General features: G+C 42.8%; 3 protein-coding genes across 4 annotated transcripts in view; 2 read left to right on the top strand and 1 right to left on the bottom strand.

The window, feature by feature from the left end:
* Window positions 1-11,493, top strand: part of PLA2G2F (phospholipase A2 group IIF) — a 12,772-nt gene extending 1,279 nt beyond the window's left edge. The window contains exons 3-5 of the mRNA XM_051990834.1: window positions 7,079-7,223; window positions 10,108-10,220; window positions 11,282-11,493. Of these exons, the coding sequence (XP_051846794.1) occupies window positions 7,079-7,223; window positions 10,108-10,220; window positions 11,282-11,493 (470 nt within the window). The remainder of the gene's footprint in view (window positions 1-7,078; window positions 7,224-10,107; window positions 10,221-11,281) is intronic.
* Window positions 11,494-30,683: 19,190 nt separating this feature from the next.
* Window positions 30,684-41,325, bottom strand: PLA2G2C (phospholipase A2 group IIC). The gene is made up of 4 exons (XM_051990833.1): window positions 41,208-41,325; window positions 36,328-36,472; window positions 34,502-34,611; window positions 30,684-31,337 (listed from the first exon to the last, which is right to left on the bottom strand). The coding sequence occupies exons 1-4, from the start codon at window positions 41,323-41,325 to the stop codon at window positions 31,192-31,194; spliced, it is 519 nt and encodes a 172-aa protein (XP_051846793.1). The 3' UTR covers window positions 30,684-31,191.
* Window positions 41,326-44,590: 3,265 nt separating this feature from the next.
* UBXN10 (UBX domain protein 10) lies at window positions 44,591-58,133 on the top strand. 2 transcript variants are annotated; one of them, XM_051988376.1, is made up of 2 exons: window positions 44,591-45,036; window positions 51,288-58,133. In XM_051988376.1, the coding sequence occupies exons 1-2, from the start codon at window positions 44,785-44,787 to the stop codon at window positions 52,152-52,154; spliced, it is 1,119 nt and encodes a 372-aa protein (XP_051844336.1). In that variant the 5' UTR covers window positions 44,591-44,784; the 3' UTR covers window positions 52,155-58,133. The 2 variants fall into 2 exon arrangements, with proteins under 2 accessions (XP_051844336.1, XP_051844337.1); XM_051988377.1 differs by having other exon boundaries at window positions 44,965-47,780.
* Window positions 58,134-71,133: the final 13,000 nt, after the last annotated feature.

The raw sequence follows: 71,133 nt of genomic DNA, 5'->3' as shown, positions 1-71,133 counted from the left end.
GAAAGGGGGAAAGGGAGCTTAAGTGATATGCTTGTCAGCATAGCAGTACTCTGTGTCCTGAAGGCGCAGGTGTCTGTGTGAGGAAGACGTGCCCAAACTGGAGGAGTTGGCTGGAGGCCTTGGGACTGGGTGGGGAAGAGGAGAATAGCACACTGGCAAAGAGTCCTGATTTCAGAGTCAGAGGATGCACTTTCAAATCCTGTCTCTGCTATTTATAACTTAATCTCTGTGAGTCTCAGTTTCCTCATTTGTAAAATGAACTGGGTCTTTGCTGAGAAAAACCCAAGTGGGCTTACAAAAAGTCAGACATGACTGAACAGTACTAACTACATAGGTAGTAAGTAAGTAATGGAGACTGGATTTGAATCCAGACTTTGCCTACAGAGTAAATGCTTTCCACCAATACCATGCTGAGATGTGGTGAATATGTGTTTGTGCAGATGCTTACACGTGTGTGTGTGTGTGTGTGTGTGTGTGTGTATGTAAATTGTCTTCTACCCACAAACATGATTAAGTGTTTAATCTCTTGGAAATGTTAAACCTGAGGTGCACTATGTTAAATTTAGCAGAAAGGGAATTGACAACACCAGGAGATTGAAAGTTATATAAGACCCTGGAAGGCATATTAATTTTTATGAATTATGATGTTAGAGGATGATAACAAAGGAAACCTCCATCCCTTCCATTGAGGGTGGGGATCTGCTTGACAGAACAGTTGTATACATCACCAGAGGCAGCCATTGCATTAATTGTTTTTCCTTAATTGTTTTTCTTTGTAATTCCTGGGAGAAAGGTGGATTGGGAATGGGGCATATTAGATTATTTTTTAAAGGAAAAAAAGGTAGGCTCTTTTCAATAATGAGGTGATTCAAGGCCATTTCAATAGACTTTTGATGGCAAGTCCCATCCACATCCAGAGAGAGAACTATGGAAACTGAAGGTGGATCAAAGCATATTTTCCCAGTTTTTTGCTGTTGCTCTTATGTTTGCTTGTTGTTTTTTTTTTTCTCTTATGTTTTTCCCCCTTTTGATCTGATTTTTCTTGTGCAACCTGACAAATATGGAAATATGTTCAGAAGAATTGTATTTGTTTAACCTACATTGGATTGCTTGCTGTCTTGGGAGAAAGAGAGGGAGAAAAATTTAAAGCACAAGGTTTTGCAAAGGTGAATGTTGAAAACTATCTTTGCATGAATTTGGAAAACTAAAATGCTCTTAAGAATTTTAGAAAGAGCCACTCCAAACAAACAAACAAATAAATAAAAGGCCTGAATTCCTTGCCCGACCCTCAGCCCCTCCAAAAAAAGAAAGACAGAGTATTGGTACTGGTTGAGAAAATCTGAGTTTGAACCTGATTCTATTTTTTTTAAATACTTAATTTCTTAGGGACTCAGTTTCCTCATATCTGTCACTGAAGAGGGGAGGTACAAACTCTAAATATCATAGACCCTGAAGTTTGATTCCTGATCCTTTTGTTTACATCTCAATGTTTCAGTACCTTTCTTTATAAAGTGAGGGGTGGACAACATGATAGTTCTGAGTTTTCTTTGAGCTCCGGGAGTCAGTGATCTGATTTAGTTTGTTATTGGGGTTGTTTAGATATTTTTCAGTCATGTCTGACTCTCCATCACTCCATTTATGCTTTTCTTGGCAGAGATACTGAAGTAGTTCACCATTTCTTTCTGCAGCTCATTTTACAGATTAGGAAACTGAGGCAAACAGAGTTAAATGAAGGCTGGATTTGAACTCAGTAAGATGAATCTTCCTGACTTCAGGCCCAGCACTCTATCCACTATGGCGCCCCTAACTTCCCCCTCTTTCCTGCTTAGTTCTTCCTGACTTCAGGCCCAGCACTTTATCCACTATGGCGCCCCCTAGCTTCCCCCTCTTTCCTGCTTAGTTCTTCCTGACTTCAGGCCCAGCACTCTATCCACTATGGTGCCCCCTAGCTTCCCCCTCTTTCCTGCTTAGTTCTTCCTGACTTCAGGCCCAGCACTTTATCCACTATGGCGCCCCCTAGCTTCCCCCTCTTTCCTGCTTAGAGCTTCCTGACTTCAGGCCCAGCACTTTATCCACTATGGCGCCCCTAACTTCCCCCTCTTTCCTGCCTAGATCTTTCTGACTTCAGGCCCAGCACTTTATCCACTATGGCGCCCCCTAGCTTCCCCCTCTTTCCTGCTTAGTTCTTCCTGACTTCAGGCCCAGCACTTTATCCACTATGGCGCCCCCTAGCTTCCCCCTCTTTCCTGCCTAGATCTTTCTGACTTCAGGCCCAGCACTTTGTCCACTATGGCGACCCCTAGTTTCTCCCTCTTTCCTGATTAGATTTTCCTGACTTTGTTATGCACTATGGCGCCCCCTAGCTTCCCCCTCCTTCCTGCTTAGTTCTTCCTGACTTCAGGCCCAGCACTCTATCCACTATGGCGACCCCTAGCTTCTCCCTTTTTCCTGATTAGATTTTCCTGACCTTGTTATGCACTATGGTGCCCCCTTGATGCCCTCAATTTAGTTGAACAAATATTTATTAAATGCCTACTAATTAAATGTGCAATGTGTGCAAAGAACCAAACGAAGTAAGCCCTAACCTCAAGAAACTTCCATTTATTGGCTGAGGGACACAAGCCAGTCAGTATGATCAAAGGAAGATTGTATTAGTGCTTACTCCCTCCTCCTTAAATGAAAACATGTTTTCTTATCTGTGTTACGTGTTATTTCATCCAGTAGCATGGAAGCTAGTTGAGGGCAGGGCTTGTTTTTAGTATGTTTATAAGTATAAAACTAGAGGGACTCACGGCCACATCTGAGATGGGGCTGGTACGGAGGTAGGGAGGTGGCTTTGTGGATACCTGGGCCCGGAATCAGGAAGTTGTTGTTGTCACTCAGTCATTTCCATTCTGTCTGACTCTTTGTGATCCCATCTGGTGTTCAGGAAAACTTGAAGTCAAATCCACCTCAGTACTTACCAGCTGCATGACCCTGAGTAAGTCATTGAACGTGTTTGCCTTAATCTGCTGGAGAAGGAGATGGCAAACGACTCCAGTAGCTTGGCCAAGAAAAGTCTGGACAGTATTGGAGTGTTATGGTTCCATGGAGTCACAAAGAGTCAGACGTGACTAAATAACAATAACATACGTTGGTTGGACTGGTTCAGATTTCAGAGACAGATAAAGCAAAATGTAAAGAGGGAAAGAGAACTCTGATGAGGTGGGCGTGATCAAGGAAGGCTCCAAGGAGAAGGTGGCAATTGAGCTGGGCCTTGAGGGAAGAGAAGTTGGAAGGCAGAGAAGATGGAGCATCTCCCAATCAAGGGAAGGGCCTAAGTGACTTCAGAGAGCTTCATTAGGCAATATGTCAATTTAGCAAGAATTTGTTAAGCACTGAATATGTGCCAAGCATGGCATTAAGTACTTGGACGTGGAAATAGAAACAAAATAATTCCTGCCCTCAAGGAGCTTACATTTTAGTGGCATTTTAAAGCTGGATTTTAGAATATAGGAAAAGGAATAATGTGAAATAGACCTAGAAACATAGCTTGCAACATATTGGGGAGGTATTTAAATGTGAGGCGAAGGAGTTTGTACTTTTTCCTTGATAGAAAGCCAGTTAAGCTTTCTGAATGAGGGAATTACTTGGCCAAAAATGTCTTATGAAGCTTAGTTTAGCATCTCTGAAAAGAATGGATCAGAAAGGGGAGTCTGGGAGACAGGAGATCAGTTGGGCGGCTTCTATGGAAGGCTGGGTGAGTGTCAAAATTACTCCTGTGATTGTTTTTGCATAATTAAGGAGTGTCAGTCTGGGTTCCAACAGTGCAGAGAGTCAAAAGTATAGGAAGAATGGCAAAATAGTTTAGTGGATAGACCTCTCAGACACTTACTAGCCCTGTGACTCTGGATAAGTAATTTGCCTCAGTGTCCTCCACTGTAAAATGGGAACATTAATAGCACCTAGCTCCTAGGGTTGCTTTGAAGATTAAATGAGATAATATTTGTAAAGCACTTAACAAATCCTAAAGCATGACAAGTTAAATATTACTATTTAATTGTTTTAAACTCATAGATTTTCTTGGTAAAGATATTGGAGTGGTTTATCATTTCCTTCTCGAGATTATTTTATGGATGAGGAAACTGAAGTAAAAAGGATAAAGGGACTTGCCTAAGATCACATAGCTAGTAAGTATCTGAGGATGGATTTGAATTCAGGGCTTCCTGACTCCAGGTTCAGAACCCTATCTACTGTGCCACTTAGCTTCCCCAGTTAGTGCCGGTTATTCAAATGAAAATGAAAGGCATGCTCCATAGGATCACAGATTGAGAGGTAGAAGAGACCTTAGACGTCATTAAATCCAATGCCCTTGGAAACTGAGGCCCAGAAAAGTGAATTGCATAGACTCACAGAGGTAGTAAGTAGCCAAACTGGGATTTAAAGCCAGCTTTGAATAAAAATCCTTTGCTTTCTCAATGGCATCACCAGCTTCCCCAAGGGATTGTTGAGATGAACCTTTGGCCTTTGAGGTTCTTTTCCACACTGAGAATTTATGATTCTATGAATGAAGTCAAGGAGTAAGAGATTCCCAGAAATAAATATTTAAGGAAATAAAAGGCTAAGAACTCATAAGTCCAGAAGCAAAAAGACTTTATTATCTGAGGCAAAACTTTGTCCTAGCCAGCTTTGCTTCCTTTTAGGGAAGGAGACAATCTCTGGGCCTGGGGGGCAGAATCCATAGTGAAGAAAAGGTACATGGGTATAGCTTGCTGGATAGTTCCCTTCCAATGCAAGTCCAAGACAGCATTTTATGAGACCCTTCCCCACAGCCTTTAGTGCTGAACCTTGCACGGAACAAGCAGGTACTTAATAAAATTTTGTTAAGTTTGACTTTAGAAAGGAGAGGGAATGCAGAGAAAGCCAGCTATCCCTCCCCCTGTCTTTTCCAAGAGTAATAAAGTAGTTTTGAACTTAGAAAATAATATCATCATCGAGAACCTAGGAGCCGGGCTTCAAGGAGAATGGAGAGAAGAGAGAGAAAGGGGAAAGATTTCCATTCAGAAGAAAATTGGAACTGGTTAGACTAGAAGCTTTCAAGGTAGCTAGAGAGGGAAGCTCAGTCCTAAAAGAGAGAGAATACAGACTTCTCAGGAAACAGTCAATCAATTAACAAGCATTGACTTGGGCTGCTCAATGGAGGCATGTTAACAATGGGATTTCCCAATAATTTCTAGGTCAGATCAAGGTCATTCTGCTTCTGGGCTGGAGAATGTGGTCTAGAGAAGGGAAGCTCTGAATTTTTGGTTGCTAATGCCCAATAGTAAAATATATTGTGAACATATACCTCTATTATGACATATTTCCTTATTTGTTAATTATATACTCATATAATTGTGTTTTTAATTATATAATAATTAATATAACATTATATTATAAATTTTATGTTATATTATAGAAATTTCAAAAAGTGATAACTAATAATAATGATAACTAACACTTATATAGCATGAGGTACCAGGGACTTTACAATTATTATCTCATTAGATCCTTATAACAACCTTTGGAAAAAGATATCTGCTATTATTATTTCCATTTTACAGATGAGGAATTTGAGGTTGTTTCGGGTCAAGTGTGTGAGGTCAAATTTGAACTCAGGTCCTTGTCACTTGCAGGCCCAATATTCTGTTCATTGTATTGATATTTGATACTTTGGTCAAACAGGATCTATTAGCGTCAAAACAGATCAACAAGCATTTATTAACCATTGATTATGTGCCAGGCACTGTGCTGATCACTGGGGATACAAATAGAAGCAAAAAGAGAGACCAGTCCTAGCTTCAAGGAGCTCACATTTTAATGGGGAGGAGTATACAAAACAAGAAACTGAAAGGAGGGGAGGAGAGAATTACTAATAGATAGTGGAGAAAGAAGCTCAGAGGGTCAGGAGTGGGACCCAGAGAGGAATGAAAGGGTGGACAGTGGACCCTTCCTTGAAATGGAAGTTTCTCAGGACCAATAAGGGGAAGGGACTGAAGGGTTGCAGGGATGTCCTAGGTGAGAAGGCTGCTGGAACATGATGGAGAAAGAAGTCCAGAGAGTTATGTGTGGCCGGGAGAGGAAGGAAGGAGATTATTGAATAGGAGAATATGGAGGCGGCATTAGACAAAAGAAAGACCTATTAGCTGGCTATTGTAATAGTCCAGGTCAGAGGTTATGTCCTCTTGGTCTTTCTGAGAGAGTTGAAAGGAGACAGATTTGCGAAATGAGGCGTCAGATCCAACAAGATTTGGTAGTTGATTGCATGTGTTGTGAGATGGATTCTACATCTATGATTGGATTATCTAGAGTTGGAAAGGACTGGAGAGGCCATCTGGGCCAATCCCCACATTTTGTAGAGGCAGAGATGAAAGCTTAGAAGGTAACACAGCTCGTAAGTGTCGAAGGTGGGATTTGAACTCAGGACCTCTCACTTCAGAGTCTGTGCTCTTTCCACTGTCTGGTTTCTTTTCTGCCTTCAGACCCCTTACAAAATCATTGCTGCTGTCCTTAGGAAGGTTGGCCTATGTGGGTGGCTGTGCAGGTGACCTACCGGGTGGAAAAGAGCAGACCATCAGATAATTTGGCTCATGAACCCAGAAGAGAGCTCAAAGTTCTAGTAATTGCCACCAATGAGGGAGGTGGGGAGTTCAACCAGATCACTGGCTGCCATATTGCTGTACCCCAGTGATGCTGCTAGATGATACCTAAGTACCTTAGTTGTTTGTCTCTCTCTCTCTTTTCCTTCCCCCTTTCTGTCTCTCTCTGTCTCTTTCTTTCTGTCTCTCTCCCTCTAGCTCTCTTTTTTCCTTTCTTCCTTTACTCTTTCCCTCCTACTCTTTCTCTCTATCTCTGTCTCTCACACACACATTCTCTCAGCTTTGTAAATAAATGTTTTCTCTCTCTTTTACAAAACACTTTGATTCTCTTTTCTTATTTTTATAATCTGTCATTTTCCAGTGGCTCCTCTCCAGCCCCATGTCATAGTCAATTTCTCCCTTATAATAAAGAACACTTAAGCAACATAAATCAATACCATACCCCTTGACCTTTTTTTCAGTCTTGCCTATGGTCCATGGAGGTCTACTGAACTTGAAGTCAATGGTAGAAATCATCACAGGGAAAAATGCCATCCTCTCCTTTGTGGGCTATGGCTGCTACTGTGGACTAGGTGGCCGGGGTCTACCCATGGATGAAGTAGACTGGTAAGTTCCCCCTGTTCCCCCAGGTTCAAGATCCATTCTCTTGGTACACACTGAAAATAGAGCCAGGTTTCTGATTTTCCATGGGTGCCTTATCCTCATGGCTGTGTTGGCCACCAGGCTCCACATACTGGCATAGATGGGTTATCTTCCCTATCAGATAGGATGCTCCATGACAGCCTTCCAGATTCCTGTAAAGAGCCATCATAACCTCCCTGAGCCTTCTCTTCTCAGGATAAATGTACCTCGTTTCTTTAGTTAATTTTCACATCTGCCTCATCATCATCTCAATTTCCTTTCTCTGAATGTGTAATTTTTTTCAGTTCCTGAATTGAAATTGTTATTTCTAAAACATGTTGTCCACAACAGGACCCAGAAATTCACAAGATATATGATTAAGACGAAGAGCATCATGGGTACTGCCAGAGGTTGAGAACTGACTGTGCTTTTCCTCTCAGACCGGGACCTTCCTGAGTATAGGGGCTGTGTTTCTATATATCCCATACCTATAGTAGGATCTCCCCAAGAGTAAAGACCAAGTGCCCTCCTTCTATATTCTCCCTAGCTCTTGCTTAAGTGTAAGTGATAAAAAAACAGACTACTCTGCTCACCAGGACTGGGGGACATCCTTCTTGCATGTCTGCATCCTTATGCCATAGACCTTCATCTGGCTCCCAGAGACCATTGAGCTCTCTTAGGCTTTCTTTCTCCTTGCCCTCCCCCCATCCCATCCGCTCAAAAATGGTTCTTTTATTCATCATACTTAAGATCTCTTCCAGGGTTCTGACAGAGCACATGGCACTGTCTTGGGATCTGAATGCAATCCAGGTTCCTTGATCGTGTTGATATTATAAAAGGGCCTTGCCCCAACCCTGACCTCCCTCCCTCCTGGTTTTACATCAGGATGTAAATCACATATTAAGGGAGAGGGAAAGGGATTAAGAATGGGAAAAGGTAGAGAAAGAATGAAGAAGCTGAGGGATTTTGAGACAAGGTGGCTTGAGGAAAAATCCATTGTACTAGGAGGGTAGAAAGTATGCATTCGGGACTCAGTTCTGAGATTGATCAATTAATTCCAGCATTTATTAAAGTCCTATTCTGTGTAGATTGCAGGGAGATCATGGAGTGGATAGAGAGTAAGAGAGATTCATTTTCTTGAGTTCAATTCTGGTCTTAAATACTTATTAGTTGTGTGATACAAATCATGTAACTATTTTTGCCTCAGTTTCCTCATCCATAAAATGAGCTGGAGAAGAAAAGGACAAACAATTTATTATCTCAGAGAACCCCAAAAGGGCTCACGAAGAGCCAGATATTATTGAAAAATGACTAAATAAAATCCTGCATAGAGTTGGATCTTCCTCACTCCATATCCAAGTACTATCAAGAGGGAGCCAGAGTGCAGCAATAGATTTAACTCTGTCACTTATTTACATAACCAGTGACAAAGTTTCTATAGACCTCAGATTGTTCTGTGAAATGGACAGAATAATTCCTAGAGCATCAACTTCACAGATTCTCAGATGGAGAGCCAGAACGGGCCTCAGAGACCACTGAGGTTAACACTTCCATTTCCCTCTAATTCATAAGTGACAAAAATCACAGAACACAAAAATGCATATTTCCATAGGCATAAAGAACAGGAGAGGAAGATGAGACAGAAAGTCTGTTACATCTGGCAACATTTTAAAAGAATACAATAAATTATCCTTCTGTTTTCCTCTGGGCATTTTAAAAAAGTGCTACAGTAACTCTTGGCTTTTTTTTCTTTTCTTTTCTTTTTTTTTTACATCCCCATTTCCACTCTTTTCCTCCTAAATCCCCCCCCCAATTAAAATAGAACAAAAACTTTTCCCTTATAACAAAAAAGTCTTGCCTAACCAAATAAATTCCCACACTGCCCAATCTGAACATGCACCTTGCATTCAGCATCTGGAGGCTCTCACCTTTCCTTTCTGTCAGATAATACTAAACATCATCCACCATTGGTCTTCTCCAACTTTCATTCTTTTCGTTCAGAAAACCCAGGCTAAATGACTTGCCTGAAGTCTCACAGATAATATCAGAGATAGGATTTGAATTCAGGGTTTCAGGCTAAAGAGCCCCTGCTCCTTCCACTGTCCTTGTGTTGCCTCTTGTCGATGCTTAATTACTGAAGTGTCTTTGAATGTCACAGCCCTTTTTTGACCCCCAGTTTTCTCATCTGTGAAATGGGGGACTTTGAACTAGATGATGAAGCCTCTTCCAGCTCTATGATTTCATCAAGGCAATTTTTAACTTAGGTGACTGAGCGGTGTCAGAGTTCAGAGAGCACAGGGCCTGAACTGAATTCCAATCTGATTTCAGACACTTATTAGCTATGTGACCCTGAGCAAGTTACTTCACCCTGTTTACCTCAGTTTTCTCAATTATAAAATAAATTACAGAAGGAAATGGGGAAAGAAATCCTAATGGGATAACAAGAGTCAGTTGGGACTGAAAAAAGAAAAGAATCAATAATAACTTTCTTGATGTAGCTAGGGGAGGAGGGGAATTCATGGAGGGCTCTATGAATGAGGGTGACCTTACAGGTGCTCTGAAAAAAAGAATAATTCCATCTATGTTCTCATTCTAGTGATTTATACTCAAGAACCCACGTGGGGCCGTGGGCGAGCACTGATTCCATAAACAGAGGACCTGAATCTGTTGTTTGTTATCTTGGTCAAGTCACATAACCTTGTGCCTCAGTTTCTGTAAAATGGGGGAACTAGAGTTGATGGTCTCTAATGCTGCTAAAGTTTCTTCCAGCTCTAAATCTATAAATTTAGGAGTCTATAAAAGGAAGGCAAGAGCTGAGGCAATCTCTTGCTGCAGTCCCTTTTTCCTTTGTCTTCTCCTTGTCCCCCAGGTGCTGCCATGCCCATGACTGCTGCTACCAGAGGTTGTTTGAACAGGGGTGCCACCCCTTTCTTGACCGTTATGAATTCTCCATTGATAACAGGACCCAGACCATCACCTGCAGTGAGTATGATTCCCTCCCAAGGGTGGGCTTGGGGCAGCCATCTCCCGCTGGCCGGAGCGTTCAGGCTGGGAGCTGGTGTCTGAGCTTTCCCAGCTTGGACAAGGCAGGATAATAATAATAACAACAAGGACAATGTTGATACCAGTGCCAGTGATGGTGGTCGATTTTCACAAGACCCTTCAAAGTCTGTCAGGTGCTTACAAACATCATTTCATTTGTTCCTCGAACAACCTGGAGAAGCAGGTATGATGATTATTCTCATTGTACAAGTGAGGAAGCAGAAATAGACTAAGGTTAAGAGACTCATTGACGATCATACAAATCTGAGGTAGGACTTGAACTCAGGTCTACCTGATTCCAACTCTAGCACGTTACCTACTCCATTCACCTATCCCTCCCCTGTCCTGCCTCCATCCCTCAACCCCCTGGGGTCTACAACAAGACAAAGAGTTATAGGGGGCATATCACAGTGGTTGGTGGGGAGAGGCTAGCCCAGGAATCAGCTTCTCATGGCTTCCTCACTCTGGGCAAGTCCACTTAACCTTTCAATGGCCCAACTAACTCCAGAGACTATAAATTACAGAGAGTCACTGATGGGTATTGATGGAGAGGTTCTTTACACAATTACCTTTCAAGTGCCTTACTTCTTAAGACACCAGAGATACAGGGACAATAAGAGGGCAGTTACTGCCTTCAAAGAGGGGGTGGGAGTAGGAGGAAATACAAATAAGTCCTAGGTTCCAGCACCTGTTCAGCCACTTCCTGGCTCAGGGCACTCTTTCCCTGGCTCTCTGTTTCCTTTCATGTATGATAAAGGATCTGTTTAGATTACCTTTACATTACTTCCAGTCTCTGATATGCTCTGTTTTAAGCTCCCTCCCCAGCTCTGACATCCCATGTTCTAAGGGCCCGCCCAGTTCCAACATCCTGTGTTCTAAGGGCCCTTCCAGCTCTGACATCCTGTGTTCTAAGGTCCTCCTGGCTTGGACCATATATGATTCTCAGATTCCCTCTGCACCCCCAGGTACCAGCCCCAAGTCCATTGCCTTTGCCTCTGCAGGTGAGAAGAACAAGACAGAGTGTGACAAGCAGACCTGTGAATGTGACAAGAAAGTTGTCTTGTGCCTCAACAACCAAACATACCATGAGGAGTACCGCAACTACCTCAACATCTACTGCAAAGGAAATACTCCGTCCTGCAGCATCTATGACCCTCTACCTGTGGAGATTGAGTGTAGACACATCCCTAAGACGCCTCCTCCACCTCCCTAAGCTGTGCTCCCTCCCTTGAGCCTTAGGGAGAAAGCTAGGCTGGGGGAGGGCCCTGATTCTCAGTTTTGGTGCCTTCCTGGCATAACACTCTTGGGGTGGGAGGAGAGACACAGCACAGCAGGCTATAGTGGGTCCCCAAAAGATATCTGAGAAGAAATGTAGGTATGGGGCTGTCCTGGGGTGTCTTTGTGCCAGTTCTCTGTGAGGGCTCTCCATAACACAGATCTTTGGGATTCAAAGGCCACAGGAGAAGTTCAAAGACAAATGGAACAGGTTTGACTCTTTCCTGGGCCTGTAAATATTATACAGGTTTACTTATTGGCCAGGACCTTGGCTGCTATTTTCCTGGCCACCCCTTGGCTCATGATCTCTTGACATCCTCTATCTTTGAGGCCTTGAATGCTTCTGGGAGCCCTTAAGGACACAACCTACTGGAGCTGATCTTCCCTAACTGCTCTGGATACTAGTCACCATCCCACTGGCCTCTGGCCCTAGCTCACCCAGTCTAGGCACATGTACCATTCAGCTTCTTCTTATCACCTCTGTTTTCTTATGGTCTTGTCCAGATAGCCCTTCAGTCATTCTCCTTTCCTCTGAACCCTTGCTCTCAGCACCCTTAACCCAGTCCACATATCACTCATACACTAGTTTACCCATCAGTCTACACAAGGATACCAGTGACATTCTCACCCAAATATTGATCCCCCCTCTTCCTGCTTTCTCCCACTGATACAATGACCCATTGGAGAGAGCAATGGGTTGGTTTAAATCTGCTGCTTTGTAATCTTAGCAAGCTCAGTGAACTTCTTTCAGTTTTCTTATCTGTAAAAGGAAGAGACTGGAAAAGATGGGACCTAAGGTCTCTTCTAGTGAGAGGTCTGTGTTTCCTAGATATGTCCAATATAAGCTTATCACGGCACCTGCTTGGTGACACTCATCGACCTGTACATGTCTGCCCCATATACAGTGCCTCACACATACACTGACACTTCTTATCAATCAATATTTTAATCAACAAACAGTAATTAGTGTCTCCTCCATGCCTGGTCCTGCAGCAGGCACTCACCCTCACCGACGCACTCACCTAATAATACATTTGTTCTTTTAATCAATGAATACAAAGAAGTGGCTATTCCATGCCTGTCCTTCAGTAGGCACTCATCCTCACTGACGCGCTCACCTGAGTATACATTGGTTTCTGTTCACACACTATGCTGGCCCTAACCCACTGTAGGCACAGACACTCACTTAGACATATAGTCATACAGACTCTCTCATTTACACTCAGATTTCTGCTTCCCTTAATACCAGGCAGATTCATTGGAACTCATTTAGTGTTTTGAAACTGCAGACACGTATCCCGACTCTCTCATATCGACATTTCTCCTGTCCCTTGCTCCCTTGGTCCCAAGCTCAAACAATGACCGCATGTGCATCTGTACTCCTTAGGGACATATATGGTCCACCAAAAACACTTGGAGTCTACTCCTGACCCTATTGGTATAGCCAGATACTGCCCCTTATCTTAATATAAGGCAGAGAACTTTAGACTACTGGGGTTAGAATGGATAGCAGTCCAGGAAATGGGCAAGAGAAATTGGCAGGTAACTCTGAGGTCTGTTCCTCTTCATCAGGTCCTTCTTGGACCTCTTCTGTCTCCCACAAAGCAACCTGGGAGAAGCCATGGAAACCGAGACATCTTCAATATGGCACTAAGTGATCCTTGTGGGGATCACAAAGGTTTCATGTGGAAAGGAGGAGAGAGGAAGAGGGAGGAAAGAGGGGTAGTGGGGAAATGAGGGACATAGAGGGACAGAAAAAAGGGAAGGTGCATTGGGGAGGGATTTGGGCAGAAACAAGGGGAGGGATAATGAGAAATGGAGAACAGGGGGTCAGGGAGAATGGGAAAGGGACAGTGGGGAGGGAAGTATACAATAAAAAATGGATTAATGGGAGAGGGGAAGGAAAGAAAAAAGGGAGGAGGCAATGGAGAGAAGATATAAAGGAGAGAAGGAAACAGTGGGAAGGGGATAGGCCATGACAGAGGGGAGAGCAGGTCTCCTAGCGTTTTGAGTTGAGGTGAGTCAAGTATATGCAAGACCAGGGAGATAAGAAGAGAGCTTGGGGTTCAAACCAAATCTCTGATTTTTTTTCTTGATCCTCATACCAGCACACCATCTCTTCATATGACAGCCCTCATCTTCCATCCATGTGAAGCCTGGCTCTTCAGCCCCTTCTTTCTTAATCTTATAAAGCCAGGATTGCCACCTCTATTGTGTGTCCAGTATAAGGCCTTAAGAAGAAGCTGAAGAGGTCAACAGGCTCGGCCTCCTGCCTTCAGCCAGATTAAATTGGGAACCCTCCAAGACAGGTGGGGTCAGGGCTTCCTGAGCAGGAACAATGGTCCTTGGAGAAAGACCAGTATCTACTCTCTCATCTTCCCTTTGGAGAAGGTTAAACCTAGAAATGGAATCAGCCAGGACAATTTCTCAATGGTAGAAGCCTCTAAGAAGAAAGTCACATAACCTGGAGGACTGAGCTGGATTCTGCATAGAGAGAATCATCTTTAGCTCTTTGGGAGAATGTAAATACTTTCGCTAAAACTACAACACATGGATCAGTAATGTGGAACCAGAATGGGAGGAGACAGCAAGGAATTCTGGTTAAGATGGTGAAGGACACTTTGGCAGCAGTATTTATTTCATCCAAACTCCACAGTTGGTCAGCTAGCCAAGAGGTTTCTAAGCTCCCTTTCTTGAATGAAAGAGGGACTGGATGGGGAGATTGGAAAGAGGGTCTGGGGAGTGTCATTTTTAGGAGGAACCTCATTGACTTCCTGATGTCATCCTAAGAACTGCACCCCCTCCAAAGTGAAGAATTCCTGTCATTTGCCAGACATCTTGAAGATAAGGAGTCCTTCAAACAGTGCGTGTTGGTGAGGAGACAGACTCAGGAACCAACAGTGCCAGTCACTGTGTACCCAAAGGATGCTTGTCTTCCTTGGTGGATGCCGCTACCTCCATGGACATCCTGTTGAGGATGCAAATGCAGGGAGAGAGTGGGAAAGGAGATGCCAGTGCACAGGATACCTGGCCATCTCTGAATCCCACCCTCCTCCTTTTTCTCATCTCAATCTCTTCAGAGTCATCGAGTATTTCTGACCATATCACTCTCCCCTCCCCAATAAACCCATTCTGTCTTTCAGCCTCACTGAGGCCTGATCGGCCTCTGTGTCACCTTCCTGCCTTGATCATCCCAGAATACAGAATTTCAAAATGCCGCCTCCCTACCCATCCACTCTCTGTTAAACCCAAGTTAGGCTGGGATGGATTAGAATTCATTGGGAACAGGTGGTCTCAAGGGAAAGGAAGGAGGGAATAGAGGGATGGGAAAGAGGAACAAAGGAGGCAAGAGGGGTGAGGCAGAAGAAAGGGAAGGAGGCTGAAAAAAGGGGAAAGGGACAATGAACAGGAGAGAGACAGACAAAGGTAAATAGTAATAATAGTTATTATTTATATAGTGTTTTAAGGTTTGCTAATGTTTTTGCACATTGCTCATTTACATTGTAGTGGGGAAAGAATGTAAAAAGAGGAAGGGGACAGTACAAGTACAGAAAAGGCAAAGGGAGGGAGAAGGGAAGAGGTATAAAAATCACTTCAATTCAGAACCTTTATTAAGTGCCTACTGTAAATAAGGTTCTGTGCTATACTCCAGGTATAAAGTGCAAACTCATCCGAAGGGCAATTCCCCTTAGTTTCTAGGGAGGGAAGATATCAATCTTGAGGATATGTCTTCCCTTACATGTGGTGTTATTGAGTCATTTCAATTGACTCCATTGGGGATTTTCTTGGCAAAGATATTGGAGTGGTTTGTTATTTCCTTCTCCAGTTTATTTTATAGAAGAGGAAACTGAGGCAAGTGGGGTTAAGTGACTTGCCCAAGTTCCCACAGCTAGTAAGTATCTGAGGTCAGATTTGAACTTGGGAAGATGAGTCTTTCTGATTCCAGGCCCAGTACTCTATCCACTATGGCACTCCCTAGCTGTCCATATTCTTACATGTGTACAAACTTCCGCAGCCTGTCTATCTGTCTGTCTATCACTCAAGGAGCTGGTCCTAAAGAGAATGCAGGGAACCATGCCTGTCTTCTCTCAAAGAAAGAAGAATGTCTTTGTTTTACATAGCTCTAACATCCACCCACACCTCAAGCAGAAATGCAGTCTTGGGTCAGCATTTTCTCTGAGGTTTCGGAGAGTCTCTTACAAGTTGCTCCCAGGCTTGGCAAGAAACCCAGGTAACTGAGGTTACAAAGAGAACAAACCAAAGCAATCCCTGCCCCACCTCACATTCCACAGGGAAATCAGAGAGATCCAGTTGCTTGATCTATATTTTGCCACTGGACCAAGAAGGCTTTGGAGAAGCGAGGCTGATGATTGTACACATCGCACCCGCACTTAAACCCAGCACACTTGTGTGTCATGGAATCCCCTCCCTGAACTGCGGTCTCTTAGAGAATGAAGGACAAACACAGATAGGGAGATCAGTAAATGCAGCAACCAAGAGCTCACCCTAACGTTTCCCTCGTAGAAACTCCAGATTCAAAGAGCGGTGTGAATGGCTCATCCACCCAAAAGTACATTTAATTAAGAATCATAGTTTGTTTGTTTTTAAAATAGAGATAAAATATCTTCCCTATCAATTTGGGGCATATAAGCACATATGCCATCAGGGGACACACAAAGAAAAAACAAATGCCCATTGCACACTCATGAATGGGTAGCTCATGCTGCTGATATCACCTAGTGATGTCACCATATCTGCTTTTCAATGGTGGCATGCAGTTTTAGCCAGATGGATGGTTTTCTTTCTTCCTCCCTCCTTTCCTTCATTCCTTCCTTCCTCCCTCCCTCTCTTCCTCTCTCCTTTTCTCCTTTCCTTCCTTCCTCCCTCTTTTCCTCTCTCCTTTCTTTTTCTTCCGTCCTCTCTCCTTTCTTTTTCTTCCATCCTCCTTCCTTCCTTCCTTCCTTCCTTCCTTCCTTCCTTCCTTCCTTCCTTCCTTCCTTTCTTTTTTCTTTCTTTCTTTCTTTCTTTCTTTTTTCTTTCTTTCTTTCTTTCTTTCTTTCTTTCTTTCTTTCTTTCTTTCTTTCTTTCTTTCTTTCTTTCTTTCTTTCTTTCTTTCTTTCTTTCTTCTTTCTTTCTTTTTCTTCCTTCCTTCCTTCCTTCCTTCCTTCCTTCCTTCCTTCCTTCCTTCCTTCCTTCCTTCCTCTCTCTCTCTCTCTTTCTCTCTCTCGCCCCAAATGGTGAGAACTTCATGTCTGTGTCACTAAGGAGAAAAGATAATTTGTGAAATTGGAAGGATTTTTCAAATCTTCATAGCATCAGGGTAAAAGGTCACGCTGATAACAGAAAGGATCCTCCAAAGCAAGGCTGTACATACTCCCTAAACTAACCTATTTATTTAGTGCTATACCAATCAGACTTCCAAGAAAATATTTTGATGATTTAGAAAAAATAACAATAAAATTGATATGGAAGAATAAAAGGTTGAAAATCTCAAGGGAATTAATGAAAAAAAAATCAAATGAAGGTGGCCTAGTTGTACCTGATCTAAAACTATATTATAAAGCAGCAGTCACCAAAACTGTTTGGTATTGGCTAAGAAATAGATTAGTTGAACAGTGGAATAGGTTAGGTTCACAAGACAAAATAGTCAACGATAGCTATCTAGTGTTTGACAAACCCAAAGATCCTAACTTTTGGGATAAGAATTCATTATTTGACAAAAACTGCTGGGAAAACTGGAAATTAACATGGCAGAAATTAGGCATGGACCCACACTTAACACCGTATACCAAGGTAAGATCAAAATGGGTCCAGGATTTAGGTATAAAGAATGAGATTATAAATAAATTAGAGGAACATAGGATAGTTTACCTCTCAGACCTATGGAAGAGGAAGGAATTTGTGACCAAAAATGAACTAGAGACCATTACTGATCACAAAATTTTGATTACATCAAATTAAAAAGCCTTTGTACAAACAAAACTAATGCAAACAAGATTAGAAGGGAAGCAACAAACTGGGAAAACATCTTCACAGTTAAAGGTTCTTATAAAGGCCTCATTTCCAAAATATATAGAGAATTGATTCTAATTTTTAAGTAATCAAGCCATGATAAATGGTCAAAGGATATGAACAGACAGTTTTCAGATGAGAAAATTTAAACTATTTCTAGCCATATTAAAATATGCTCCAAGTCATTATTAATCAGAGAAATTCAAATTAATTCAACTCTGAGATACAACTACACATCTGTCAGATTGGCTAGAAAGACAGGGAAAGATAATGATGAATGTTGGAGGGGATGCGGGAAAACTGGAACATTGATGCACTGTTGGTGGAGTTGTGAACAAATCCAACCATTCTGGAGAGCAATCTGGAATCATGCCCCAAAAGTTATCAAACTGTGCATACCCTTTGATCCAGCAGTGTTACTTCTGGGCTTATATCCCAAAGAAATACTAAAGAAGGGAAAGGGACCTGTGTGTGCCAGAATGTTTGTGGCAGCCCTGTTTGTAGTGGCTAGAAACTGGAAAATGAATGGATGCCCATCAATTGGAGAATGGCTGGGTAAATTGTGGTATATAAATGTTATGGAATATTGTTGTTCTGTAAGAAATGACCAACAGGATGAATACAGAGAGGACTGGCGAGACTTACATGAACTGATGCTGAGTGAAATGAACAGAACCAAGAGATCATTATATACTTCAACAATGATACTGTTTGAGGATGTATTCTGATGGAAGTGGATCTCTTCTACAAAGAGATCTAACTCAGTTTCAATTGATCAAGGATGGACAGAAGCAGCTATACTCAGAGAAGGAACACTGGGAAATGAGTGTAAACTGCTTGCATTTTTGTTTTTCTTCCCGGGTTATTTTTACCTTCTGAATCCAATTCTCCCTGTGCAACAAGAGAACTGTTCGGTTCTGCACACATATATTGTATCTAGGATATACTATGACATATTTAACATGTATAAGACTGCTTGCTATCTGGGGGAGGGGAAAAATCGGAACAGAAATGAGTGCAAGGGATAATGTCGTAAAAAATTACCCAGGCATGGGTTCTGTCAATAAAAAGTTATAATTAAAAAAAAAAAAAAGCAAAAAAGAGAGGGGGGAAAAAAAAAAAAAAAAAAAAAAAAGCAAGGCTGTCCAAGGTTTCCAGCACTTGGCTACCATCTAGTGGCCGGCCTGGGTCATAGCCTGGCCTCTTCCCCAGCCACGTGACATCATCTTCCCTCACAGCCTACAATCTCTAGTCTGAGGACTGATGGAGGCTGCCTCCTGGGAGTTTCAAGGGGTCACAGCCCAACTCTCTTCTTGTAATATCCCACTCTGAGCTTAAAGCAGTTTTTTCCATAACCCTGCCCCAGACAGTGTGGTGCAAGTGGGGAAGAGAGGCCATATTCAAGCCCTGGCTCTGTTGTGAGTTGGGGACATGAGACTGGTTCTGTAAAAAAAAAAATTGGGCTAAATTAGAGATTCTTGACCTTTTTGGTGCTGTGTCCCTTTTGTCAGTGTGGTGAAATCCAGGAACCCTTCCTTAGAATAATGTTTTTGAAAGCAGCAAATAAAATACAAAAGATTATAATTATACTGAAATAGAGTTCTATTATTAATTACAATATTGAAAACAAAACAAGTGGGTGGATACAGCCGGTTTCTAGGTGTCTCTGTTTTTATTTGATCTCCCTCCCCACTGCACTCAGGAAGCCACAAAGGGGTTTCCTGGTGTGGCAGGGCCGTTCCTTTGATCCCTGAGCTTTAAAGAATCAGTTTCCTGATTGAAGAGTCTCTTCAAAGCAGGGACTATTTTTGCTGTTTTTTTTTTTTATTCTCTGAACCCTAGGACTAGCACTAACCCTATCTGTGTATGGGGAAGGTCTTGAATAAAGGGAAGGGTAAAGATTTGGTGGATAGGAGATAGAAGATCTTTCCAGTTATCCCTGATGATAGAGCCTGGGGTCAGGGAACAGTCATCCTGAGACCCCTTGGGGCAGACAGAAGACAGGTTTACTCAGCCTCTTCAGCAATGTTAATAAGATTTGCAGAAATTTTACAAATATCTAATTCGATCCTCACAACAACCTTGGGAGATAGGTCAGTACTTTAGGAGTAATAAATAATAAGAAATTTTGATTATTTATTTAATAAAAAATAACAAAATAATAAAAAATAATAAAAGATAAAGAATGGAAGCAGAGACAATACTAAGTAAAACATCTGAGGTTCAGGCCTTTCTGACTCCATGTCTAGCAGTCTCTACTATGACCTTCTGTCTCTTCTAGTTTATGGTGTAGTCTTTCAGATGGCCCAGTGGATAGGAGACTAGGCTTAACCTCAGGAAGGCCTAAATTCAAATCCTGCCTCAGACATTGACCATGGTCATGTGACCCTGGCCAAGGCACAACTCCTTATGCTCAGTTATCTCTACTTTAAAATAATGATATTGGATGCAATGGCTTTTGGGTCTCTTTTTGCTCCTCCTCAGTGGGCCCTCTTTGGGGACTTGGTTGCTCCCCAAAAGAAGGTGAGTAACAATAAAAAGTAGAGGAAAAAGCAAAGATTAGGAGTCAAAAAACCTGGATTCCAAAAGTACCTCTATGATTTTAGTCCAATCACTTCTTTCTAGATCTCAATTTTTCCTTTTTCAATATTGGACTGGATTGTCTCTTTTGGCTCTGAATTCTAGGATCCTGGGAAGGGTTGACCTAGCATGGAACTCACCTGGTAACTTTTCCAGCCAGGGAGGAGGTAGAGCCACCTGTTACTTTGGGCGGCCCTCTACCTGTTACTCAGCGGTCCAAGCCCGGGCAGGCGGCCAGCTCTGACAGATGGCTCTCGGCTCCACTCTGCTCCCTTGCAGCCAGCATGGCCTTGGTGCAGCCGTGACTCTAAATGCAGAAGACGGCTGTGCTTTTTAGCAGCAGCAGCAGAGTTGGCACCGAAATACTGTCACTTTCCCCAGTTGTGGGTGTTTAACAAGCAGCTGACTTCCCTAACTGTGACAACAAGCTGCGTGCTTCAGGGAAACATGGAATAGGTTTCCAGCACTCAGATACTTAGATATGATAAGAAGCAACTTGGTGTCTTGAAAAAAGCCACAGATTTGGGGTCAGAGACCTGGGTTCAAATCTCAGCTCTACTTCTTGCTGTCTGTGTAACCCTGAACAATCCATCCGCCCTCTCTGGACCTTAGTTTCCTCATCTGTAAAATGAGGTTGGACCAAATGCTTCTGAGGATCTTTCTTGCTCTAAGTTTATGTTCCACTCATCCTTGGGATACCCTAACTAACAGTCTGGAGCAGTCTGAGGGAGAATCATTCTTTGGGGAAGGTGTTCTCCTTAGAAAATATGGCACCAAAGATGTATATATTGGCAGAGGACCAGAAAGAGAGCACTCCTTGGATTGGAGCTCAGGAAGAATTCCCAGGGAGAGATAGCTGTTGGGTCTGACTGGGGGCATCTGAAGCAGATGAAGACTGAGTTCAATTGGAGAAGACAAGGAGTTAGCAACGGTTTTGTTTTCCTGTTAAAATGCTGATTCCATCTCTTTGAAATACAAAGTCTAGCTCTAGGCAAGAGGACCACACAATGCCATGATATGATCTCAGCTTTGAATTTTCACCAGCCAGCTCTGTGACTAGCTCTGCACACAAATAAATATCCGCCGAATTGAATTGGAGAAAACATACATAAGTTACAGACTTAAACAATAAGCATTTATTAAGCGCCTACTATGTGTGAGGCACTGAGGACATAAAGACAGCTCTGCCCTCATGGAGTTTACAGTCTAATATAGGAGACAACAGACAAATGAGATACACAGGGAAATAACAGAGGGAAGTCACTAGTACTAAGAGGGATTATTCTAACCCTCTCATGTTAAGGATGAGGAAATGGAAGTCCAGAGAAATTAAGTGACTTACTTAATTTACTTATTTTACCAAGGTTATCCAGATAATAAGTGGCAGAGCTGGGACCTGAACCCAGGCTTTCTGATTTTCAAATTATGCCTTCATTCTGTTGTACTATTTTTAGTGCAGATAGTAGAGTAGAGAGAGCACAGGTCCTGAGTCAGGAAAATTCATTTTCATGAATTCAAATCTGACCACAGACACTTGTTAGCTGTGTGAGCTTGGACAAGTCACTTAACCTTGCTTGCTCATCTAAAAGATGAGTCGGAGAAGGAAATTACAAAATACTGCAGTATTTTTGCCAAGAAAATCCCAAATGGGAATATGAAGAGTCAGTCATGATGAACAACACGAAAAGCCACCTTCGCAAGTATTCCTCAAGCATCCCAAGTGCTGTTCTCTTGGGTCAGCCCCTCTGTTTCTCTAACTTAGGATTCTGGTATGAGGAGATGGTCAGTTTAACTTCTGTGACATTAGCTCAAAGTGTGCTGGTAACAAGGGTGAAGACATTGAAGAGTGCATCCTTTAATTATCAGGAGCTTCTCTTAACAGTTGTGCCTGGTCTGAACCAAATACAGAATCACAGTGTCCTGGTTTTGTGTTTGGTTTCCCTCCATTCAATTGGTTTCTTGCATGTGTTCATAGAATATGGCATACAGTCTCCACCTGGCACTAGTGGATACAAGGATGAAAAAGGGACACAGTCCTGACCACAAGGAGCTTATATTCTAATAGGTGGGGTTAAGAAAAGGCTACAAATAATCAGAGTATAATGTAATTCAGTAAAGTTCTTTACTGAAGCCCTAACTTAATTGGACTCAACAAATATTTATTAATAGTTTGCCTTTAAGGTTTCCAGAATGCTTTGCATAGTTGCCTATATTTGAATACAGAATAGGATTTCTATCTAACCCAAGATAAAATGGATTTGTACCCAAGCCACTGAAGAGTTAAGACACTTTTCCCCTCTCTTCTTGGCCTCCAGATTTCTAGTATTATCTCCCTTAAAAGGAAAACACTCAGGGTTGCTAGAGAATCAAGCAATCCCCCTCAGCAAAGTGGTTCTTTGTCTTCCTCATGTACCAATATCATCTTCCCAACTTATAATGGAACCCTGAGTCCCACTCCCAGCAAGACCCACATCTTTTGATGTCCTAAACATTTGTCTTGAACTTATACTGCCACAATGGGAACACCCCCTTCTATAATCAAGGAAAGGATCTTGGCTTACTAGACAATTGTCATTCTTTTTCCTCCCCAGAGCTATACAATCCATATTTTTTATTGTTGTGCAGTTTTATCTGACTCTTGGAGCCCCATCTGATGTTTTCTTGGCTAAGATACTAGAGTGGTTTTCTACTTCTTTCTCCAGCTAATTTTACAGATTAGGAAATGGAAGCAAACAGGGTAAAGTATTTGGCAAACAGTTGACACAGTGTCTGAGGTCAGATTTCAACTCAGCTTTTCCTGACTTGGGCTGACTCTATCCACTGTGCTACCTAGCTGCCCCACCAGACCATATAATGTACAATAATTCAAGTCAGTAAACATTTATTAAAAAAAACTACTGTATTTTAGGCACCATGCTAAGTATTGAGGATATACAAAAATAAGTAAAAGTTTATGCAGTTATGCAAAGCAAGATATATATATATATATACAGGCTCTGATGAGCAAACCTGCATCTTACCCTTGATCACTGCTGATGGGTTTCCTGGTTTGAACCGGGTCTTAGCTTTGGTCCAGGAACTACTCCATCATGGTCCCTATCATAGACCTCTTTCCAAGGAAGCGAATCTATATTTGTATGTGGCCCTTTCCTCCCTTCTGACTGACCTCTCTCTCTTCAGTTCTCCCACCTTTGGAATTCATATTCAGCCTTCTTTTATAGGCTAAGCCTGTGACTATTGCTCACATGAATGAGCCTTGTAGGAAGATGATATATCCTGGGAGAGAAGGGGGGCACTAGGGGACCGCTTCAGTGAAGGAGGCAGGATAAGATTAGGGAAAAGCTAATAGCAACATTTGGCTAGAATATAGAGAACAAAAAATTGGAATGAAATGTCTGGAAAAACAGGTGGAAGTCAAGTTGTGTAGGGTCTTAAATACCCAACTTAGGTATTTAAGGAGTTAGTATTTTTTTTTATTCTGTAGGTAATAATGATCTGCTAGGATCATTGAGTAGGATAGCAATATGGTTAGTTCTATGCCCCTGGAAGATTCTTTTGGTAGCTCTAAGGAAGATGTATTGGAGAAGGGAGATAATGGAAGCAAGGGGAAACCAGTCAGGAAACTTATTAGGATAATTCATGGGAGAGGTAATAAGAGATTGCACAGCTAGGTGGCGCCATAGTGGATACAACACTGAGCTAGAGTCAGGGAGATTTATCTTCCTGAATTCAAATCCCACCTCAGACACTTGTTAGCTTTGTGACCCTGGGCAAGTCACTTAACCCTATTTGCTTCAGCTTCTTTATCTGTCAAATGAGCTTGAAAAGAAAATGGCCAATCATTCCAGTACCCTTGCCAAGAGAACCCACAAAAGACATCACAAAGAATCAGATACAACTGAACAATAACAATAAGAGACTCAACTAAGTAGACGCTGTAGGAAAGGTGAAGAGGCACAAATGCAAGAATTTTTAGAAGTAGAATTCAATTCAACAAACATTTATTAAATGCCTGATGTATGCCAGACAACCAAGGAAAGAAAAATTTAAAAAAAATCCTGCCTTCAAGAAGTTAACATTCTACTGGAGGGGTAGAACAGACAGCCAGCTAGCATCCTTTTGGATATGGAGAATAAGGAAGAGAAAAGAGTCAAAGAGAACTAGGTTCATCCACAAGTCTCTAAGCCTACTTCTTTCTATATGAAGAAGAACAGACTTTAATTTATTCCAAATTTAGGTCCTCTAAGCTTTCATCGGGCTCTTTTTTTCTTGTGTCCTCTTTTCCCACAGTTTTCTAGATTTTATCAAGTTCCTTAAAATGCTTCACTTTCTTTGTCCTACAAATAGCCTCTTGGCTGTTCCAAACTGAGACCAATTACACATATCATCTAGAGGTCAAATCAGGGAAAGGAAGGCTATTTAAGAAGACTAGGCAATCCATGGTGCTGAACCACAACTCCTAAGCCACCCGAGCCAGATATCCAGCTTGGACACTGCAGACCAGTCATCCTGCTTCACACACAGCTGAGTGGTGCCAACACTCCCCCTTCCCTTTGCAATACACCCACACTAATACACATACACGTACCACAGCACCATTACATTCACATACATCTGTTACTCCTCCACTTGGTAGTTTTCACACATTCTAAGACAACTTGGTATATGAAAATGGAGGAAAAGTTTTCTCTCCCTCTTTTTACCTCCTCTCCTTCAGCCCCAAATACACATATACTTTGCGTTTGGATCCCAGTACCAACTCTTCCTGAAAGAGATATTAGGGAGAGATAACATCCACTCACTCTTCCATTCATCCCTTCAGCAAGCACTTATTAAGCACCTACTGTATGCAGAATACTGTGCTAGGTACAGTTACTGTTTTTTCATTCTAGTCATATCTGAAGTGTTTTCTTGACAAAGCTCCTGGAATGGTTTGCTACTTCCTTCTCTCACTCATTTTATTAGCTTGTGTCTAAGGCTGGATTTAAACTCAAATGTTCTTGACTTCCCTGGCACTTTATTCACTGCATCACCTACCTGTCCAATCTAGGCACTAAGGGAGATACAAAATTTAAGTACAACTCAATTGGGGCTTTCTGGAACTTACAGGAGCACTAATATAGAGATAGCTAATATATAGATATTATGTACCATATATAACATGGAGGTATTACTATATATATTAATATATAGATAACTAATATATACTAATATATAGATAGCTAAAATACACAGTATATGAGTAATTATAATGACCAAGCTTGAACCAGAGAAGAGTTCCAAGGATGTATATTCCTTCCTTCTTTATAGAGCTGGGGCACTATGGAAATGATGTATTGAACATATTACCAGATACTGTTGATATGTTGGTTTATTTGCTGAACTGATTTTTTTTTGTCTTTGTTACAGGGATGATGTGCTGGGTACAGGAGTAGGTTGAAGGCTAAAGTTTGAAATTTAGGTGATGTTAAAAAACAAAGCGGGGATAGCAGCTGGATGTCATTGAGAGAGATTATTCCAAAGTGAGGAGATTCCTTCTACCAATGGAGATTGGCCTCTTCTTTGCAATTTATAATCTTAGAGAGTTACTTAGAGCACCGAGAGATTAGATTAATGATTTTTTCCCCCAAAAGTCATCTCCTTGGGAGACTACTCACATATTCTAGCAACTCAATTATTGTTTGGAAAAGTTTAAGACTCCCCTTTGGAGATGGCCTTTAGAACCAATGGACAAAGTCCATAAAGAACTGAGGCTAATTTCTTTTGAATGTCAACAGACACTTACCATGCACTTACTTCATGAAAGGCCCCCTTTGCTCTGGGTTTAGCTGAAGAAAGCACAGTTATTTCCTCCTAGCGGTTTATAATCTAGTTGGGAAGATTAGATATGCACACAAGAAAAACAGAATAAATGGATTATGTAAGGGCCAAAGACAGAGACAATCCTATAAGAAAAATCCTTGAAAGAATTTTAGGAAGAGATTATTTACAGTTTGGGAGGATGGTGACTGATGTGGGCTTTAAAGGATGGGAAGATTCCAGCAGGTGGATATTGGGAGTACAGTGGAGTCCATTCCAGGTATAGGGGAGGTCATGAACAAAGGTTTTAGAGTACCTAAATTTGGAATAAATTAAAGGCTGTTCTTCTTCTTATAGAAAGTAGTAGGCTTAGAGATTTGTGGATGAACAGAGTTCATGATTCCATAAATTCTCCTCTTTCTGTTCTTAATACTCTGGAATATTTGTGTTTGTTAAGGGTAGGTAAGCTCATAATTGGGATAGGGACTAAAATTTTGATTTAATTGATAAGCGGGATCTCCTAATATATCAACTTCATCCAAGGATGCAAGTTGCCATCTTCTCCATTTATAGTCTTTTAGAATTGCCAGGAGGCAGCTAGGTGGTGCCATAGTGCACAGAATATAGAGCTTGCAGTCAGAAACCCCAGAGTTCAGATTTGACCTCAGATATGTGTATGTGTATGTATATATGTGATCTTGGGTAAGTCAATGACATCTCTCTCAGCCTAAGTTTTCCCATCTATAAAATGAGGATAATAATGGCACCCATCTGACAGAACTGTTCAGAGGATCAAATGAGATAATATATGTGGACATATTACAAACTTTAGAAACTATATAAAGCCTAACTATGATAGTAATTGTTATGTATTTTTAAAGGTCTGAATAGAGGAGAGGGTAGGACAAGAATGAGGGAATGGCAAATTTCTAGCTCCGTTAGAACATAGACTCCACAATGGGGACTAGAGTGAGAGATAGTATAATAGAGCAGAAAGCAAGTCTGATAGGAATTTAGCAGAAGTAGATTTGAATTCAAGTTCTGCTGTTTTTTTACCTTAAGCAAGACACTTAATCTCTACCAGCCTCAGTTTCCTCATCTGTAACATCAGAGCATTGATCTAAATAGTTTTTAGGGGACTTTTCCTTCTAAATCTAGGATCCTCTGGGGTCAGGTCACAAAGGTAGGAAAGCCTTGAATGCCAGGCTAAGAAGCCTATACTTAATTTGACAAGTAATAGGGAGCCACTGAGGGCTTTGAAGCAGGGGAGTGATGTTGACACCTATGAGCAAGTTAGTTTGAAAAGGGTAGAGTCTAGAAGTTTGAAAAGCAGTTAAGAAATTAACGTCTCTGTCTTTACAATATCTCCTTTACAGTATTAAACTAACCCCAAAGATGAACATTCTTTGCACCTGCCATTTGACAAGAATAGCTTAACAAGGATAACCATTGTATCACTGGACCCCACACCTAATCTCTTTATCTGCTGGGGTGGAGCATTTCCCATGGAACTGGACACATAATCTGGTTCTTTCCTGTAGGGCATGTGTCTGGCTCCTTTCTTTAAGACACAAGTTAACTAAGTCCTCATTAATTTCTATGACTTGGACGGTATCAAAGATGACAAGCAATTGAGCCAGGAAGAATCACCACACTCAGGTGCTGAATTCCATTTCCCCTTTTCTTTTGGGATATTCCTTTGGGATTCTGCTCATTCCCTCTTGCTATTCTGGGGGGAAGGATTGGGGAATCTCTCCCTTCTCCATGAGACAATGTTGGCTACAAGTACATGAGAACACGTGAGCCTAAGACTAGATCTCACATCTCTGACTGCCTTTGTTGCTTTATGTTTTTCCCCCACAAAATCATCATCATGAGAAATGGGCATTTCTAACTTTGGTGGATACTTCTCAAGGTCAAGAATTTGTGAGTTCCTGAGTTGGTTCTAGTTGCCAGGCTAGAGCAGATTTTTGCAATCAAACCACCAAGAAGATCATTTTGAACTTGAAAGGAGCCATGACTGGGTGGGCAGTAGCACCTTTTCAGTTATTTAGAGAGTGCAGGCTTGAAATGAAAATGAAGGCTCTATTCAATAGTCCCCTAAAGTACCTTTACCTTTTGGGAAAATATAATAGGTGTGATGGTTTATTGTTTTATGTTTTAAGAGTTTGTTAGTGTGCTCTTACGAATCCCTTACATTTTAAGTGCTCATTTCATGACAGAAGAAATATATAGCTATCCAATGCTAGATAGATACAGGACATACTTATGTAGATGTAGATTTAGCCCATATAACCATGTCCTATATACTTTTATATGTATGTATAGCTTTCCTATGCAATATAGGTATAGGACATCCCTATATCCCTATAACCTCTGTGTCTTTGTCTAATCCCATGAATATATATAGATATATGTCTGTCTATCTATATTTCATTCACCTTTTTCTAGAAGGAACCCTGATAGTTCAGTTTTGGGGAAATCCCAGACACAAGCCATAATAAGCTTCATTTCAGAAATTTTCCCCAGAGGTTTACTCCAAGGTGGGGCACAAAGAACAAAAGAGTTATAGAAAAACTTGATCTCTTCTTTTTGGGGCCTGGTTACACTCTGATCAATCTGGGTCCACTGGTGCCCAGCATCAGACCCCTCTCTAAGAGGTGAGAGAATAGGGTTCCCAGTGATGATATGATCCAAATGCGTCTTTGGCCTCTAGGTCAATGAGTTTGCTTTTTGATCAGGAATCATAGAAAGGAAATAATAGTTGATCTCTATCCTATGCTTATCTAAAATCTTTATTACTTCTCTTGAGGGGAGAGGTAAAATTTCTGAGTGATATCAGGGAAGATCAGGAAGTACTCATTTACAATTTGGGACATTAGAGATTGAAAGAAGAACCAGGAGACTGGGTATCTTCCTAGATGTGCTCTCTCTTGACACTGTATGAATTTTTCTTTCCATGGCTACCTTTCTCCTTGGTGTATCTTTTCTTGGCTCCCTCTCTCCCTCCCTCCTGGTGTTCTTGTCTCTCATTATAAGTTCCCCTCTGCCTCCAGCTAAACTTGGCTTTTTTCCACCAGCAGTCAATAGCAGTTACTTCCCTTCCAGGAAAACTCTTCCTCCTGACACCTTTTTTTCTCTTAGTTATTGACATTTTCATGGTGTTTTTCTGTCACCTGGGAGGTAAGAGAGAAGCTTAGTTGTTTTTCTGTTTGTTTTTCTCTCCCTTGTTTCCATGGAGGACAAAACTCAAGGAGATGAAAGGAAATTCTCTGTGTCTGCTTCTTAAAGATTTGAGAGTTATAGCAACACCTCTACATCCTGCTTTTTTGTCCTTCTCCCAACCCTTGTAGGGCATTGCTTGCCATTGTGGGGATGGTCCTGGTGTCTTCCACCAATCCTGGTTTTAGGAAAGGCAGTTACATTATGCACTGGAAAGAACATTAGATTTGGAATTAGACTCCCTGATCTTATCATTGATATGAACAAGTCATTTCTATTTTCTAAACTTCAGTCTTATTGAAATCTAACGTCTAAGTTACAGTCTTATCTGTAACTGATAAATTTGGAATTGATGATCTTTAAAAGTCTCTTTTGGCTTTGAGTATTATGATAGCAAGTGATTGGTGGACCTCTTTTCCCTTCCTGCAACCTCTGAGTGAAGGCTGACTATCTGTTTTAACCTCAAAAAGGTCTAAGTTTTAGGTGGAGGGGATCACTTCATCCCAATGGTGGCTGTAAAACTGAAGGGGTAGATAGAAAAGCCTGTTAGAAGAGAGTAAAAGATTCTTCATCATCCATAAATGCTTCATTGAATCATGAAGACTAAAATGATAAGGAGACATTTTTAGAACATCTTCCAGATGTTCCGTGGATGACGGAGTCCTGGGATGTAGTGGGAGGACCAGGAGTAAGGAGACCTGGATATAAGTCCTAGCTTTAATCATGATTGACCAAGTAACTTTCATGGCTCTGGTCCTCACCTTCCTCATTTGTATGAGGAAAAGTAAAAAAATAGAACAACACTTTTGTAAACAGGAGACATTCATAACAGAAGCAGCAGAATGAAACATGGTGGATACCTTCAATTAAAAGTTGTTCTCAACTGTAGTTTCAGTTGCACATGAATCAAAGATTAAGGGAGTAAGAGGCCCTTATCACTCATGCTTTTTGTACAACTCCTGCACATTTTTTGGAAAGGGAAGAAGCAGAGCAGAATTTCCAAAATGGGTTAGTGAGATATAAACTATAATCAAGGATTTAATAGACATTAAAAGAAATTTTCTAACTCTAAATCAGATGGTTCCTGGGATCAAATACCTTGAGTTCATACTAGGAGAAAAAAAAATCAAAAAAATACATTTAATCTGGGGCATCTGCTGACTTTTGTTGTCTGCCTACATGGATCTAATGGTTCATAACTTTCAAATTATACATTAGAGAATTGTAGCTTTCCCTGACAGTGAAAGGTTTTCCAGTCATAACACCTCAGTAAATGTCAACAGATGTTCCTGAAGAGATTAAATATCTAAGGCCCAGCAGATTGTACCAGAGAGTAGCTCAACAACCAAGAGACCAATAGAGATTCGCAGCTGAGATAATCCAACAGAAAATAGCCATCGATACAATGTCCAGCAGAAAGATGGTGATTGAGTGATGGGATTTGACACCCAATTTGATTATATCACCAGGGGACATTAGCAATGTTGCAGGTGTAAACCATCCCAGCCATGTGACCTTAGAAGTATACCTTCCATGTATATTCCCTGGGTTCATGTGTTCTCTGTATGTGTGCCCACCCCATTAGTACTGTAGGTAATTTGTAGGTGGGAGGATTTTATTTGTGTAGTTTTTGAGGATGCTTTCTTTTCACTTTATTTGCAATATTCTTTGTTGCAGTGTTTTTTTTTTTGCTTGATACAAATGTATCCTCTGTGTAGCAAAAGTAAACCCACAGTTACAATGGGATGCTGATCCAAGAGTGCCTTAAACATAAATCCTAATGTAAAATAAAGAAATCAGTAAGGTCCCTTTTAGGTCTGACATTCTAGATTCTAAAGTTCTTCTGGCTCGAACATTCTATGTCCAAGTTCAAAGCTCAACCAGTCTGTGTGGGCCCATGAATCTAAGTGTGCTGAGCTTAATCTGGGAAGTTTTCCTGGAGGTGAGTTTTGTCCAGAGTTTTAAGAGAAGAGGCAATCTCTCATCTGTGGCTGTGGGGAATCACTATATCCCGGCCTCTTCCTTAGCATATAACTTTGTTCACGCCACATCGAGACTGACTATAGAACTGATAATTCTTCTTATAGGTGAGAAGACTCTCTTTGAAGCAGTGAACAGATCTCTTGTCACACTCACAGGCCAGTGACCCACAGAGGCTCCCGCCACCATCTATTAGAGGAAAGAAAATACCGCAAAGGTGAGGTTGAGGTGATGTGATGTCTGGATCCCATGCCGGCGCTACATAAGGATGACTCCCATTTCCATTTCCCTATCCCTCCCACAGCAATCTGTGAAGTAGATGCTGAAATTTTCTGTCCATTTTACAGATGGCAAAGGGAAACACTGCAGGTGCTAACACCCGAAAAAGATGAAGGTGGAGAAAACAGAGACTGTAGTTTTTCTTCCTGAAGTTTCTATCTTGATCTTGTCAAGTACATTATAGAAGGGATTTTTTAATCATGTATGGATCCTTATAGCACCCCTATATGGGTTCAATATAGAGGGTCCTTGAAAATCCTTCCCATCTTGGAGATTCTGTGATTCAAAGACAACAGTTGCTCTGAAGCTCAGGACTTTCGTTTCTCTCGAGTAGGTCTTCCATCTTAAATGGGATCATATTTGTAAAATACTTAGAACAGGACAGTATATGCTATATCAAAATCCTTATTCCTCTCCTTACCTCCCCCACCTTGGAGCTTGTGTTTTAGACACCTTCTACCAGTAGTGTGATATTTCATCAGAGAGGAATATGTGGTAAGAATTTTTGGAGAGGGGGCTAAGTGCTTTGCTTTTATGGGCAATTATATACATGTGTTTGTAATATATACCTACATAAGCACACATTATATGAATACATATATAATTATATGCACACACACATATATTCATATTGCCAGCCTAGGAGATAATGTGGTTAGAGTTGGATGAGTGCTAGAACTAAAGTTAGGAGAGGTCTATGACCCAAATGACAACCTCTCTTATCTCAGTTTTCTCATCTGAAGAATGGGAATAATTATAGGTTGTAAAGGACAGTTATGGTAATGGTCTTACAATCCTTTCTAAACCATAAAGTGCTCTAGAGAAGTCAGCCGTTGTTATAAGGATTCTTTCTGCTCCACTCTTCCATATACTTAGCATCTCCAACCAATTGAGCATTCAGCAAGTAAGTCATTATCATTAAAATCTTGGCTAAGGACAGGGACAGGTCCTTGGAGGATCTGGAAAATTATACAAGCTTGATTCCTCCAATACCCAGCAATGCTTATTATAAAAAGTAGGAGTAATATCAATCGGGCTCAAAAACCAGTTCTACTTCTACTAGCCATGTGGACTTGGGCAAATCACTGAGGCTCAATTTCCTCATAAAATGCATACATTGTACTACCTGCCATTTAAAATTGAGGTGGCAAAAGCTTTATAAACTTTATGGAACTATGCATAGTTCAACTGTCAACAATAGGCAGTCGGGGCCCATATTTTATCTAAACTTGTACCACCCCAGTACCTGTGAGTGTTCTGCAAACAGTAGGTACTTAAGTGTTTATTTCATGAAATTTATCGAATTTTAGGGAAAAAGTTCTTTAAAAAAATTCAGTGCGACATTCTTGCCTACCTTCACTCCCTTTCACTGACAACTAAGTGAGTTGAAGACAATATTGGATCTCTGTTTTCCGGGAACCTGAGAGTTGGAGGCTGCCTCTGCTGCCCAGGTGACTTCCATCACATCACCTCTCTCTGATGACCTTTCCTCGCTTCTCATTTTCCTTGACCACTCTGTAGTATTTGATTCTAGGTCTCTGTTTCTTCACCTGTTACATGAGTGTGTTGTTTCTAGGGTCCCTTCTCGTTAACATTCTATTTTCTAACATTCCACATACTAAGATTTCTTCTGGCACTAGTGATCTATGAGCCATCAGTAGTTATATAAACCGCCCCCATACTGAGAGACAATAGTTTGCTACTCCGTTTCAGCAGCCCTCCTCACAGAGACTGGCTTTGGGAGTCAGGTTATATCCTTTTTTAAAAATCTAGATTACCCAATGACATTTAGAAATGTGGACAGACTCAGGGTTGTTTTTCTCATTCCCTTCCACTGCATCCCAGGACTCTGCTGGTTGCTAAGCAACCAAGGGCAGGATAAAACCGGACCAACGAGACATTGGCAGCTGGGTCCTGGGTATAGGATTTCAGGGACCAGCAGGGCTGCTCTTTTGATTCATCTCCTGATGAAGACTGGAGAGTTATAAGCGGATCAGTGCCATGGAAAGCCTCTGAAGTCAGGGAACCAGCTCTACAAAGAGTGAATTTGAATAGCCAGGAGGGTATAGGACAAATGGTTCTGGAGTAGGAGTCCTGGGTTCCAGTCCTGACTGCCACTGGCTCATTGTATATAGGCTGGTCAGTTCTCTTTCTGACCCTTAGTTTCTTTTGCATAAAATGAAGAGGGTAGTTTAGATGATTTTTAAGGACTCTTCTGGTCCCTTCCAATTCTACATCCTGAGATCCTTCCTTTCATTGACATTCTTTTGTCCTAAGTTCCTTCCCAGTTCTGACACGAGATGCTTGAAACTTCCTTCTCACTCTGACCATCTGTGTTCTTTTCGCTTTGATTGATGTGTTTTGTTTTTCTTTTTATATCACCAGAGCTCCACACAATGTCCCATATCTCCTACTCCCAATGAACATATAAAAAGTAATGTTTTTTTTTTAATGACAAAAAGATTAAAGGGAAAAAATCAGCATAACAATGCATTGAAAAGTCTGAAAATATCTACAGTGTATAACACTTGTAGACCTCCCACCTCTACAAAAGAGTGAGGTGGGAGTGACTTCTTATGTTCTTTTTTGTTCTTTATAATTTTGCAATATTCTTTTTGATTCGTTGTGTGTATGTGTATGTGTGTGTGTGTATGTGTGTGTGTGTGTGTGTTTGTATTCTAAGGGCTTTTCCAATTCTGTTATCCTATGTTCTAAGGTCCCTCCTACCTCAAGCATTCTATTTTCTAAGGGCTCTCCTAGTTCTAACACTCCCTGTTCTAAAATTCTCCTACATCTGACATTCTCTGTTCTAAGGGCTCTCCCATCTCTGGCATTTTCTGTTTTAAGGGCCTTTCCAGATCTGACATTCTATGTTCTAAGGGCCCTTCTAGATCTGATACTCTGTATTGCAAGAGCCCTTTCAGCAAGTCTAAGATTTTTGGTTTTCAGATCCTAATTCTTTCTTCTTAGAGACTTCCTAGGTGACTAAGGAAAGAAAAGAAGCAGGAAGAAGTGGAAGAGAAACCTTATAGGAGAGAACCTAGTGACTCCTCCCTAACCCATTGTCTACTCACAGCAAATCACACTTCCATTGACAATGTGGAATTGATAGCTGCTAAACATTGGCTGACAGCCACAGCAGGTCTTCAGCTCAGCATAGCAGCAATCATGGTCCTGACAGCACCTGGGAGATTGGAGATGGGATAAGCAAGGAAAAGAGCATGCTGTTGGCCTAAAAATCCACAGAAAGACAGCTGAAAGACTTTAGATGCAAATAACAAAGCTCTAGGGGAAAGGCTAGCCACTGAGAAGGCTTTGAACTTAGATTTTGATTCAGAAAATCTCTCTAGGCTTTGTATTTCCTATTTTACATCCTCATTGAGGATAATCTATTTAGCAACCAGGACTATCATGAAGATGAAATAAGATTAGTAAAGCATTTTGCAACCAGAGTGCCATGGAAATAGTGGTTATTTATCACTACACTCTTTTTGCAAGGGACAATCTGTTGCATCCCTCCTGATACTCTCTCTTGAGGTAACCAGGGTCAGGACAACAAATTTTGGAATTTGATAGTAGGAGAGGTAAAAATCTGGATTTTGTGTTAAGACTCAAGCTATGAAGATAAATGTTGCCCACTGATACTCCAATTCATCTTGCGAGTCTTGTCATGGCCATTGGCAGAATGGAAACTAATAGAGCTTAGCCTTTTATGATCCTGGAACATCATAGTTAAAAGGGCATGAATGTAGAAGATGTAGAATTCTGTAAGCTTAGCAAGTGAAGCCCAGAAGAAGGTGCTCAATAAAGATTTATTAATTAAGAGAACATGAGTCGTTGCTGTGGCAGTTATTCAGGACATGCTCTCAGTTCTTTGTAGATGGATTCAAAAACATCCTACTCTTTCAAAGTGACCATCCCTTGTAAGAAATATACTGGGGACAAGCCAACTCAAAATTCAACATTCTGAAAAAACATTTTTTTAACTTTTAAAAATAAAACTCAGTTGTATTTTTCAGTTAAATGTTAGAATTTTTAAATTTCAGTTTTGTTAATCTTCATTTTTCAAAATTTCTACTTTTGAAGATTCTTTTTCACTTTTAAAAATCAATTAATTTTTTTCTCCAGTTACATTCAAAACAAATTTGTTTACATTTCTTTTTAAAATTTTTGAGTTCTAGGTTTTCTCACTTATCTGGACCCACAATTAAGAAGTTATGCAAAACATTTCCATAAAATTTAAGTTATTAAAGAAAACATAGATCTCCTACCCTATAAAAATAAAAACCCTCAAGAAAAATTAAGTTTAAAAAAGAGAGAGAGAAGAGAGAATGTTTCATTTTGTTTTCAGACACAATAAATTTCTGTTCTTTGGATGGATAGGATTTTTCATCATAAGTCTTTCAAATAGTCATGGATGATTGTACTATACTGAGAATAGCAAAGTCATTTATATCTGGTCATCCCGGAATGTTGCCGTTAACTTTATATACAGTATATTTCACTTTGCTTGAGTTCATGGAGGACTTTCCCAGGTTTTTTTTTTCCTTCTGAGAGCATTCTGCTCATCATTTCCCATAGAACAATAATATTCCATCACAAACACATACCATAGTTTATTGAGCCATTCTCCAATTGATGAGCATCCCCTCAATTTCCTTTTTTTTTGCTTGAGAAGAGAGCTTCTGTGAATATTTTTTGTACATATAGATCACAACATTTCTAGTTTGATATTTAATTGGGGGAGGCAAAATGAGTGCTCTTTGATGTTTTTAAACTTATGCCCAATTCATTGATCTGTTTTGAAAAGACATTTAAAAATCATCTGATTTCCTTTTTCCCTTTGTGCTTAAGCAAAATCCTCAGAGAAGGTTATAGACTATGGTTGGTCTATAGTTACCTGTCAGTGTCATCTACTGCATTTCCTCTGCCCCCTAGGCCACAGTAACAGCCGTAGCCATAGTATGAGAATAAGGCACTCTTCCCAGTCATGAGCTTGATCATCCTTCCAAACTGCCAGAAGTTACTGTGGGTCAGTGTGGTCACTGTCAGAGAAAAAATGGGGAACCTGGGACCTCATTGGGAGAAGGCAAGCAGGGACAAAGCTTCCATAGCAATATATAACTGAGAAATCACAAGGCAAGGAATTTGTCAAGATATTCACAATCACAGAATTTTAGACCCAGGAAAGGAGTTTAGAACTCAGAGGTTTAGATCTGGAAGGAGCCTTGCTTAGAACAATTGGAAGGAACTTTAGAAAACAGGAGGTAGGAACTAGAAGGGACCTTGCAAAAGAGAATATCATATATGAAAAAGACCTTAGATCATTAAAAGTCAGGGCTGGAGCAGAACCTTAGAACACAGAATGTTAGAGATAAAAGAGAATGTTAGATGGTGATAGAAAAGAACTTGACCAAGATCACCTTGGTAGTTAGTGACTAGAACTAAGAAATAGCCTTGAGATCAAAGTCTCTAGATTCCTAAATATGAGCAGCAAATTCAGTGAGAAGGCACATGCACAAAAATGTACATACATGAACATATATGTATATGTACATATACACATATGCACAGAGACAGAGTGAGAGAGAGACAAAGAGATAGAGACAGAGCAGAGACATAGAGACAGAGAGAGACAGAGGGAGACACATCCAGAGAGACCAAGAGAGAGATAGAGACACACATAGAATAAAAGTCTTTGAGAATCATTTTCTTGAGAATTGTCTATCACAGCTTAAATTAGAAGAGAGTTCCAGCACATATTGGAAAGAGCTGTTTACTGGCCATGGGACTTCGAGTGAGCTCCTTCTTCTATCTGGATCTCAGTTTCCTGCTGTGCAAAATATAGCCAATAATTCCTGCCCTGCTCCATTAGGCTCCAATGAATTTATGGAGGCAAAAGTTCCCTGTAAATCTCCAGTGTTGCTGTACAAAAGTTATCTGTTTTTGGCTGTGAATTGAGGAAACAATGATGTGCTCTTTCTTTAATGAGCAAACCAGATGTTTCTCTTTTAATTACATGTGACCAGGAGTCTGTAAGAGTCTAAATAAAGAGGAATATTTTCCAAGGGAAAATGAAATCTGGGAGAGAAAAATCACCTCCTTCTTAGTTATTGCTACTGAATAGCATTAGTGACTAATATTAATAGCAATGCCCCAGGAACTTTGCAGATCTCCAGCACAGCAAGTATGACAACCTTAGTCCATTCCAAAAGTGGAGAAACAAGCTCAGCACAATTAGAGGGATCTATTTATCCCCCTTTGGACTGATGGCAAGTGAACTGACCATGGAGCACTTAGGAGTAAGAAAGGTATTAGAGGATTTTGTCAGTACAAGCTGAAGATGAGTAGGAGAGGTAGGTATGGGTCCATCCTTTAGATTAGGGTCATGAACCTTAAAGCTGGGAGAGATCTAGAGATCTGGTCCAAATTCTTCCTTTTACAAAGGAGCCAACAATGACCAGGGAAGATTTACTACAAGTCACACAGGTCCATTGAGGATTCAGATTCCTGCTTTTCTCAACCCAAATCTAGTTCTCTTTTTACTACATCATGATAAAAGAGGGGTTGAGAAAATTTTGGAGTGAGAGAAAAATAAACCAAGCTTGAGATATATTTGTATTGTACACACAAAGAATTTTGGTACACATCATCATAGTTTCAGAGTTGGGCAGGGGCCATGGAATCTAACCCCCAAATCCAGCCCATTATCTCCTGAGCCATCTAGTTGCTTCCATTTTTAGGACTAAAAATAGCTTGCAGCAAAATATTTTTATGGAACTCTTCCTTTCATCATGTGAAATGCTAACAGTCCAAGGAATCAACCAGGTTATGAAATGCAGTCCTTAGAGGACTCGGGCAGAAGAATATTCCATCCATTTCTCCCCCACTCTCCATTGTTGACTGGGTTCTTCCTCTCATCCCTCCCACTCCCTCTCTTCCTACCTCCCAGCAGAGCCCAGTCCTATAAATACAGATGCAAACACAGACAGGACAAGGCACTGAAGTTATTTCAGAACATTTAGAGACTTACAGAGGAGGACCGCAAAGATCAAGACAACCTTCATTACCCAGAAGCCAAGATGGGGTCAAGGGAAGAATGCCACACTTCTTCTTCAAGAGTGGTAGATCTAGTCAAGTAGAACAGTCAGGGGTGAAGTATGAGCAAGCTGGGAAATGGATCTGTTAATTCATGTCACAGTGAAGAAAGGTCCTGTCAACAGAACAAGCAGAAATATGTGGGGAGGATTAGTAGAATGGAGAAGTCTTTTCAAATCTATTCATAGAACTACATAATGTCAGATTAGGAAAGGACTCAGAATATAGTGTCAAAGCTGAGGGGGCCTTAGAACGTAGAATATCAGAATTGGGAGGGTCCTTAAAACAGAATGTCATAGCTGAGAGGTTCCTTTGAACGGAGAATGTCAGAACTGAGAGACTTAGAACAGAGAATTTAGAACTGAGAAGTTCCATAAAATACAGAATGTCAGAGCTGGGGAAGCCCTGGGAATACAGAATGTTAGAGCTGGGAGGGTACTTGGAACACAGAATGTCAGAACTGGGAGGAATTTTAAAACATGGACTGGTAGATTTGGAAGGAACTTTAGAACATCAGATGTTAAAACAGAATGTTAGAATTTGATAGTTCCTTAAATGTCACCTAGTTTGACCCTTTCATTTTTACAAGTGAAAGAATTGAGTCCCATAAAAAGGGAAATGATTTGTCTATAACTGATTTCTCTACACATCTATAATATGCTCTCTGAGCCTGGGATTTTAATTTTCAGGATTTAATGACTCAAATTTTAGACAATTACAAGTTCTAACAAAGTTTTAAACTATTTTATTTCTTTTTTATTTTAATAATAGCTTTTAATTTTCAAAATACATGTAAAAATAGTTTTCAACATTCTCCTCTGCAAAATCTTAGGCTTCAATTTTTTCTCCCTTCCTTTTCCCCACCCCCCTCCCCTAGAGGGGAAACAATCCAATTTTGTTTCATTTCTAAGTTAGTTCATCCTTGATCTCCATCCTCTCCCCAATGGAGAAAGACCATGTGCTATATTCAGCACTTTGGACAAGGGTCAACTGCAATGTGGTTAGCTGGGAATTGTCAGGGTCTCTGGTTCAGGGACAACAGTGTGCAGAGAAGATCTGGAAGGTACCAGGGGAGCACAGAGAACCTGGCTATCCACAACTTTCCCTGAGCAGAATCTGGCTTTCAGGTAGTTAGAGTAATAGAGCCTGTTAAGCCCGATAAAGGCAGTTTTGGGGACTTAGGCAGGTCTGGGCTTATCATTCTGGCACAGCATTTCCCACATAATGTAGTCATAGGCTTTAGAGCTGGAAGGTCCTTTAAAGATCCTCTCATTTTATGGAAGAGAGAACTGAAGGACTTAGTCCTTAATAAATGTTTGTTGGATTGGATCAGGTGCATTGAATTTCTACAGGATAAAGGACATGAGATACTTCTTAGAAGAAAATGTTTTAGGCTGAGACCAAGAAATGGCTTTGAAGGCAAATTTTCCTCAGAAGGGAGGAGTCACTCAGAACCCATTTACTCTTTATTTTACACAGTGTTCTAATAAGCCTGTTTCCCCAGTAGATGACAATGGAAGGGAACTCCCCCTCATGTGGCATTTAATAGTCAACAAAGCATCTATTTAGCAAGTCAGAACATGCATACACACAAATGTGCATGCACACATGTGCGCGCGCACACACACACACACACACACACACACATACACACACTAGATTTAACTTTTTAATTTTTTTTTTGGCCAAATCCTGAGTCCTCATTTTGCTGATTTGGGAACTAAGGCCTTTGGAAGGGAACTGACTTGCTCTAAGTCACACATCAAGTAAATGGCAGATCTGGGATTTGAATCCATGATCATTTGAGCTTCAGTTTCCAAGTACATTCATAGGGTTGTTGTGAATAAAGTGCTTTGTAAACTTTAAGCTGCTACAGAAACTCATGACAATATCACTTATGTTATTATAATCTGTTTATGCTTTACATAATAAACTTTTAAGAAAAAAGTTTCCATGGAAGTAATGGAAGATTTGAAAAGTTGGATAGTTTAAAGACATGAATTACAGATAACTAGAAAATTGGCTCCTGTAAACCAGACCATTACTCCAAAGAAGTTGAATATACGAGGCTTTCCTGTCTTTGACCTTCCTTCTCAGCCCACTATCCCAAGTGGTCTGATCAGTTCATCTAATGGTGAAAAGGTAATTACTAATTCCAGACATTTCTATAAAAAGAATGAGGACAGATGGTTCAGGAAATTGGGTGCTGATTCCTGGGATATGGAAGTCACTTGTCAAAGCAAAACAAATGTTCCCACTAAATGGCTGCTGGGAACATGAAACTGGTGCTGTGAGTTCCAACCTAAGACTGAATGAAATCACTTGTATTTCAGTCCAGATCTCTCAGTAGATTTGTCAACAATCCTTATCCTTATCTTTGCCTTCATCACCGTTATCATAACCATCATCAACTTTATTGACATCATTATGATTGTTATAAACCCCATCATCATCACCATTCTCATGTATGCCATTGACATCACCTTTACCATCTTTCCCACTTTTATCTCTACTATCACCTTTATCTTCATCATTAATATCACCATCCATGTATTAGCACTATGGCCACCAGTGTCATCACCATCCCCGCTTCATGACTAGTACTGTCCCTGTAACCATTATCATACTCATATCGATTGAAACAAGCACTATAATTGTCAACAACATTTCAATTAATATCACTGTCATCATCACTATCAGTCATATCCTGGTAATCCCCATTACTATCATCCCCAATCCCATTATTATCAATCTCCTTCACCATCACCACTACAACCATGATTGTCACCACAGTCAACATCACTGTTAGTGTCATCAATCTTAGATGAAAGATCACACAGTATTTCAGAATTAGAGTCCAACCTTTTTTACTTTACTGGTGAGAATTTTGAGGCTCAGAAAAGTTATACGTTGTCTAAAGTCACACAGGTGAGCATATGTTGGAGACGGCATCCAAAACTGTATCGTCAGCTCCATGTCCATTATTTTTTCTATTTTATCTAATTGATCTCATGCTCATCCTCATCTTTATTATCATATCATAAATCCAAAACTTTAAGAGACCTCAGAGACCAGTGAGCTTAGCCACTTACTTTTTGACAAGGGAACTAAGGTTAAGGGAGTGGTCTCAGGGATGATTTGCTCAAGGTCATATCAGTAAGCCAAGGTCATATTAGTAAGCATTAGAAGTGGGATTTGAAACTAAATCCTCTGATAATGGCAGCTAGTGGCTGCCTTGAGTCAGGGAAACTCATCTGCCTGAATTCAAACCCAGCCTCAAACACCTACTCTGGGTGATCTTAAGCAAGTCACTTCACCTATTTGTCTCCAGTTCAATATTTGTGAAATGAGCTGGAGAAGAAAATGGCAAGTCAATCTAGTATCTTTGCCAAGAAAACCCCATATGGGATCATGAAGAGTTGCTTATGACTGCCGTGATTGAACAACTGATTGAACTGTCAATGATTGAACAACAATAACCTCTGACATTAGAATTAACACTCATTCCATTATTCCAGGATTTAATGGAAGTCAACTGGGGCTCCAACAATAAGAATCCTCAAATATACCCATTACAGAAAAGTCAAGACAAAGAGGGAAATGGATTCTCCTTTTAAAACACACTTATTAAGTCACCTTGGCTGCATAGGAGCCTCTCTCCTTGCTTCTCTGCCCTCTGAGTATATGCATATCTTGAAGATGGAGACTGGAATAGGAAGATCCTCCTAAATACTGAAAAGCAGGAGTCTGCAGCTCTAGTCTCCTAATCTAAGAAAGTACACAGAGTTCAGAAAGTCAATTTAATTGGAAAAATTACTTCATCATTCTCATGCCAGTAGAACGGGGATGGAAAAGCCACTTATGTCTGAGAAGTAACTTATGAGGCGTTCCAGAGCACTACCCTAATATTTTAAAAGACTCTTCTGTGTGACCTTAGCTAAGTCACTCTCCCTGTATTCCAGTTTCCTCATATGCAACAAGAAAGAATAGGTTCATAAAGAGGGCATTATAGACCAGCAAGTCCAGCCTCCTCTTTTTATAGATGAGGAAACAGAAGCACAAAGCATTTATTTGATTTGTGTAAGCTCACACAAGTACTAAGTGTTGGGGTAGAATTTGAACCCAGGTCTTCCTGAATCTAGATCCAGTCCACCATGAACCTCTCATCTCCAAAGCTACTATAGCTCTGATATAATGTATGTTCTAATGTTTTTTTTTTTCTACCTCTGACATTCTCTGTTCTAAGGGTCCTCCCAGCTCTCACATCCCATGTTCTAAGGGCCCTCCCAGCTCTGACATCTTGTGTTCTAAGGGCCCTCCCAGCTCTAACATTCTGGGTTCTAAGGGCCCTCCCAGCTCTGACCTCCTGGTTCTAAGGGCCCTCCCAGCTCCTAAATCCTGGGTTCTAAGGGCCCTCCCAGCTCTGACATCCTGGGTTCTAAGGGCCCTCCCAGCTCTAACATCCCGGGTTCTAAGGGCCCTCCCAGCTCTGACCTCCTGGGTTCTAAGGGCCCTGACAGCCCTGACATCCTGGGTTCTAAGGGCCCTCCCAGCTCTAAATCCTGGGTTCTAAGTCCCCTCCCAGCTCTGACCTCCTGGGTTCTAAGGGCCCTCCCAGCTCTAACATCCCAGGTTCTAAGGGCCCTCCCAGCTCTGACATCCCGGGTTCTAAGGGCTCTCCCAGCTCTGACCTCCTGGGTTCTAAGGGCCCTCCCAGCTCTGACATCCTGGGTTCTAAGGGCTCTCCCAGCTCTGACCTCCTGGGTTCTAAGGGCCCTCCCAGCTCCTAAATCCTGGGTTCTAAGGGCCCTCCCAGCTCTGACCTCCCGGGTTCTAAGGGCCCTGACAGCCCTGACATCCTGGGTTCTAAGGGCCCTCCCAGCTCCTAAATCCTGGGTTCTAAGTCCCCTCCCAGCTCTGACCTCCTGGGTTCTAAGGGCCCTCCCAGCTCTAACATCCCGGGTTCTAAGGGCCCTCCCAGCTCTGACATCCCGGGTTCTAAGGGCCCTCCCGGCTCTGACCTCCTGGGTTCTAAGGGCCCTCCCAGCTCTGACATCCCGGGTTCTAAGGGCTCTCCCAGCTCTGACCTCCTGGGTTCTAAGGGCCCTCCCAGCTCTGACCTCCTGGTCTCTAAGGGCCCTCCCAGCTCTGACATCCCGGGTTCTAAGGGCCCTCCCAGCTCTGACCTCCTGGTCTCTAAGGGCCCTCCCAGCTCTAACATCCTGCATTCTAATAACATTGTCAAAGTCAAATTGTCTCCTTACTTGATATTTAGATGAATAATTATTTACATTCTTGCTACTGAAGTCTTGGTTTCTCTTCACAAAAGTTTGTTCACATCACTGTGTCCCTCTGAACAAAGGTACAAGGAATAATATAAAGTGCTTAGTTGGGGTTGGGGGGGTAGAGGGAGCTTGAGTGGGAAGTGGTCCACTTGGACCTCCCTATCACTTTCCATTTCCATTCTCCTAGACCACATTCCCCTCCCCCACAGATCACGATCCATTTATTCCCAAGCCTTCCATGGGGCAACTTCTGACGGATATTCCTTCCCCTTCTTGTGTTGCTGTTGAAGACTGTCATATTCTCTAAGGCACCCCAAGAAGAATGACAGAATCCTGGTGCTGGGAGAGGGCTTAAGAGATGGTTCTCACCCAGCTTCCTAGAGCATAAATGGGGAATTGCAGAAAGAGCAAGTATTTTAGGGGGAATAAAGCACTTTGGAAGTTAAAGGAGTACCCAAGAGTTCAGACCACGTCACTTAGAGATTGGATGCTTAGACTGAGTTCTGGAAGGGGTGAACGCTGCCGGCTCTTCCATTTTACAGAGGGGGAAACTGAGGCAGACAGAACCAAGCGTGACTGGCCCAGGATCCCACAGCTAGGGCCCGCGGCTGGATTTGAACTCAGGTCCTCGATTCTAAGCTCCCAGGGTGTAAGATCACAGGGTTAGAGTGGCCAGCGATCTGAGAGGTCCCTGATTTCAGATGAGGAAATGAGGGGGAGGGAGGTCAAGGGATTGTGGAAGAGTCCGTCTCGGATGCCAGACAGCAACGCTGACCATCGCTCCGTGTTCGGCTCTGGGCAAATGTTTCCGTTCGCACTAAGGGCTTGGAGTCGAGCCCGTTGCTCCAAAACCGGAAGGAAACAAATATCCCGGGAAGGAGAAATGAATCGGAAGGGTTGGCGGGGAGAAAACCCCTGGGACCACAGGCTCTTTTTCCAGGAGAAAGCACGTGGTCAGTCAGAAAGCACTTGGGATGGGACTAGAATGGATGGGGGAGAGTAAGGCTGCCTCCGGGCGGGCCAGGAGGGGGCGCTCTAGCATGACACCGACCTTTCTTAATGGTCTCGGAAGTTTTGAAGGGGGAGGTGGAGAGGAGGGCAGGGACTTAGCTGGTTCCGGTCCAAACCGGAAACACGTGACCCGCGCGGTGGTTGCCGTGGGAACGGGCGCTGTTTACACGCAGCTCTGCGTTGTGGCCGGAGACGGCGGATGGAGCTGGGGCGAGGTGAGAGTCATCGCGGCCCCCACCCCTGGGGTCCCCGGGACCCTCGGATCCGGGGCCCCTTTCCCCTTCCTGCCCGGTTCTGGGACCCGCCCCTTACCCTGCAGACTGAGTCCGACTCCGTCATGGAGACCTTGGCGAGCCCATTTTCCAGAGGGGGAAACTGAGGCTTCTCGTCCAGCACCCATCTACTCATCCCCGTAACCCGCGCCGTGTAAAAACACCTGTAGCCCTAAGTGTGGAAGGCCTCGGATTAAAACGCTTTAAAAGTCACCCATAGTTCTGTCCCTGCTGACAGTGAGAGAGGCAGGGGGGCGGGACAGTCAGGAAGACCTGAGTTCGAGTGCTACCTCTGGGACCGCCTGCTGTGTGACCCGGAGCCGATCACTTAACCCTTGAACCTGAAGCCACATTCTGAGATTGCAAAGTACGGGCAGCTGTCGGCCGCCACCGGCCCGGACCCCCTCCCCGGGGAGCCTCCGAGCCATACATTTCCGTGCTGCTGTTGCGTTTTAGCTTCCTTTGTTGCAAGGTTTTCTATTTACTTTAGCTTCCTTTAATTGCAGAGTTTCGACTTTTACTTTGGCTTCCTTTATTGCAAGGTTTTGGCTTTCACTTCAGCTTCCTTTATTGCAAGGTTTTGGCTTTTATTTTAGCTTCTTTTAGATGCAGGTTTTTTTCAGACCTCAGTTTCCTTCTTTGTAAAAGAAGGCTTTGGATGGACTAACCCTTCAAGTTCTTTTTCAATGCTAAACAGATCTTAGGGTCCGAAGTAGTTCCGGGGAAGGAACAGAGACCGGGGACAGGTCTTGGGCAGGTGCGATGCTTCAGAGACCCCTGTCCGTGCTCCCAAGGGTAAGGCCTTGAATGCTTCCAGGAAGGGGAACCCCCCATTTCTTGCGCTTTGGGACTGCTCCCGCCTTCTTGCACATGCAGACTTTTCTCCACGTCCCAGATCTTCAGCTCCTTGAAGGCAGCTCCCCTGTCTCCCTTTTCCAGGTCCTTTCCCCATCCTTATCGGGATCTTAGACAGATCTGAAGCCTTAGAAAGCGCGACTTCAGCTTTCCCCCGCCCTCCATCTTGCAGACGAGGAGACTGAGTCCCAAGGACTTGGGCTTAGGCTGAGGACGGGAGTCCTCAGACACACACGGGGGCGTTTGGCTGAAAGCTTTGGGTCAGGGCTTTGTGGGCTGGGACTTAGTTGTTGAGCCAGGATTTCGAAGCAAGAGTGAGAGAATGGGAGCATTCCCAGTTCCTTTGCAGAGCGGACTGGATGCTTCTGCACGGTAAATGAGGCTCATAAAGAATTTAGGATCACTGATGTGTTGAACAGTTCTCACCTTCAGAAGAGGCACCTCCCTGCCTGGGAAAGAGCCCTGGGCTGGATGTTGACCGGTTCTTTTCCTTAGCTACTCCACTAACTGACTTAACTAGGCCCTCGGGCTTCTGGTTCTTCCTCTGTAAAATGAGGGGGCTGACTTCAATTATCTTTGTTCCTATCTAACTGGAACTTTTTATGTTTTAAGCTCCCTTCCCACTCCAACATTCTGTGACTCTAAGTTTCCTCTTCTATCTAACCTACATCTTTTTTTTTTTTTTACTATTGTTCAAACCCTCTTTCTCCAGTAAGAACTCCTGTGAAAGACAGTGGATTGAGATTTCCTTTTGTTTCCCAGAGTGGGCTAAACGACCCCCTCGATCTCCTCTTTTGCAGATAAAATTTCCCCAAATTCCCTTTTTCATCGTTTATTCATTTGGTGATATGGTCCAGTTTCCCCATATCCCTTTTAAAATGGGCAGCTTCTTACAGACGAACCACCCTCGTCAAAAGGTAGCGGGTCATAAATAAAATTGGGAAGAGAACCACAGTGTCTGAGTTCTCAGGCCCGCTGTCCTGTATCTGTTGGTTCTGCCCAGTAATCCCCCTGTGAGCCGATCCAAAAGCTTTAAAGAGACCCACTTCTAGCCATGTCCTCCCGTGTGTGTGGTTATGTTTATGTTTCTTGCCTCGACCCCGGAGGAAGTGAATTGTAAATAGAATGTATTTTGTATGTAATTCCCCAATTAATATTTGGGGAAGCAGCCCAGTGTTGTGGAAAGGGCTCTGCATTCGGAGTTAACAGCCCAGGCCTTGCCACTTCTCAGATGTGGGACTGGTCGGGTCCCTTCTTGTCTCTTGACGTATCTGTAAAAGGAGGACTTGGGGCAGGGGCTGGCAGAAGTGCCTTCCAACTTTAAAAACCCTCCTCCCTTCTCTTCCTCCTCCATCTGTTGCAGCAGACCCAAGAAGTACAGAACTGCCCTTTTCATAACTCCTTGGAAACGGGCGTCAGTGTTTGTGTGCCGGGGCTGGCGAGCCTCTGTTGTGCAGCCCTGGTGTTTAAGTAAACAGGCCACTTGCCGATTCGGTGGCAGCTTGATAGGTGCCCACGCCCAGATCCTGCAGAGTGGCTGGGTGTTGAAAGCCTGCCAGGCCTTGATGTTTTGAAATGAGTTGGGCAGGAATAATAAACAGTGGCTGCGGACGCCTTCCTTTGCCCGAGCAATGGGAAAAACAACAAAACAAAACAAAAAAGGAAACCCACCAGCAGCGGAGGCCCGGAGCGCCAAGGTGTGATGGCTTGGCTCTTGAAACACCTGGTTTCCTACCTCTTGCCAATCCGATGGATGCCGCGGAAAGTTGGTGTTCCCTCCAAGTAACAGATGGTCGCTGAAGGCAGGAGGCGGCAGGAGATTATGAAAGAAGGTTAGATGAAGCTGTTTTACCTGAAGGAGGTGTTAGTCTCTAAATAACTCTGAGTGGGCTTCAGCATTAGTCACCGCGGGGCTCTGGCTCGGAGGGGGCTCTCTGTCATGTTATCTTATGACCAGGGTGTCTTGAATAAGACACCCCCTGAGCAAAGCTAATTACAGAACACCGAAAGGTATGGCAAGTACGGGCACGTACGTGCTCAGATCCCACTGTTAAAAATATTCCGGGGCAGGGATGTGGGTATGCATGACTTTTCCTTGTCAAAGTTATTAACGAAGAGGTTTCTAAGTTACCAAACTCCTTGCGGCAGGAGTGGGAGGTTCGAGCCAAGCCTCTGATCATCCAGCAGGAGCTGCAGCAAACTAATGGCCATGACAGAAAAGCAGAAAACTGTCAGCTTCCCCAGTTACAGAGCTTATATTTAACACAGCTGCACAGCAGCCCTGACCCTCCAGAGCCGCGCTGAGTCTGAGTGGGAAGCTCTCAAACTCAGACGGGAGGACTTTGGCAAACTAAAACTTACAGACAAAGAAGCCCCAACCCCCCGAGCCGCCCGTGGGTGTCTGTGGGGGAGAGCAAGTTCATGGACGGGAGAGGTCCGAAGCCAGGGCGTTGCCAGTGGGGGTGAACTCTCGCCCCCTGTAGCTGGATGGTGTGGGAAAGGCTGGGAAAAGAAGGTGGGAGTACATTGGAGCAGCCGGAGCTTTTCAGCTTGTCCAGAAACCGGAGATGTACGCGAAGCTTTGGGTTAGGAGTTAGGGATGGGGTTCGAGTCCAGCTCAGGCCTTTGCAGCTAAGCGGGCTCCGTTGGGCGAGCCTTTCAGAGATGTAAGCCTTATCTTACATATCCTGCTTCCAGAGCTGTGACCGCCCAGTGAGGTTAGGAAAATAAAAAAAGCGTTGTACTGTAGGAGTCACAACTCTTTGGTATTCTTCATCTCAGAGATGGTAAGGGGGAGAGTTAAGCGACCTGCCCCAGATTATACGCGTTACAAGGACTGGGGTTTGCTCCGGGTTACCAGACCCTTTTCCCAGTCGAGGTGTGGCCTCTTTCCCTTGCACTCTGTATGGAAAAGTCTTTGTAAATCTAAAAGGGATAAATTTGGACCTATTAGTCCCTCTATGTGGGAGCTTTGGGGTGGGGGAGACATGGAGGATAGCCTTGGGGTGACTCAGTGTGTGTCACTGACCATAGGCTTTGGCTTAAGCCCCAGTCCTCTGGTAGCTAAAGAGGGCACGCCCAGGTGTGTTAGCAGGGGCTTGGGAGGGGGAGCAGAACCAGATTGAGGGCACCGGAGAGGAAGGCAGGTGGGGGTTGTAAGGGCTTTGGTCAGAGCATTGAGAACCAGGAGGAACTAGCAGGGAGGGTCTTCCAGTACCTGAAGACTGCGACTCCAAAGTCTGTCTGCTCGGCCCTAGAGAACAGAACTCGAGCAGGAGGGGAAAGTTAGGGGGTCGCTTTCGGTGCTCCATGGAAGGGCATTTCCAAAGGGGAATGAGCTACCTTCTTAGGTCCTAGCTGGACGATGCTGAGGCTTGAGTGGAGATTGGAGCTGGGCTCAGCGGCCTCAGAAGAAGGACACCCTGAGACCGCAGGGACCCTTTGGAAGGGTTCTCTGCTTGCCCACCTGCTTCTGACCTCGAGCTGATCTGCCCTAGAAGTCCCTTTGCTTCTCTTAGTCCCAATCAACAAGCATTGATTAAGTCAAAAAGCATTGATTAAGTTTTTTGGTTATACCACAGGGTTGTAATAAGCAAAGTACTTTGTAACCAACCTTAAATAGCTCTATTCTAATAGTTTACAGTATATAGCTCTTTGCCATTCACTTCATAACTCTCTCATTTGATTCTCACAACTAACCTGGGGGGGGAGGTAGGTGCCATGATTATTATCCCCATTTTACAGATGAGGAAGTTGAGGTAACAGGCTAAGGGACTGAGAGTCACACAGTTGGTATCTGAGATCAGGACTTCCTGACTTGAGAGCCATTCTGCTTGCTTACTTTTAAGTAGGCATTTTGTGCACATTAACTGTGCATTTTGCCCCCAGCTGCCTATAGTATGAATTTGAGATTTTACCCTAACACAGGTCAATTGTTGTTAGTGCTGATGATGGGCAGGAGGTGGAGATACTGAGGAAAGTCTTTTGAATTCGAGAGAGAGGAGATTAAGACCTGGAAAGTGTTTCAGCTCCTAAAAGACTTCTTGGGGGGGGGGGGGAGGGAGAGAAGGAAACAAGGGCAGGCAGGAAATGCTCTGAGGGGCATGGAGAAGGGTTGGATGATACTGCCCCATCAAGATCATTGGGTCCTGGCCTGTGGTAGTGGAAATAAAAGAGGAGATCCAGGTGCTGACAGAAATCATTGAAGGTTAGCATGAGAAGGGTCCTTGGAATGAATTATCAGATGCCACCTAGTCTCCTCCCTCCACATTTTCAAAGGGTCAAAGGGTAAGTATAAAGAGACAAGCTAACATGACTCGGTCATTCATGGGCCGGCCAGGTTGCCCATAGTGATAGTAAACTAGTTAGTGACTCCTTCCCCCCTCCCACCCCTCCCACTCCGAGAGCCAAACTTTAAATTCCCTAAAGTCACTCGTGGTCTGCAGACCCATTTCTCTTTCAGGTAAGAGAGTGCTATTCATCCTGCTTAAAAAACCCTCTGGGACACCTTAGTGAGGTACCATGCACATGAAGTGATAGTGGGGACATACTGAGAAAATGGAGCACAGCGATGTTAAAACCACCAGGAAACGATGAAGAGGGAGGAAGGAGGGAGGGAAAACTGGAGGAGTGGGATGGGAATTGGAGTAGAGGGAGGAATCTGAGAGAGGAGAGATTGAAGGAGGGGGCTGCAGGAAAGCGGGCCGGATGGACGCATCCCCTGGAGCTTGGGCCCAACCGGAGTTCTGGGCTTCAGGGGCCGCCTCTGCACATATTCTGGGCATTTAAAATGGTCCTTGTTGTCCTCAGCCCTTGGAGGGGAAGTGAGCCGGACTTCCTTAGCCCACAGCCTCACTGGTGCCAAAACGACCGGGTCTCTCTGCAGTGGCTGGAGGTGCTCTTGAGCCACTTTGTCTGTGCATGAGCTCTGCCTGCCCATGAACCAGGAAGCACAGCCTGCAGCCCCGAGCCCCGGAGCCTCAGCTCATGAAGGGGACCCCTGGGGCTGGGAAAGGGGGTGGCAGCATCTGTAATACTCTGGGAGCTCACGGAGCACTTTACAGAGGGAGCCGGCGGCTGAGAGAAGGGCGGGCAGGTGGCTGGGTGGCAGGTGGCCTGAGACCCAGATGCAGAGCCTCTGCCTCCTGCTGTGGCTGGAAGGGGGACGCCCGCTCTGCCCTTGAAGCTGATCCCACCCGCCTCCTTCCTGGGTGATCTGGACAAATCCCTTTTCCCCTGGGGACCTCTGGTTCTTCTATACACTGGAGGGGTTGGCCGAGGCTCCAGAGTCTCGAGGGCCTGCGAGGCCCGACGGGTGACTTGTTTCTAATTTGTCGCAGGTGCCTGGAGAAGCAATGGCCACGGAAGCGCCTCTGAACATAGCCCCGTCTGAATGCAGCCCTGCTCTGGACCCAGAAGCAGCTTTCTTTTGGCGGCGAAGCCCTGTCAAGATGCACGTCACGAGGCCCAAGTCTGCCAAGGGACGCACACGAACAAACCTGAACTACTCCCATAGTTCGGAGTCCTCCTCTTACCGCAAGCCTCCTTCTCCAGCACCCGTCGTTCCCTGCGAGGTGCCCGGCAGCCAAAAGTCAGTGGGCTCCACTCCCAAACCTCCCAGCCAGGGAACCCCCGATGAGATCCCTGAGCTGCTCCAGCAGGTCCCTGTGGGGTCCTCTTCCTCTCTCAACAAGTACCGGGTGCTCCCTTCCATTAACAAAAAGAACTTGGAAGAGGGGCCTGTGGAGACGGTGGCCAAGCAGGCTGGCACTCTCAAACTGGGCAGCTTGCAGGAGCTCAAGGCCCTTTGCCGGGAGGAGGCCCGCAGCGGGAAGTCGAGGGAGGGGTGTCTGCGCGCTGCCGCCCCTCCCCTGGAGAGTAAGCCCTGCAGCAGAACCAAAGAACGCAGCTTATCGAGGGCTGGGAACCTGGACGAGCCATCCGACGGGGAGCCCCGGCTGCTGCTGGCCGTCCGGTCTCCTTCGGGACAGAGGTTCGTCCGACATTTCAGGCCGACTGACAACCTGCAGACGGTGGTGGCGGTGGCCGAGCAAAAGAACCTGACGACATATCACCACTGTAGCATCGAAACCATGGAGGTTCCCCGGAGGAGCTTCTCTGACCTCAGTAAGTCCTTGGAAGAGTGCAGGATCCCTCACAAGTCCGTGCTGGGCATCCTCCAGGAAGAGCGAGAGGGCCAGCCCTGAGGGCCCCACGGCTTGCCGGCCTCCTGCTCCTCCGAGCACTGTGGACTTGTCAGCCATGGAGGTCCCAGGAAGTAAACGGGCCTGGAGTGGCCTGGAGTTCTCAGCACTTCTGTCTCCAGAGAGCCTCCTTTTGAAGTAGTAAGATGTGTATATAAGTTGAGTGTGTTGAAAGACATCTTTCCAATCCTTTCCAAGCCTTCCCTCCATCTCAGAGGTGAGCGGGCAAGTTACAAAGCTGCTCCGGGTCTTGTTCTCCTGGGCTCCCCGGCCCCCCTCCTGGGGCAGGCCTCTTGGGAGTACTGCTCTGTCTTTGCAGTGGATCGTACCAATTCAAAGCCTGCCTTACCTGTCTGGAGATGGCTGTGGGAATTCTTCCTCTCCAGGGGAGGGGGGCACTACCCAGGGGAAATCCTACTTGTTATGATAGGGGGTCAGAGAGAGGACTCGCTCTTCTCCTTGAGCCTAAGCATCCCAAGTATTCACACACTTCCAAGCATGGCTCCTGAGACACAAAGCAAGCTGCTTTTCAGTTGAGAATAACCAGATGTGGACCCCTTCTTGGGAGCCACTCTTTGGAGGCAGGTTCCTTTTAAAAGCTAGTGAGTCCACTTGCTGGGATGCCTCCTTTTTATTCCCATTGCTTTCCCCCCATTACCTACCTTCAAAGGAATGGGATGGAACCAGCTCGTAGCCTCTAACCCACTCACAGTGTCCATGGTCCCACCTGCCCAGTATTTCCACTTAACAGGATGCCTCTTGGAACTGCTCTGTTCGGTTCTCTCCCTTCCCCGAGAGAGGGGAGGTTAAGCCATGGTGCATGTGCTAAAACCTGGTCCCTAGACTTCTGGGTGGGCAGAAGGCGTTCACTCCCTCAACTCAGGAGCAGGATTTGAGACTGGAGGAGGGCCTTGTTTTCATAACTACCCAAACAAAATGATGAATACAGACAGTTTGCCAAAGCCCTTTTGTATTATTATAACTTCCCTTCAAACCCACCAGTTCTTTGGACCCTGTTCATGGCCAAACCTCTGTGGGGAGGGAGCATTGGGCCCCAGCTGCCATGTTCCCACCCAGAGAGCCGCTCTGAAACAAGGCAAGGGGGAGGTTCTCCCTACTTCTTCTCCCTTCCCAGTTAGCCTCAGTGCTCACCGGCGGGTGACTGTTGAAGAAGCGGGGGCCCAGCCACGAGACAGCCTAGGAGCCCTCCGATGCAGCCAGCTCGGCGCGCACTGCACCTTGCACCAGAGAAGGGACGGAGCCCGGCAGAGTGACAGAGGCTTACGGTTAGAGCTCTTGGCTGCAGAAGATGACTTTTCTTCTCCTTAGTCGCACTCCAAGTAAAGCCCGGACTTGTCTTCAGAAGGCTGGACTGTGGAGCGGCGGTCCGTACCAGAACAAGCTACTTCCAGAGCTTTGCAGGACAGTTCTTAGCCTGGCCCTGGCCTGGCGAGCCGCTCCATCAGAGGGAGATGTGGGCTTGAGCCTACTGGACCCTGGCCAGGCCGGAACGCTTAGGCCTTCTCTTCTCCTACCTCCCTAGGGAGGCCGGGCCAAGTAATTCCGGCAGCCCCTGACTCTGGCTTCCAGGCCTCATTTGTCCCCCCAAGGATCAGACACTTCCTTCTGCTGGGCGACAGCATCCCACCTGCTCAGTGGTAAAAAAAAGTCCGGCGAGAAAGCTCCGGCCAAGTGGAGGGACAGCGCTGACTCTGGCAGCGTCCTCCTGGACAGAACGCGGGCAGCCCTTCCCCAGGCGTGCTGGAGACGTGTTTGTGGAGTCCTGGTGGAACCATTCAATAAACTTTTTAAAAATTTTAAACATAAGGTGATGTTTCCTGTGCGAACTGGCGGGCATGGAGAAGGCCGCGTTGTGCGTTAGCCCGTCGGGCATCTAGGGCTCCAAGTTGGGCTTGGCTCTAGCTGAGTCCCCCAGCTGTCTACAGCCCCTTGTTTTGGATCTGCTGGATGCCAATCTGTTAATGGGATCCCCACACACACAGACACAGACACATGTTCTGGACTAGGACTTGCTTTTCCAAGCAGATGGGAAGTGCTTTTGGGGATTAAGTTTCTGCTGACTCTCCCCCATCATTCTGAGTACTGGCACTGACTGTGAAGTCGGAGGACTGGTTTGAAACTGCTTCCTTCTGCTTATAGCCGTGTGACCCTGGTCCTTCTCCCTGAAATGAGGGGGGCTGGGTTAGCCGATCTCTAAGGTCCCCAGTGTCGGCCGGGGCAGGCCATGACCGAGCTAGCAGCTGGGGTTTTACTGCTGAAGGCGACTGATGATCCCCTTGCTGGTCACTGATTGCATAACATTCCCAGGGCTCGCTGGTAACAAGGCCAGAACCCCCAGGAGAGTAGAGAGTGGGTCAGCAAGCATTTATGGAGCACTTACTGTGTGCCAGGCTGGCCAGAAACTTGGCTCTGTGGGCTGCTGTGAGTTGGACTAGATAGCTCCCGTTTCTATGAGGGCCTTGAGTTTATACAGCAACCCTTGGAGCTTGACCCGGGGGAAGGGAAGAGCTGGGGTTCATCCTCGGGTGCCAAAGCAAGCATGCTTCAGCCGGGGAGAAACAGAGCTTGGGACTCGGTTCACCAGTCGGACCAGGAAGCTACCGAGGGGAGGCCGGGATGAGCCCCTTCCCTCCCCCACAAATGCCCTTTGTGCCATTTACCCTCCGAGGGGGGTCAGAGGGACTGAATGAGGCCCTGTGAGAAGTGGCAAAAACGGGAGCAAAGGGAGGACGGTGACTGGGCGGAGAAGCGATCCTGCTGATGGTGGGGATGGATGTGAGGGATGGGATGGGAGAGCCCACGCTCGCATCCAGAGCCAGGGTTCGCATCTTGTGCATCTTCACTGGTTCCTCCCAGCAGGCTGAGACCAGTGGTGAGGCCGACCCTTCCATCCCTCCCCCACCTCCCGGCCCACTGACTGCAGGGAGGTGAGATACCTCCCTGGGCCCACAGGGTGGAGGGGAGTGGGCCATCCTTTGGCAAGCCAGCCTGGCAGCCTACCTGTTGTCGAGATTGTCTGTGCTCCCACAGCTGGGCCCACAGGGTGGACGGGAGCCTTTGGCGAGCCCGCCCTTCTCGGGATCGTCCGTGTTCCCACATCTGGGCCCACAGGGTGGACGGGAGCCTTTGGCGAGCCCACCCTTCTCGGGATTGTCCGTGCTCCCACAGTGGGGCCCACAGCGTGGACGGGAGCCTTTGGCGAGCCCACCCTTCTCGGGATCGTCCGTGCTCCCACTGCGCGGGGGTCCATGGCACCCTCCAGGGGTGTGTCTCAGTATGACCCAGTGGCCCCTCAGACTCCCAGCGCACACTCAGGTGGAGTGTAACAGGAAGCAGCCACAGACTGGAGGCAGAAGGAACAACAGGGCACAGAAGTGACATCATTTAGGATCCAAAAAGTTCTCAGCAGATGGTGGTCATTTCAGCCCATTCCCTGTCTCATCCTGCCCCCCAGTCCAAAGCTCCCGGCCAATAGCGCTGGGTCCTCTCTGTACCCTCCCTGTCCCGAGCTCTCCCTCTGACCGTGAAGGGGAGCTGCGGAGTTCCCTGCGAAGGAAGGCGTTCTGTCCCAATTCAGAGCCGAGAGGAGCAGCGCCAGGAGGCCGGGCACGGACCATCCCCTGCCCTGTCCCTGAGGTCACCCCTTGCCCACCCAGCCATCTCCAAGAGGGTTTCCAGATGCTGGAGACCATTCCCCAGAACACAAAGATTCCATTTCAGCAGCCTTGTCCAAATTGAGATAAAGAGGCTGGGGGAGGGAGGCAGTACTTCTAATTCCTCTAATTCACCAGCTACGTTTTCCTGTACAACAAAATGAGGGCTACGTGGCAAAGACCCCAATATGTGTGCTTCCCAAAGAACTTGCTGTGCTGTAAGGGACAGGGACGCCTGTCTTCCTGCGCGCGCACAGCCTGCAGTCCCCCACGACATAGTATACAACAGTAATGACTCCCATCTTTAGAGTGCCCAGTATCGACAAACCCTGTCCCTACACAGACCCAAGGGGTAGGAGGCTCAAGGACTTACGGTCATTTTCCAGATCACTGAACTGAGGCTCAGCGATGAAGTGGTTTGCCCGGGTTTATGTAAGTGTCTGCTAAAACCCTGTAGTCATACCACTATGGAGGAGGATCCCAGTCAAACCATGGCTCTCGGCCCGTCCCCTGCTCCCAAACCCCATCAATTCCCACCCAAGCCACAATTTCCAGGAAGAGTTCAAAACCCTGCAAAATGACAGGGCCATACACCTTTAAGCAAATGAGATACTTTATATTCTGGTTAGTTTAGACATCACTATTTTTCACCTGATTGCACGCAGATCGATTTTTCTTTACAACTGGGAGGTTCATGGAATTCTGACCCATGGCAGCTATTTGGTCCAATGTATAGAGTGGAGTCAGGAAGACTCAAAGTCAAATCTATCCTCAGATACCAGCAGGCAAGCCACTAAATTTCACTCAGCCTCAGTCTCCAGTCTGTAAAATGGAAATAGTAATAGCACCTATCTCCTAGGGTTATGGGGATCAAATGAGATATTTGTAAGGTGCTTAATGTAGTACCTGGCACAGAGTAGGTGCTTATTAAATATTTTAATTCTTGTGCCTCCTCCCTCCAAACACCTAAAATACTCATCTAGATCTTAGGGATTACACTTTATTACACATTTGTAGGGATTACACATTATATAACCACTTTCATTTTTACTGAGTTCCAGAAAAAGGAATTGCCTTGGCCAAGTTCATATAATAGAATTGCCATCGGAACCCAGGTCCTCTGCTTCCAAATCTGGCCCCCGTTCCAGTTTACCATAAATGTGTTGTTCTTTGCAGCTGTGTTAAAAACCCTCTAAGGACTCGGTCAGAAAGGAGCATCCTTTTGGAGATGTCATCAACTTATCATCAACTTACCTGTTAGACTAACATGTAATCAATCTTACCCATCTCCCAGAAGTCAGAAAAACTTTGGAAAAGTCCTCCTCCCAATGGGGAAACAGAAGCAGCTCCCATTTCTATGATAATTTGGCCAGGTGTCATGAAGCATGACCAATTTTGCCAATGTAATTTCCAAGTATTGCTGTATTAGTTCAAATAAAGGCCATGATTTCTCCCAAAATACAATTTGTATGAAAATTGAACATGGTCTAAAATCAAGGTTATTTTTTGACAAATGACAATATATATTTTCTCCTTTCAAAGAGATCTCATTTTAGTGTTATGACCTATTGTCAGACCAATAATTTACTTATTTTTAAAATGAAAGGTTTAGCAGAAATGATGTCAAAGGTTCTTGCTAATTTGAATATTCTGTCTTCTAAAGGCCCTCCCACCTCTGACAATCCATGATCTTGGAACTTTTTTCCTTACTCTTGCATTCTAAAGTTTCTTCCCAACTCTAACATTTAATGTTCTAAACTGGGCATGCTAATAAATATTTGAAAACTTTCTTTGGGGTGATAGGGTGGTGGAATTTACCCATGGCATACTTTTCAACTTAATCTACCTTATTATTATCTCTATCACTTTCTCAAGTATAGACAATCCAAAAAAAAAAAACCCCACAATAAATGAACTTCTAATTTGTAGAATTTGCATTCTGAGGTGTAACTGCTCACACTCAAAATTTGACACAATTCTCAGTAGCCAGTCAGAACTAGTGCTTAGATTTCCTCTCAGTTCTGATCATGTGTTTTAAAATCTTTACTGTCATTCTGTGTTCTAAGTTCTTCCAGCTGACACTGTGAACCTGGAGATGCAAAGGCCCTTCCAACTAGTACAATTTTACAGTCTGTAATATGGTTATGTATCAATGCAGTATCTTTGCTTGAAAAAGTGAGAAACAAAAACATAAGGAAGTATATGAAAGTCTTTGAATCAGTGATTTTTACATGAGAAATGTGGAATCATAGATACCATCAACTTTAATGAAAACAAGGAGAAATTAAAAAACAATCTTATTTCATCATGATGTTTTAATCAGTACTCAGCTCAGATCATTGGTCATATATCTCTGATCACTTTGGCCCAAGGATGTCCCTGTGAAATGATAAACTGCTATCTAGTCATTAGCAGAAATTAGTCCAATGAGATTTGGGGAGTACTTTATTTTTTATTTTTAATAATATTTTGTTTTTCCAAACATGCAAAGATAGTTTTCAACATTCAACTTGCAAAACCTTGTGTCCCCAAATTTTCTCCCTCTGTCTCCCCACCTCCCTCTCCAAGACAGCAAGCAATCCAATATAGGTTAAACATGGAACTTTTTTTTAAAGAAGCAAGTAAAAATTTTTTCACTCTCCAAAGGCTAATGAAGAACTAACTTAATCAGCCCCATCAGTTTAAAAGATGCTGTTTATTCATCCCCAACTCATTGTGGTCAGTTGAAAATCTGATTATCAGTGGGTTCTAGTTGGGGAAAAAAATCACAGGAGGGAAGGAAATGGAACAGAAGGGGAAGGAAGGGGAGGGGACGGGAGCGAATACAAAGGGAGAAAAAGGAAGGGAGGTTAGGGGAGGGAAGGGAAGGGGATGGAAAAGAAGGAAAAGGGTTGAAAGAGGAAGGAAGGGGAAAAAGGGAAGAGAAGAAAAGAAAATGAAAAGGAAGGGAAAGGAAGGGAAGGTAATATGCTTTATTAAATACAACTATGTGCCAAGGCATCATGCTAAGCACTTTTTTTTTTTTTTAACAAATTTTGTCTCATTTGATCCTTGCAACAGCCCTAGGAGGTAAACCCTATTATTATCCCCAGTTACATTGAGGAAACTGAGGCAAACAGAAGTTAAGTGGCTTGTCCAAGATCACACAACTAGTATATGTCTATGAATTCAGGTCTTCCTGACTCCATGCAGCACTTTATCTCCTAGGTCTATAAACCCACTCTAAAGTGGAAAGAACCACACAAGAGGGAGTTATGAATATTGCTGTTATTCACTCTTCCTATGGCAAATGCTCAGGAGGTGTTCCTCTTCACTAACCGTTCTAGTCACAGCTCCCTGACGTGGAACTTTAAGCCATTCACATCACATTTGATGAAAGGATATGAAATAAATAGTGCCAGATCTGGAGCAATTAATCCAGAACCAGGCAATACTGGGCCTTCCCATCTAACAGTCCAGTTCACAGTGATCTGGGATGACTTTCATGACTTTTAATTTAAACAAAAGAAAATTTTAATTTGAACCTCTCTAAGGTCGAGGTTGGGGTTCCACTTTCACTGGAAAAGATACAGAGGAGAAATACTCTTGGTACTTACTCGCAGTATTCTTGGCTCTTGTTTCCTATGCTCTGCCCAGCGTCCAGTGGCTGGTGCTAGGAGCCAAAACACCCCATGAAGCTCTCTCTCCTTCCCCAAATTCGCTGTCCTTGGTCCCTGGGACGTCAGGATAGATGATTATTGCTTCAGAAAAGCATGTGGGTTGGAGAGAGGAGCGAAGAGGAGAACACAGGGAAATGAAAGGGAGAGAAGCAGACAGACAAGCACATTGAGAAAATTAAGAGGGGTGCATTAAGAAAAACACTCCCAGACATAGCGTCTGCCACTTTAATTTTGGCAGAGCGTTTGGGAAAAGGCCTGTGTTTAAGGTGCAAAAGCAAGCCGATGACACTCAAGATCTAGGTTACAGGTACTTAAGGGATGTCAGGATCTCATTAGTGAAAGGGGGTTCCTCCCTCCTCTTTTTCTAAATTAAAAGGCATGATAGGGAATGGCTGCTGCCAAAGCATCCTGGATACATTCTGAATGTCTGTGAGGGCACAATTAGTGCTGCTCTTGATTAGGGCAGCATGGTAGTGCTTGCTCAGGACCACCTAAGCATTTTAGCCCAACACGGGTCAAAGCTGCTATATCCAAACAGCTGCCATTTAAAATAGCAGCAACAACAAAAAAGGAGCTTTAGGGAGTCAGGTTGGAGCGGATCCATGCTCATCTCTGCTGACTCACCCTCAACTTAGTCTTCTTGATTCAGCACCAGCCTTCCGAGAGTGCAAGGCTCAGAAGAAGCCCGGTTGTTAATCCAGATTCTGGGTGGACTTGCTGGACTCCAGATTTAGAGCATCACTCTTCCTAGAAGGGGATGCCCACCTGGTATACTTACCACAGAACCCTACCCTGGGAGGACCTGGAGACCGAGGGGCCTCCAAAATGACTTTATATAGGAATGCAACAATTTTAAGCTGCCCTAGAACCTTAGAACTGATTCAACAATTTCATTTAGTTCAACAGGCATTTATTAACCACCTACCCATGTGTCAGACACTGGGGATACAAGAATATAAAAGCAGAAGAGTCCCTGTTCTCTAGGCTTAAATTATGTTGGGAAGAAACAGAATGTACCAGGATAAGTAAATGCAAAATATAAACTAAATAAGGGAGCACTAAGGTCTTTTCCTATTCTCCAATTTGGTTCTCTAACTACAAAATAATTTCTGTGGGGGCAGGGCAGGAAACACCAACACCCTGTAAGGAGTGGCCGTTGAGCTGGGCCTTAGAGTGAGCTGGGGGTTAACCCTGTTGTTTGAAATTGCAAAGACTTTTTCTTTTTTCTTTTCTCTATTTTATTAAAACTTTTTATTTATAAAACATACGCATGGGGAACTTTTCAACACTGACCCTTGCACAGACTTGTGCTCCAAATTTTCCCCTCCTTCCCCTCTCCCTTCCCCTAGATGGCAGGTAATTCAATATATGTTAAATATGTATGTTAAACCCAATATATGTATACATATTTATAATCTAATTGCAAAGGCTTTCCAAAGAATTTGAGAATTGATACTGAGTAAAAGATTCTCAAAGGTGGGAAAGAAAACTTGCTGGGAACGTCAAAAATGCAATAGTGAGATTTCATTTAATCCACCAGTGAGGAATATAAAAGACCAAAGCCAGGTAACTAGCTCATATAGTCTGTGCTTCATCTTGGAGGCAACAGGAGACACATTTCCCCTAAGCTAACAACAGTATTTGCAAACTATATTCAGGTAACATTTGCTGTGATGGATGCAAATGGGCTTTGCCTTTTGTAATAGATGCTCTTGAACTCTGTGTAAATCAACCTTATTTTAAATAGATGCTATGGGAGTTTACTATTTATAGGGACTGAGCCTCCTTTGACCAAATTGCAGTGTCAGTTGGAAGGGCCCTCAACAGCTAGCTGGGCCAACCCCACAGGGATTCCTTGATAACAAAACCCACAGCTTGAAGCCATCTACCAGCCTGCTCCATTTCTGAATCCCTCTTACTATCAGAAAGGCTTCCCTAACTTCCAGGCTAAAGCTTGAACCCATCATTTTAAAGAAAGAACCCATCATACTCTAGGAAATGATCAAGCCTTCTCCTTTTCCTCTCTCCTCCCAAAGTGGCCCTCCACCTTCTCTTTTTCTCTTTTTTCTTCAAGCAAAACATGCATATTCCTTTAATTTATGCTCACATAGCTTGAAGGAGGATGCCTTCCTCTGAGCCCAGTCTTATCCTGCCCTTTTTAAATGTGGCACCCAGAACAGCACAGTATTTCAGACAGAACCTGGCCAGGATGGTCTGTCAGAGTAAACCAGTGTTTTTTAAAATAAATGTTGTTTTACTTTGTAGTTTTGTATATTTGTATACTAGTTTCTTAAAATAGGACTTATCTTTACACACAGAGTTGGGAGGGCTGTTAGAACTCAGAATGAGAGCTGGGAGGGTCCTTAGAACACAGGATGTCAGAGTGGGGAGGGGGCTTAAAACCCAGAATGTCAGAACTGGGAAGGTCCTTAGAACGCAATGTTAAAGATGGTAGGGGCCTTAGAAAGTAGAATGTAATACCTAGAATACTGAATGTGAGATTCAGGAGGGGCCTTTGAATGATAACAGTTTAAATCTCTTATTTTACAAAGAAGAAAATAAAAGTGTAGGGAAGGCAAGGAATTTAGCATTAGACACAGTCTTTCATAGAAGAGCAGAGCCTTGCAGATCTGCTCTTTGACTTTTTTTCCTTCTGAGAATTTGGATGAGATACAATTTAGTAACCTTGAGCTCATACACAACAAATACCAACCTGCTCATCAGAAAGTCAAAAGTCTATCATTTCCACTAACTAGACCACCCAAGTACAAGGATACATCCCCGCTATGAGGCCTGGAGTTTTGTTTTCTGATGGTGTGTGGGGGTTGGACTCAAGGTTCAGGCCTGAAAAGTCAGTTCTGCTTAATAAAGAAAGCTTTTGCAGGAAATGCTGCCATTGGCATCCAAGTTAGCTTCCTTGAAGACATGTGACTGACATAAGAATGGCTCAGGAATCTGATCCAGAGCTAAGGGAAGCAAAAGCTGGACCTACGAGGTAACCTCTCTTCTGGGGGGAAGGGAGGGAAAGAAAAGAATAATAATGCCTAGCACATTTACATAGTAATTTAAGATTTTGCTCTACTTATGATGATTCTTACAATCACCCTGGGAGGTGGGTGCTATTATTATCTCCATTCTATAGATAAGGAAACTGTGGAACTTAAATGATTTGCCCAGAGTCACACAATTTGTAGCTAAGGATGATTTCAACTCAGATTGTCCTGAGTTTTAATTCTAACTCTGTCATTAAACTATCTAAAATACTGGATCTGCAGGACCTGGATTTATATCCTAATTCAGCCATTTACTTCCTCTAGGGACTCAGGCAAATCCATTGTTTTGTCTGGGACTCAGCTTCCTCCTCTGTAAAATGAGGAAATTAAACTTAAGTCTGAAGATGCTGGGGTTGGTGGGATAAGGACTGACAATCCTGTAGGGTCATTTCCGTCACTGGAGGCGTTCTCCGGGTTATCCCGCAATCTGGGAAATCTGGCCACCTTGTGTCATTTCTGAGGCTCCTGACAGGGTTCTGACACAGGTAGGCAAACTCTGATTGGTTCTGTCCACCTGGTTTTGGTGCTCACCCACAGTGTTCAATGAGGATCCTATTATTACCTCAATCTAGTGCGGTTCTGTAGGAGAAGGGCAGCTGCCTGGTCTCGGAATACTTTCTTCTTCCTTGAAGGACAGGGAGATGGCCCATGTGTAGGTGAGACAGCTCTTTTAGAAACAGCAGAGCTGGAATCCTTGAATGTCAGAGGCTGGGACCATGTAGAGGCCGATCCCTTTCATTGATAGAGGAACTAGACAGCTGGAGATGGGAAAATATTGGTTCAAGGTCAGTAGGAACCGATTTAGGGGAAGGCTTACAAGGGGAGAGACAGAGACCCACAGACATCCAGCTTGGGCTGGGGAGTGGAAAAAGATGGGGCAGGAGAGGAGTTCACCCCAGCCTACCATCTGCTAGCTTCTTCTTTTAACTAATTATTCTTTCTAGCTTGGGGCTACATTCTGTCGTTTCTATTCTGCGGAACAACTTAAAGAGCTGTCAGTGTGCCCTAAATCCAGCACCCTCTAAACTGGCACCCTGGAACAAAACTCTGTATGCTCCACCCTAGTTATATCTCTCAGAGTGGGGACTTCTAAAGAGGGCAGGATCCCTCTCTAATAAGTTCAACCAATTTCCTAGGTTTTCTTTCCCTTAAAAAAAAAACCAAACACTAAATTACTTATTTATTTATTTATTTTAAAAAAATCTTTTCTTTTAAAATTGAGTTCCAAATTCCTTTCATTCCTCCTATCCTTTTTCCACCCCCTGAGAAGGCAAGCAAAATGATATCAATTATACATGGGAAATCATGCAAAACATATTTCTATGTTAGCCATATTGCACAAAAAAAGTGAGAAAATTATGCTTCACTTTGTACTCAGAATTCATCAATTCTCTGCAGGTGGAAAGCACTTTTTCATCAGGACACCTTTAGGATTGTCTTGGATCATTTTATGGATCAGAACAGCCAAGTCTTTCACAGTTGATCATCCTTACCAAATTGCTGTTACTATGTACAATAATCTCTTAGTTCTCACTTCACTTTGCATCAGTTCACATAGGTCTTGCCATGTTTTTTTTTTCTCTCCTAAAACCACACCCTTGTCATTTCCTAGAACAAAATAGTATGTCATGACAAACCATATGACACAACTTGTTCAATGATTTCCCATTTGAAAGGCATTTCTCAATTTCCAATTCTTTGCCACTATACAAAAAAAAGTTGTAATAAATATTTAGGTCCCTTTCCTTTTCCTTTCATATCTTTGGAGTATAGTTCTAGCAGTAGTAATGCTGAATCAAAGGTTATGTCCACTTTCATAGAGCTTTTAAGGGGTATGAACTATCTTGTTCCAAGATATTTTCTAGAATTACTTGGACCAGTTCACAACTCCACCAACCATTCTTTAATGCACCTATTTTCCCCTCATCCATTCTAGGATATGTTATTTCTGATGGATATGAGGTGATAGCTCAGAGTTGTTTAAATTTGCCTTTCTCTAAATAATAGTGATTTAGAGCATTTTTTTTCATTTGATTATACCTTTGGTTTCTTTTTCTGAAAACTACCTGTTCATATCATCTGACTGGTTATCAATTTGGTAATGACTCTGATATTTATAAATTTGACCTAGTTCCCTATATATTTGAGAAAGGAGGCCTTTATCAGAGAAAATTGCTGTGATTTTTTTATATTACTTCATTGTCTATGGTACATTTTTAGCAAAATGTAGTTTCCCTGATTATCTCTTTCAATTATCTCTATTTTTGCTTTGGCTTTGTCTAGGATCATGATTTCAAACCCTGTCTTTTTAACTTCTGCTGAAGCATAATAGATTCTGTTTCAGCCTCTTATTTGAACTTTGTGTGTGTCTCTTGTCAATAGTATATTGTTGATTTCTGGTCTCTGATGCATTCTGCTATTTGCTTCTGTTTTATGGATGAGCTCATCCTGTTCACTTTCACAATTATAATTATGTATTTCCTTCCATCCTATTTGCTTCTCTTTTTCCTTCTCTCTGTCTTGTCCTCCTCAAAAGTTTATTTTGCTTCTGACCACTGTTTCCCTTAATCTGCCTTCCCTTTTATTGCTCCTCTTCCCTCCCCAATATCCTTCCCCTCCTATTTATCCCTATCGGGTAAGATAGATTTCTTTACCCAGCTGAGTGAGATTAATATTCTTCCCTCTTTGAACAAATTCTGATGAGCATGAGATTCAAACATTGCTTGCCACCCCCAATTTTCCCCTCCAATATAAAAGTTCTTTGAAAATTTTTCCCATTCTATCTGTCCCTCCTCTATTCTTCAAGTTCATCCATCTTTCTTTTTTCTTTTTCTTTTTTGCAAGTTTCTTTTTTTTTATCATAGCTTTTTATTGACAGAACATATGCATGGATAATTTTTCAACTTTGACCCTTGCAATCACTTCTGTTCCAACTTTTCCCTTCCCTCCCTCCACCCTCTCCCCTATATGGCAGGCAGTCTCATACATGTCAAACATGTTAACGTATATCTTAAATACAATATATATGTACATGTTTATACAGTTCTCTTGTTGCACAAAAAAATCAGATTTAGAAAGGTAAAATAACTTAGGAAGAAAAACAAAAATGCAAGCAGTCCACATTCATTTCCCAGTGTTCTTTCTCTGGGTGTAGCTGGTTCTGTTCATTACTGAATAATTGGAACTGAATGGGATCCTTTCATTGCCAAAGATATCCACTTCCATCAGAATACATCCTCATATAGTATCATTATTGAAGTGTATAATGATCTCCTGGTTCTTCTTATTTCACTTAGCATCAGTTTATGTAAGTTTCTCCAGACCTCCCTGAAATCATGTTGTTGGTCATTTCTTACAGAACAATAATATTCCATAACATTCATATACCATAATTTACTCAGCCATTCTCCAATTGATGGGCATCCATTCAATTTCCAGTTTCTAATCATTACAACAGGGGCTGTCACAAACATTCTTACACATGTGGGTCCCTTTCCCTTCTTTAAGATCTCTTTGGGATATAAGCCCAGTAGTAACACTGCTGCAAAGCGTATGCACAGTTCGATAACTTTTTGAGCATAGTTCCAGATTGCTCTCCAGAATGGTTGGATTCCACAATGCATCAGTGTCCCAGTTTTCCTGCATCCCTTCCAACTTTCATCATTATCTTTTCCTGCCATCTTAGCCAATCTGACACGTGTGTAGTGGTATTGCCTTAATTTGCATTTCTCTGATCAATAATGATTTGGAACACTCTTTCATATAGTAGAAATAGTTTCAATTTTATCATCTGAAAATTGTCTGTTCACATCCTTTGACCATTTATCAATTGGAGAATAACTTGATTTCTTATAAATTAGAGTCAATTCTCTATATATTTTGGAAATGAGGCCTTTATCAGAACCTTTAACCGTAAAAATGATTTCCTAGTTTATCGCTTCCCTTCCAATCTTGTCTGCATTAGTTTTGTTTGTACAAAAGCTTTTTAACTTGATTTAATCAAAAATTATCTATTTTGTGATCAGTCATGATCTCTAGTTCTGAGAGGTAAACTATCCTATGTTCTTCTAATTTATCTCATTCTAATCTAATCTAATCTCATTCTTTATGCCTAAATCATGAACTCATTTTGATCTCATCTTGGTGTACTGTGTTAAATGTGGGTCCATCATCTGTCTTACTTAACCCTTCACTTTTTTGTGTGTGTGGAGATTATCCCAACATAAATGACTCACATTCATACTCTCTGATAATATATATTCCTTCTAACAGTCTTAATAATGACAAAGTTCTTAGGAGTTTCATGCATCATCTCTCCATGTAATAATATAAGTAGTTTAACTAATTTCAGTCTCTTATGATTTCTCTTTCATGTTTACCTTTTTATGCTTCTCTTGAAAATCATGTTTGAATACCAACTTTTCTATTCAGCTCAGCTTTGATCTTTTCATCAAGGAATGTTGAGATGTCCTCAATTTCATTAAATATTCATTTTTTTCTCTTGAATAATTATACTCAGTTTTGGCAGGTAGATTATTCTTGATTAAAACCTTTTGCCATTTGGGATATCATATTCTTGGTTGAAATCTTAGCTCTTTTGCCTTTCTGGAATATTATATTCCAAGACTCCTTAACTTGGAAGCTGCTAAATTTTATGTGATCCCAACTGTGGCTGCACAGTATTTGAACTGTTTCTTTCTAGCTCCTTGCAATATTTCCTCCTTGATCTGGGAATTCTAAAATTTGGCTATACTATTCCTGTGAGTTTTCACTTTTGGATTTCTTTCAGGCTAGTGGTGGAGTCTTTCAATTTCTATTTTACTCTTGGGATCTAAGATATTAGGGCAGTTTTCCTTAACAATTTCTTGCATGATGATGCCTATGTGTTCTCTCTCTCTCTCTCTCTCTCTCTCTCTCTCTCTCTCTCTCTCTTTTGCTCTCGCTCTCTCCCCTGCTCTCACTCTTGCTCTCTTCCCGTTCCCCCTATCCTCTCTCTTTTATCATGATAGTTCAATAAGTCTTAAATTCTCTTCTTGAACTATTTTTAGGTCAGTCTTTTTCTCAATGAGATATTTCACATTTTATTCCATTCTTTGTTATTCTTCTGACTTTGTTTTATTGTTTCTTGGTGTCTCATGAAGTCATTAGTTTCCATTAGACCAATTATAATTTTTTAAAAATTATTTTTTTCAGTGAGCTTTTGCATGTCTTTTGCCATTAGACCAATTCTATTTTTAAGATATTATTTTCTTTTTTTTTTTCTTATAACTATTTACAAAATATATGCATGGTAATTTTTCAACACTGACCCTTGCAAAACCTTCTGTTCCAACTTTTCCCCTCCTTTTCCTCACCCCTCCCCTAGATGGCAGGTAGTCCAATACATGTTAAATAAATTAAAGTATATGTTAAATCCAATATATGTATATATATTTATACAGTTATCTTGCTGCACAAGAAAAATCAGATTTAGATAGAAAGAAAAAAAAACCTGATAAGGAAAACATAAATGCAAGCAAACAATAACAGAAAGAGTGAAAATGCTATGTTGTTCACACTCAGTTCCCATGGTCCTCTCTTTGGGTGTAGATGGTTCTCTTCATCACTGAACAGGTGGAACTGATTTGAATCATCTCACTGTTGAAGAGAGCCACATCCTTCAGAGTTGATCTTCGTATAATCTTGTTGTTGCTGTGCATAATAATCTCCTAGTTCTGCTTATTTCACTTGGCATCAATTCATATAAATCTCTTCAGGCCTCCCTGAAATCATGTTGTTGGTCATTTCTTACAGAACAATAATATTCCATAACATTCATATACCACAATTTACTCAGCCATTCTCCAATTGATGGGGATCCATTCAATTTCTAGTTTCTAGTCACTACAAAAAGGGCTGTCACAAACATTCTTGCACATGTGGATCCCTTTCTCTTCTTTAAGATCTCTTTGGAATATAAGCCCAGTAGTAACACTGCTGGGTCAAAGGGTATGCACAGTTTGATAACTTTTTGAGTATAATTCCAGATTGCTCTCTAGAATGGTTGGATTTGTTCACAATTCCACCAACAATGTATCAATGTCTCAGTTTTCCCACATCCCCTCCAACATTTATCATTATCTTTTCCTGTCATCTTAGCCAATCTGACAGGCGTATAGTGATATCTCAGAGTTGGCTTAATTTGCATTTCTCTGACCAATATTGATTTGGAGCACCTTTTCATATGACTTAAAATAATTTCAATTTCTTCATGTGAAAATTGTCTGTTCATATCTTTTGACCATTTATTAATTGGAGAATGGCTTGATTTCTTATAAATTGGAGTCAATTCTCTCTCTATATTTGAAAATGAGGCCTTTATCAGAACCTTTGAATGTAAAAATGTTTTCCCAATTTATTGCTTCCCTTCTAATCTTGTCTGCATTAGTTTTGTTTGTACAAAAACTTTTTAATTTAATATAATCAAAATTTTCTATCTTGTGATCAATAATGATCTCTAGTTCTTCTTTGGTCACAAATTCCTTCCTCTTTCACAGGTCTGAGAGGTAAACTATCCTATGTTTTTTAATTTGTTTATAATCTCATTTTTTATGTCTAGATTGTGAACCCATTTTGACCTTATCTTGGTATACAGTGTTAAATACAGGTCAATGCCATACTAGTTTCCAATTTTCCCAGTAGTTTTTGTCAAATAGTGAATTCTTATCCCAAAAGCTGGGGTCTTTGAGTTTGTCAAACACTAGATTGCTATAATTATTGACTATTTTGTCCTGTGAACCTAACTTACTCCACTGATCAACTAACCTATTTCTTAGCCAGTACCAAATGGTTTTGATGACCGCTGCTTTATAATATAGTTTTAGATCCAGTACAGCTAGGCCAAAGGTATTATTTTCTTCAGTAATTTTTGTGTGTGTGTGTGTTTTTTTTTTTTTTACTAAGCTGTTAATTCTCTTTTCATTATTTTCTTGTACCTCTGTTAATTCATTCCCCAATTTTTCCTCTACTTCTCTTATTTTTTTTTTCTTTAACGCTTCCAGGAGTTCTTGTTGAGTGCAGTAGACATTTTAACATTTTTCTCTGGGGGCTTTGCTTGTAATTGTTTTCATATTGTTGTCTTCTGAGTTTGCCTTCGTCTTCTTTGACCTTATAGTAACTTTTTATGAGTCAAGTTTTTTTTTTTTTTTTTGTTATTTGCTAATTTTCCAAATCTCTTTCTTGACTTTGAACTCTTTGTTAAAATTGGATTCTGCTCTCCTGGGGAAGAAGGCATCATGCCAAGTTTTAGGCTTTTCCATGCTTCTGTTTTCAGAACTAATTCTGGGAGTCTGCAAGGTTTCAGTGTTTTTAAGGTGGTGTGATCCAAGAAGATGACTGATCACTGCTATCCTGACCTGTTCTCTGGTCTTTACCCAGAAGAGCCCCTGGTCCCCTGCAACCACAAGTGCTAGCAATCCTGTTGGTCCTGGAACTATAATCAGGTTTTCTGTTTTTTGTGACCAAACAGAAGTACTTTCTCCCCTGAAAATGCAACCCCAAACTGTGTATTAGCAGCAAAGTTGCCAATTAGTGTTAGCTGCACCTACTGCTGGCAAAAGATCCCCTGTACTTTCTTTCTGACTAGTTGTTTAACCCCCTTACTCTCTCTGGGTTGAGAATTCCTGAAGCTGCTGCTGCTATAGTTACTTTCATAGCTACCTCCAAGACTCACTGTTAGTATTGCTGCCAAGGGCCCTCGGGGTAAGCCCTGACCCTGAGAGACTGCAAGGACAGTAATGTCCTCAACAGTATTGACAATTTCTGGAGCGGGGGTTACTGTCTCTGGGCCATTTTGCATTTATGGTGAAGTTTCTTTTCTCTTGATATTTCAAGGAACAAACACATGTCCTAGACAGATCACTATTACCTTTATAATGATTCCGCCTTGGAATACTTTCCTTCTCTGAGCCTCAGTACATTCTACTGCACAATGAAACTGTTGGATCAGATGGGGTCCAGTTGTGCTTCTATGAGTCAACACTCACTGATGCAGCATCTTTGGCTGTCATCCAAACCAGGGTTGCCAATTTATACTGGAAGCACCGACTTCTAGGAGGGAACTCAATGAGCTCCTCCTGTTGGGAGCCAATTATATTTTCTTTGTAAGAGGACTTGGCTCCTTTTGAGTCTCAGTAGCACATAGGGCAAGAATGTTTCCCTGCTCCTTTCTAGTGCCCAAACCATTCCTTCCATCCTTAAGACTTGAAAAACTCAATTTTTGGTGATTTGCTTGTTGCTCAACAGTGGCACCTGGCGGTTATCTTTTATCTATTCTGTAGTCAATATGTCACTTGGACAGCTGATAAGCATGTTTACTAAGGGCTCAGATACAAAGAAAGATTAAATATGTATAATGTGTGTATAAATATGCATGCAAACACACACATGTACATATATATCTATACCTATACTCATATAATACATACATATATTTATACATATATACATGTATATAATCTCTGCCTTCAAGAAGCTCACATTCTAATGGAAGAGACAATATGTACATTTTGATAATATTTGATCATGCACAGATAAGACAAATATAAAGTAGATGGGA

This window comes from Antechinus flavipes, chromosome 3 (genome assembly GCF_016432865.1).
Source record: "Antechinus flavipes isolate AdamAnt ecotype Samford, QLD, Australia chromosome 3, AdamAnt_v2, whole genome shotgun sequence".
NCBI classification, from domain to species: Eukaryota; Metazoa; Chordata; class Mammalia; order Dasyuromorphia; family Dasyuridae; genus Antechinus; species Antechinus flavipes.
This window is presented reverse-complemented; position numbering and strand designations above follow the sequence as displayed.

What these genes read in the sequence shown, in the direction of transcription:
- PLA2G2C (XM_051990833.1), bottom strand. Translation starts at nt 41,325, where the DNA reads ATGTTGACTGTGGTGACAATCATGGTTGTAGTGGTGATGGTGAAGGAG. An exon ending in GACTGATAGTGATGATGACA is followed by an intron (nt 36,473 to 41,207) that starts GTGATATTAATT and finishes TTTCTCTGACAG; the next exon opens with TGACCACACTGACCCACAGT. An exon ending in CAATGGAAGTGTGATTTGCT is followed by an intron (nt 31,338 to 34,501) that starts GTGAGTAGACAA and finishes TTCCTCTAATAG; the next exon opens with ATGGTGGCGGGAGCCTCTGT.
- UBXN10 (XM_051988376.1), top strand. Translation starts at nt 44,785, where the DNA reads ATGGGACTAGAATGGATGGGGGAGAGTAAGGCTGCCTCCGGGCGGGCC. An exon ending in GCGGATGGAGCTGGGGCGAG is followed by an intron (nt 45,037 to 51,287) that starts GTGAGAGTCATC and finishes AATTTGTCGCAG; the next exon opens with GTGCCTGGAGAAGCAATGGC.